At 40.7% G+C, this 60,948-nt stretch overlaps 3 protein-coding genes across 5 annotated transcripts; 2 read left to right on the forward strand and 1 right to left on the reverse strand.

Annotated features, from left to right (window-relative positions):
- The first annotated feature begins 23,343 nt into the window (after positions 1-23,343).
- On the forward strand, positions 23,344-31,223 carry LOC121868212 (splicing factor 3A subunit 2-like). Its single transcript, XM_042368524.1, has 2 exons — positions 23,344-23,361; positions 30,768-31,223. The coding sequence occupies exons 1-2, from the start codon at positions 23,344-23,346 to the stop codon at positions 31,221-31,223; spliced, it is 474 nt and encodes a 157-aa protein (XP_042224458.1).
- A 12,275-nt stretch (positions 31,224-43,498) lies between these two features.
- Positions 43,499-44,994, reverse strand: LOC121868327 (gem-associated protein 7-like). 2 transcript variants are annotated; one of them, XR_006089373.1, is made up of 2 exons: positions 44,594-44,994; positions 43,499-43,844 (listed from the first exon to the last, which is right to left on the reverse strand). XR_006089373.1 is itself a non-coding variant. In XM_042368814.1 (2 exons), exons 1-2 carry the CDS (start codon positions 44,747-44,749, stop codon positions 43,566-43,568), a joined length of 357 nt encoding a protein of 118 aa, XP_042224748.1. In that variant the 5' UTR covers positions 44,750-44,759; the 3' UTR covers positions 43,499-43,565. The 2 variants fall into 2 exon arrangements, 1 of the variants encoding a protein (XP_042224748.1); XM_042368814.1 differs by having other exon boundaries at positions 44,672-44,759.
- LOC121868326 (SCY1-like protein 2) lies at positions 44,903-59,687 on the forward strand. 2 transcript variants are annotated; one of them, XM_042368812.1, is made up of 15 exons: positions 44,903-44,945; positions 46,899-47,062; positions 47,404-47,573; positions 48,167-48,346; positions 48,599-48,748; positions 50,964-51,179; positions 51,682-51,798; positions 52,848-52,990; positions 53,810-53,969; positions 54,609-54,845; positions 55,007-55,139; positions 55,457-55,602; positions 56,076-56,149; positions 56,780-56,962; positions 58,317-59,687. In XM_042368812.1, the coding sequence occupies exons 2-15, from the start codon at positions 46,900-46,902 to the stop codon at positions 58,999-59,001; spliced, it is 2,757 nt and encodes a 918-aa protein (XP_042224746.1). In that variant the 5' UTR covers positions 44,903-44,945; position 46,899; the 3' UTR covers positions 59,002-59,687. The 2 variants fall into 2 exon arrangements, with proteins under 2 accessions (XP_042224746.1, XP_042224747.1); XM_042368813.1 differs by lacking the exon at positions 44,903-44,945 and adding an exon at positions 44,947-45,052.
- The last annotated feature ends 1,261 nt before the right edge of the window (positions 59,688-60,948 follow it).

The following is a 60,948-nucleotide window of genomic DNA, read 5'->3' on the forward strand; positions in this document are numbered from 1 at the left end:
GGTGTCAGGCGTGCGGGCAATAGATGGCGTTGTGTTTATTCTCTAATGTACTCTATATTCCTTCCGTCAGAGGTCCCCCCTCCCTCCCTCCCTCCCCCCGACGGAACCCCACACAAATACCTTAACTGAATTTGTGTGGAAGACAGATGTTAAGATGGAGGAGTGTGATTGTTTATCAGGAGTGTGTGTGTTTGTTTCTTGGATACAGGTGAGTGTGTTCCATCTCTCTCTCCTTTCCTCCTTCTCTCTCCTCTCCTTTCCTCCCTTTCTTTCTCTCCTCTCTTCCTCCCTCCTTCCATCCCTCATTGACTCATTCACTTACTCACTCCATCCCTCCCTTATCCATTCACTCACTCACTCGCCTGGTGTAAGAGGCCTAACAGGAGACTAAGGACTGCCAATCTCTCTCTCTTCCTACACGTTTGGCAACTCGATGCAACTTCCGTCTGCCAGTCCCAATGTAATAGTCTGCCACTTCTCTCCCCAGCGTCGTCCGTAGTAGCTTCTCTCTCTAGTTCTCTCCCCAGCGTCGTCCGTAGTAGCTTCTCTCTCTAGTTCTCTCCCCAGCGTCGTCCGTAGTAGCTTCTCTCTCTAGTTCTCTCCCCAGCGTCGTCCGTAGCCTAACCTAACCTAACTGGATTACCAAGGTTGTTACACAAGTCACCAGTCAAAATGTCGCTAAATATCGCACTAAGACCCTCAAGTGTTACATATTCTCATCTTCTTTCCCTATAACCCACACCTACACCCACACCCACACACAACCACCCACACACACACACACCCACACCCATCCACACACCCACACACAACCACCCACACACACACCCATCCAAACACCCACACCCATCCACACACCCACACACAACCACCCACACACACACACCCATCCAAACACCCACACACAACCACCCACACACACCCACACACCCACCCACACGTCTCCTCGTTCGTGATGTCCAGCAATAACCTTGATAGCGACGCTGTAGATGCACAAACACCAAGAACAGTGGTAGTTGCTATGGCGGGAAAGACACTATAGTTTGTTTACATTGGTGCTGGACTTGAACGGAGACGATGGTTCCAATGTGAACTCTGAAGCTTCGCGCTATAAGGTGGCGTTGGGGTCAGAGTGTAAACAATGGTTGTGGCTATAGTGAATTTAGTCGAAGGAAAACTCTTACTGTAAACACAACTTTATCAAAGAGACGTTGATTATATACGTATAAATATAGGTCACGTTATGTTTACTTTTTGTTTTCTGTCTTTTGTGATAATGACTGAATCGCATCTACACTTACGTCAATGATACAACGAAGAGGAAATTTATGAGTAAAATATCACCACTTGTGTCATAAAACATGAAAATAGTTATTACCGTCCGCCTGAAGGTAAGAGTTCTCCTACGTCTGGCAGCAGTGATAGTCAAGAGGCAAGCAACAGAGGACAGCAAGAATAGTCCAAGATTAAAGGTCAAGTTAATCTTATATCAGCGAGAGTCTCTATTTGCTTGGCCACTCACATGAGCTTCTCCCAACCTGACGCACCATTCCAGTTCACTCCAACACACGACACATCTGATTGGTACAACTCTATGCTCAATTTACAAAAGTATTGGTACAAGTATACACTCATTGTATAAAAGTATTGATACAGCTTTGCGCTCATTGTACGAAAAAATATTGGTAAAGTCAACCAAAGATTCATTGACCCCATCCTGGGTCTCGTGCTCGCAATTTTACCTGGCAATGCTTGGTAAAGGAAGACTGTATGTAAAGGTGATTGGTGGATCTATTTTCGGCTGTATTATTGTCGGGATAAATATTAAACAAACCAAAGGTAACAATTTTATAATAATAAACAATTCATCGTTATTTAAGATCATGAAAAAATTCCAAATGTTCGTATATTTGCTAAAACAATAAAGAAAATTTGATGTGGGAATCTTGTGGCAGCTGTTGTTGTAGTTAAGTTGCCATGGGTGATAGATCAAAGATAAACATACAACACAAACGCCAAAACAAACACAAAAAAACATCTCTTCGCTCCTCTAGATCGTCAACAACACGGGGACGAGTGACAAATCCGGAAACACTCAAAAACTAGAAAACCTTTGAAACCTTTTATCCTGCTGGGGTTTGTGTCGCCCCGGATGTCCCTATCGGGTTACGTCGCTCTGTATACCCGAACATAAGCTGACACACTCCGCCTATTTTCTCACAAGATCACGTGTTGTTTACTCGGTGTGGTGGCGTCTCTCTCTCTCTCTCTCTTTCTCTCTCTCTCTCTCTCTACACACCAGATTTTTATTATATTTGTGGCCATGTCAAGTGTTTGTTCAGGGCAGACACACACACACACACACACCATAGTTCTGAAGGGTAGGTGGGGGTGGGGGGGAAAGGGAGGAAGAAGGGTGGATGGGGATGGGGTAGAGAGGAGGGGAGGATTGTTCCATGTGGATTGTGGTGGTAGTGGTAGTAGTGCTGTTGTTGTTGTTGTTTGTGATAATGACGAATGTTTGTTTATTTGTTGTTACATGGGTAAGGTAAGGTAAGGTAAGGAGGAGGAGGAGGAGGAGGAGGAGGAGGAGGAGGAGGAGGAGAGGAGGGAGGAGGAGGGAGGAGGAGGAGGAGGAGGAGGAGGGAGGAGCAGAGGAGGACCATCAGGGTGTGAAGCCCGGGGGACGCATCCATCCCTCGACAGGCGAATGTGTTATACTATGAAGGAGGCTGTCACTCTAGGGGGAACTCTGCCACGCCATCTTGGGAACGAACCTGTCACAAGAGAGAGAGAGAGAGAGAGAGAGAGAGAGAGAGAGAGAGAGAGACTAATAAAAACGACAAATACTGAAATTGACGTTATATTCAGATTAAGCAAACTATCTCCACTAACACCTTCACTACAGTTACTTTTAATAGTGTATCTGAGTAACGCCAGATACACCAGGTTCACAGACTCGATTTTTACTGCAAATTCTATATTTTTACTTCTATGTATACAAAGCCATAGGTCACCATCATCATGTTTTAAGCTGATAAAAAAGAATAAACCAAATACTTATCAGAATATTAACCTCTGTAATGAATTAAACCACCTAGTGTTAGTCAGACACAGTATCAAAAGTAACTGTAGTGAAGGAGTTAGTTTACTTAATCTAAATACATCGTGAGGTTTAGAGGTTTAGGTTTATTGCCATATATTAAACAGTTAGACTGCCTCGCTGGTTGAGTGTGTCCCCTCCCCTACCACCGCTGCTTTAAGTCTATTGGAGCGCTCAGTAACGCGGTAGTGGTGGTTCAGGTAACTAAATAAACCTATGAACCTCACTGTACGGGGATCGCTGTGTTTATGTTCAAATTTTCAAGCAGAGGTAATCAATCATTTCTTATTTTCTATTGTTGCTCGAGTGATTAAACTCATTTACTTGTACTTTGTAACCTATTATAATATACTATTCTCATTATACATATTACGTGTATGTCAGTCAATACAGCTCCAGTTAATGTATGAATTTCTGGAAGATCATCGTAATGCGAGCAAATAGGACACGTTCTCATAACTCAGCCTAGACAAACTATTCACCTTAGGAGCTTCTGAGACTGAGGGTGTGAGAGCAAGACTAGAAGGGATGGGTCGGAGGGAAGGAGGGAGGGAGGGAAGGAAGGAATGGAGGGGGAGGGAGGGAGGGTAGTAGCAATAGAAGAGGGCGGGCGGTCGCAGGTGAGGGCCGCACAGCCTAATATTTTCTCATTACTGTCACACCTCGACCTTCCCCGAGTGCGCCAGGGTTTAACATTTGTCAATTATGGGTCAAGAGGGAAGAGAGAGAGAGAGAGAGAGAGAGAGAGAGAGAGAGAGAGGGGTAGATAAAGAGAGAGGAGACGGGGTACATAAAGAGAGAGAGAGAGAGAGAGAGAGAGAGAGAGAGAGTAGATAAAGAGAGAGGAGACGGGGTACATAAAGAGAGGGAGAGATACTGGGGAGGGAGGAGAGAGAGAGAGAGAGAGAGAGAGAGAGAGAGAGAGACAAAATATTACACCCAGAAGATCACCTTTAGTAAATTAAAAAAAAAAAAAAATACTTCCACAAGCCTAAAATTCCCTCAAATACTTGTTTACAATATTAAACAGAACCATTTTTTTCAAAGAGTATTATTGGGGTGATTTTTACCTGCGTTAACAACAGGTGATAAATACTCAAGAACAGATAATAATAAAGTGATACTAGACATCATATTTAACAATGTCCCGTCATGACGTTGAGAATATTTAACTTTTGACAATACAGTGAAATCTCCATATAACGGACTTCGATATAACGGACTTCGATATAACGGGCTTCGACATAACGGACTTCGCCATAACGGACTAACCTTATACATCAAGTCCGTTAAATAGAGGTTTCACTGCTGTAGATGTTATATAATTGTATACAGTATGAGGGAGTAGAGGGAGAGAGAGAGGGTATAAGAGTTTTATTGTGAATCTTGTAACTAAATGTACTGTAGGGTAGGGTAGATCAGGTTAGTTCAGGTTAGTTAAGGTTAGATTAGGTTAGGTAAGGTACGGTTAGGTACGGTTAGGTTAGGGTTGATGTCACTTTATCCCTCAACAGTGAGTGAGGTCCGTGTTCCTTCGTCTTGCAAGGTTCACCGCTACGCTCTGAAAAATTGATGACCTTGCCCGTGTGAGGCCTGCTGGGGCGGCCTCGATCTGGGTTAAGTTAGGGCAGGTTAGGGTAGGGCAGGTTAGGGTAGGGTAGTGTAATGAGTGATTGTCAGACCAAACCTTACAGCCCAGAATTATGCCGCATATAACAGCAAGAGCACTGCAGACCTCGTGGTACCACCACATTCCGGGTTGACACACCTCAGGTCGACCCAAGGGACTTGACCTCGCCCGCTAATGACGTGAGCCGGTGACCTACAACCGCACCTAGCCAAGACACGTGGCCAGGACCACACCTGCACACAACTAGCCAGATCAAACCAGTTTAGTGTTAATTGTTAGAGGTCAGAAGCCGGCTGGGCCAACCCCATATAAAGGCCCTACAGTCCCGTCCACGGGGATTCGATTACGATTATCATTCTGATCCTGGTCATACTGATTCTCATTCTGGTTGCTGTCATCTCTCTCCCGTTCGGGTCGTCACTCGGTTCACTAAGCAGAGTCACGCACGTCCCCTCCCCAGGTCGGGAGGGAGACCTCCCGACCAGACCACGGCATCGCCAGCTAAGCAGACTCTCCCATAGGAGGCAGCCCAGCCAGCACTCACTGGGCCTACGTCAGGGTACACGTGAGTCTTGTCAGAACGTCCTAGGGTGAGTTACCTACTGTGGGAAGTGTATTCATTCAGGTGTGTCCGAGAGTCAGTGTCAAGTAACGTAAAGCATAATGTGTTAGTACCCGATATAATAGTGATATTAATGTGTCCATGTCATTGAGTGAATTAATAAATAGTTGTATCGAAGAGGTGTTTAACAAGTTGTCCCTTTAAGAAGTAATATACGTGTATTGACATACGAGATAAGATAAGCGTAGTGACGCTGTGCAAATAACATCCAGGCCACGCTACCAAGTTTCCTATCTTTACATTCCTACTCTCTATACTTCCTACCTATATATATATTCTTCCTCTCATTGTGTTTTGTCCCATTACAGTAGGGTAGGGTAGGGTGGGGTACCACAATTCACCGTTCCACCGCTAGTGTTGACACTAAAGGCTGACACGAAAGGCTGACGGCGTTTACACAGGTGGGTTGTCAGCATCAACTCACTGCTCACTCGGACTAGTCAACCGTATCATAACACTTGACTACTGCCTCCTGGGCGAGGGAGGGGGCTTGTGTTAGTAGTGGATTAATAAGGCCGGAAAATAATGGATGGATGGATGGGGCACACACACACACACACACACACACACGCACGCACGCACGCACGCACACACACACACGCACACACACACACACACACACACACACGATCGCCAGCGTGTTTACCATAGGAGGTGGTGGTGGAGGAGGTAGGACCATCCGTCACCTTTACACGGGCTGCCACTCTGACACGGAATCAGCAATTCTATCCGTGAACAGCTGGTCGTGGTGGGCAGCTGGTCCCTGTCCAGCCCGTCTGAGGCGACCGTCTGGCCGACTCATCTGTCAAATTTGACTTTTATTAAAGGACAGGCGAGGTCATAGGGCGGTTTGGGTGCCGATATTGGCTGGCCTGGGCTGGGCTTTTTCCTCGTGTAGAGAGAGAGAGAGAGAGCGACTTGTGCTGAGTAAAGACATTCTCTCCCGACATCTGACTCGAAGGTCGACCCACTTAAGGCCAGGGGGACCAACCCGCCTCTTGTGAACTCTATTTAGTTTCGGGAAATAGGATGTTGGAGTCTTTCTGGCGAGTTGTTTGGTGGCGGTGAACTTGTGAGAGGACTGTGGGATTGAATAACTTAAAAAAATAAAGTTATGCTCTCACGTTTATATTTTACAAATATTTACTTTATATATAATATCTAAGGAACTCATATGATATACAGATTGACGCCTCCATCCAGTGTAATTAATCAAAGTAACCAAACCTAACCTAACCTAACCTAACCAAACCTAACCAAACCTAACCAAACATGTAGGTTAGTAACAGCACATATAGACACACTCAAGAATGACACATATGTTCTCCCAAGTCAAAACTATTATAGAGAATTATGAAAGAAAAATGAATTAAGTTTGTGTACACTTTGTAGTATATTATAGAAGAATTATATATGTATTATAGTTAAGTTGAGACCCATCATGAATAATATAGCGAAGGATAATGAAATGTGGGATATTACGAAGGAGAGAGAAGGAGAGGAGGAAGGAGGATGAGAGAAAGAATAAGGAGAAGGAGAGAAAGAAGAAGAAGGAGAAGGAGAGAAAGGAGTAGAAGGAGGAGAAGGAGAGAAAGGAGTAGGAGGAGGAGAGAAGGGAGAGGAAGGAAGAGAAGAGGAAGAAGGAGACGGAGAAGGAGAGGAGGAGTCGGAGGGGATGGAGAAGGAGAGGGAGAAGAAGGAAAAGGAGAGGTAAAAGGAGAAAAAGAGAGGAGAGGAAGAATGAGAGAAAGAATAAATAGAAAAAAATAACAAAATAAAGAGATTAGGAATAAATATAATCCATAAACAACATATACACAAAACAGCTGATTGATGCCTTAAGGATCATATCAAGATGAGAAAACACTGAAATTACGACCATAAATCCCAAGTCAATGTATTTTAAACACTTTCTTGCCCCTAACCCCCTAAATATAATCATGAAACACAAACTCACTTTTTCCATATATTGGAGAAAAAAAATCAGCTTGAAGTGTCTAAGCTTGGGTGTGGGAACGGCTAGGTAGAGAAAAGCTTTTAAGTATATTTGTTATTGCACAGCTTAAATATAATTAGCATTGCCTTAATTAAGTACGAGTATTTATTATATATGGTATGGGAATTAATTAGTAGTGATTATATAAAGAAAATATACTTAATTACAGTATGGGAGATATATAATTAGTATTGGTTATATTATGAAAAACATTTAATTACTGTATACGATTTAATTAGCATTGCCTATGACACACCTGCCTAAAACACCCTGATCAACATACCTGCCTGAGACTTACCTGACTTAACACACCTGATAAACACACCTGACTAACACACCTGCTCAACACACCTACCTACAACACACCTGATCAACACACCTACCTACAACACACCTAACACACCTGCTTGAGACACACACACACACACCTGAAGAACACACCTGCCTACGACACACGTTTATACAGCCACTGAATTTATGACCAGCGGTTTATCTTCGTCAGCTTTATATTCCCTTACATAGTGATGATGTCTCCAATTTGCATCATTTTAGATTTATAGTGACGTGGGCGTATGTATTTATGTATATATGTATTTATGTATGTATGTATGTATGTATATATGTATGTATGTGAACACTCATATACATACATGTTGATACAGGCGGAGAGAGAGAGAGAGAGAGAGAGAGAGAGAGAGAAGGTTTCCCTCACGTACACATCATCCACATTATACATATATAAATACATTCCTACACAAAATACAGTATACAAGAATGGTCTAGAGGTGTAGGTGACAAATGAGTGGTGGTGGCTGTGACAACTAGACAGACAAGGGGAGTATTTAGATTTCTGAGAGAGACAGATTAAGCCAAGATATCACGTCACTAGAGATATCCTGGTACATATATTTACAGACGTTACAGGAAAATACAGTCAGTGTAATAATGCTTAATTGCACAGGTACAAATTCTATGTAATGTTTACCTGTAATATGCAGACTTATGTTATACCTTCACATATGTTACACCCACACATATGTTACACCCATACATATGTTACACCCATACATATGTTACACCTACACATATGTTACACCCACACATATGTTACACCCACACATATGTTACACCCACACATATGTTACACCTACACATATGTTACACCTACACATATGTTACACCTACACATATGTTACACCCACACATATGTTACACCTACACATATGTTACATCCACTGACTCTGGCGGCGTAACAGTGGTGTATATATCTACATCTATGTGTCTGTATAATATAGGTGTCACTGATAGCCCCATGCATATAAATCGAAGGAATATATATAAATTGTGTATATATTCCTATATCACTCGGGTTGACCTGCCTCTGTTGGTGTATATTCATATTTATATACAGTATATATAGGTGTGTTTGGGTATGTGTGTGTGTGTGTGTGTGTGTGTGTGTGTGTGTGTGTGTGTGTGTGTGTGTGTGTGTGTGTGTGTTTTGTGTGTGTTTTTTTGTGTGTGTGTGTGGTGTATATGACTGAGTAAATAAGTGACTTTATGTATGTATGTATGAAGATCTCTACTTGTGTATACGGCGTTGCACCACACACGCACACACACACACACACACACACACACACAAACGGGTTAAATTCGGTACATACATTAGCACAGGTGTCAGGTCATAAGCGATAGAAATATTTACGTGCTAAAACAACCCCCCTCTATTAATACTATACGCAGATACCTCTATTTATGACGGGTGAGTGTGTGTTAGTCCACATGATCAGCCGTTGTTGGTGTATTTATAGAGAGAGAGAGAGAGAGAGAGAGAGAGAGAGAGAGAGAGAGAGAGAGAGAGAGAGAGAGAGGTAAATGAATAGGAATTGGCATCGTGAACTTGGAAACACACACACACACACACACACAGACACAGACACACACACACACACACACACACAATAATGAGACAAAAAAGGAAATCACCCCAGGCATATGACTGATGTAGAGGGATAAGGATGAATAACTACACATCTTTACCTCCCACTCACTCCCACTCAATCCCACTCACTCCTGCCTCCCCCACTCACTCCAACCCTTCCCCCACTCAATTAACCCCCCACTCACTCCCCAAACCCCCCCCCACCACCCCCACCCTCCCCACCCACCACACTCCAACCCTTCCCCACCTCAATCACCAACCTCCACTCACCCCACCCTCCCCCACTCACCTACCCTCCCCCACTCACACCTACCCTCCACTCACTCTACCTCCCCCCCACTCACCCCACCCTCTCCCCCACCACCTACCCTCCACCACTCTACCCTCCCCCCCACTCACTCCTGGCACCTCCCACCCACTCACTCCCACCCTCCCACCCACACTAACTCTCACCTCCCCACTCACTCTACCCTCCCCCGGTGACATAATGTAACATAGCGGAGTATCGACAATAGGTTACAAGTAGTGATATATTAGACGTTGAAATGCCATTGTCCCTGATCTACCCTGTGTCTTTTATAAAGTATCATCATAAATTACTAGAAAAAGATTTGCATAGAGAAGTGTCGTGGGTGGGTGGGTGGGTGGATGGGTGGTTGTAGAGGGTGGTGGTGGTGGTGGTGGTGTGGGTGATCATGTGACTCAAGAGGGATGGTTCGTCTTCTTCCTCCTCTTCTTCTTCTTCTTCCCCCTCTTCCTCTTCTTCCCCGTCTTCCTCCTCCGCATCTTCCTCTTCTTCTCCTCTACCATAATCCTGTGTCCCACCATACCCTATGTCTCACCATGTCCAGTGTCCCAAAATCCCATACGGAACTAAATCCCCTTCAAGTAGTACCAGAACCCCTTACTAGAGAAAAGGGGTTTATCTATCCTACAATACGTTCGAAACCCCTTCCATCATCTATCCCCCTTTAAAAAAACCCTTAACACAATAGGTTTACTTGCTATACAGAATCTAAACCCCCTTAATGTAGCATCAGATCCCTTTAGTAAAATAGGTTTCTTAGAGGTGTCGTAATGTACCTTAGAGAATCCCTTATTGAAACAGGTAGCTCTTGGGAGGATGATGCAGTGAGGGGGAGTGAAAATTGTAAGGTGGATCAGGGTCGGGGATCCTCACACACCCATCGCGACAAGCATCATTTTTCTCCAGGGATCAGTTGAAATAATTTTTCATGGGATCACCTTCAGTGGTAGCCAGGGTGACGTGGAGGAGGAGGAGGAGCAAAGGAGGAGAGAGGGAAGGGGAGAGGAGAGGAGGGGTGGGGTGAGAGGAAGGAGGGGAGAGAGGAGGGAGGGAGGGATGGATGAGGGAGAGAGAGAGATGAAGGGAAGGGAGAGGAGTAGGAAATGGAGAGATAATCAGGAGGAAAAGAGAGAGGAGAAGGAGGGAAGAGAAAGAGGAGGGAAATAAAAATAAAATGTGGAGGAGATAATAAGAGAAAGAAGAAGACGAAGACGATGATGATGATGATGGTGGTGGACGTCACCGTCTCTCTCTCGCTCTCTCTTTCACCTTCTCTCTATTCCCATCTTTCTCTCTCTCTCTCTCTTTCTCCCACATCATCACCCTCTCCCCTCCCATATTCAAGTCTATAATATCTTCCGCTTCATCCCCTGGTATGACGCACAATACTCTCTCTCTCTCTCTCTCTCTCTCTCTCTCTCTCTCTCTCTCTCTCTCTGGCTTGCGATTTAGGACCTTGAAAACATAAAGCTTACACAGGAGGAGGAAGGAAGAAGAGTAAGAGGAGGAGGAAGAGGAGGGGAGGTGGGGAAGAAGAGGAGCAGGGGAGAGGAGCAGGAGGAGGAGGAAGAGAAGTAGGAAGAGGAGGAGAAGAAGGAAGAGAGGGAAGAGGAGGAGGAGGAAGAGGAGAAGATCTTCCAGACATATTCACATCAGAGTTATACACACACATAAATCTTCCGGCCATTGAGAATAACAAACATCTTCCCTGTGTCAGAAGCAACAAGATGGCAGCTGTGTTGTCCTGCTGCCAAGACCTGCTGTGTTGTCCTGCTGCCAAGACCTGCTGTGTTACTACCTGCTGTGTTGTCCTGCTGCCAAGACCTGCTGTGTTACTACCTGCTGTGTTGTCCTGCTGCCAAGACCTGCTGTGTTACTACCTGCTGTGTTGTCCTGCTGCCAAGACCTGCTGTGTTACTACCTGCTGTGTTGTCCTGCTGCCAAGACCTGCTGTGTTACTACCTGCTGTGTTGTCCTGCTGCCAAGACCTTGAATACAGTGACTTATCGATTGTTATTATTCCTAATATATTATTTGTATTAGTAGTAGTAGTAGTAGTAGTAGACGTAGTAGTAGTAGTAGCAATAGTATCACAAAACAATTAAACGCATATAATCGTAAGGTAGAAAATCGTACTTTCAGAAACTCACACCTCGCTCTTAACCTCTTCCCCAGACAGCGTGTGGCGAAGATCAGGCGGACGAGGGAATAAAAACGTCACATACTGATATTTAATTGTCGAAGGTGGTGGGGGAGAGTGGGTGGGGGGCAAGGGGGTGGTGGAGAGTGGGTGGGGGGCAAGGTGGGTGGTGGAGAGTGGGTGGGTGGCAGGGGGGAAGGTGGCAACAGGTGGTGGGTGGGAGGCTAGTTGGTGACAGGATGGCAGAAGAGTGTGGTAGCTGGGTGGGTGGTGGTGGGTGGCAGATGGTGGTGGGTGGCAGATGGTTGTGGGTGGTTGTTGTTGTTGTAGTAGTAGTAGTAGTAGTAGTAGTAGTAGTAGTAGTAGTAGTAGTAGTAGTAGTAGTAGTAGTAGTAGTAGTAGTAGTAGTAGTAGTGATAGTAGTATCATCACCATCATTATTATCATTGGAATCCCATAATAACAAACCTGCATCACACACCTGTCCTTGTACATTTATACACCTGAAAAATCACACACCTGAGACACATACACTCATACAGGGTGAAGTATACACAGTCATACATTACTCATCCCTCTACCATACAAGACCCTACACAGTCATTCATTCCATCCCATTTATTCATCTCCATCAATTATCAATGTATATTAATAACCTAACCTAACCTAACCTAACCTAACCTAACCTAACCTAACCTAACCTAACCAAAATCCCTTCCAATACACATTTCTATCGGCCTGAAGATGCCTTAAGGGTCATTATTAAACGGTCCAAACTCTCACAAACTTTGGCTTAAACAACAGTAAAAAAAAAAATAATAAAAATCAATATAATGTGACATCAACTTTACCTAACTTACGAGGTTTACAGATTATGAAGTTTGAGTCTTGACTATATATAAAACAAGGATAGTTCAGTGTGATACTATATAGGGGTTATATAATAGCTACATAGGTTGTTAGGTATTGTAATTCTGTTTGTTATTGGACTATTTATTTAAGGTAGTTGGGTTTCAGTTTTGAAGATAGTTAGTTGACAGACAGACAGATAGACAGATAGACAGGCATAAAGACAGACAGGCATAAAGACAGACAGGCATAAAGACAGACAGGCATAAAGACAGACAGGCATAAAGACATACAGACAGACAGACGGAGAGAGACAGACAGAGAGAGACAGTTCAGGGTCCAGGATACACACGCTTTTAAACCTTAACGGATGGTGATGGTCGTAAACCCCAACACTGGAACATATTATGAGAGAGAGAGAGAGAGAGAGAGAGAGAGAGAGAGAGAGAGAGAGAGAGAGACTTCACGCTCTAAGAACACGGACAAAAGCATCCAAATGTGGAGATTTCTTAAGAGTTGCTTCAAAAACTGGACAGTCACATATGTCACACAAATGTCACCACACCACACCACACCACACCACACCACACCTCCTACTACTACTACTTTGCTGTCACTCGGAATCGAGTTTGACGATCATTCAGCTATGATACAATGGTATGAGTTATTTAGGATGTCACCTACGTTGGTGAGTTCTGAGGTGACTAAAGAGACCGATACGGGACCGGCAGAGTCGTTCACAGATGTTGCACATGTGGAAGGCAACGTCTAGTGCGGGAGGGGCGGCAGCAGCGTCTTTCCGGCGCTTGCGCTTGTCTGCCTCGTTATGCAGTCGGGCTAACTCGAAAGTGTTGACACCTTCCCGTGTGGTGTTCCTCCAAGCGTTACGATGTGGTGTGATCGTCTCCCAGGTGAGGGGGTCGGTTTGGCACTTTTCAGGTTTGTCTTAAGACTATCCTTGTACCTTTTCAGTTGCCCGCCGGCGTTACGATTACTATTCGTTAGGTGACTGTACAGTAGCTGCTTTGGCAGTCTACTGTCGTCCATGGAGGTAACATGGCCATTCCAGCGTAGTTGTTCAAGTATAATGGTAGCCTCGATGCTCCTACAGTTGATATCAGCGAGAATACTGGCATTTGTTCAACGTAGCCTACGTTGGTGAAAGTTTTCAAGTGCCTTGAGGTGCCTCCTGTATGTGTCCCATGTCTCGCTGCCATATAACAGGGTGGGGAGGATCACTGCTCGATATACGTGTAACTTTGTGAACACTATCATAATCACAGATCCAAACAAAAACATACTATACAACTTCTTAATGTTATTCACCAATTTATTCACGCTACTCATAATATTATTCACCAATTTATTTAACTCATAATATTATTCACCAATGTATTCATCTCACTCAATGTTATTGACCAATTTATTCACGTCAGTCATAATATTATTCATAGTCTCGTCAAGGTGTCAGGCATTAACTTCCACATATAGATTATCCAGTCACTCCCGGACTCTGAGGTGATACATTGGCTGGCGACACAAAAATCTATAAGCTGTCACCCACTTCATTATTCTTCTTCTCTCCTTCCTATTCCTCTTCCTTCGTCTCCTCTTCTTCCTCTTCTTTCGTCTCCTTTTCTTCCTCTTCCTTCGTCTCCTCCTCTTCCTCTTCCTTCTTCTCATTTTCCTCTTCCTTCTTCTCCTCTTCTTCTTCCTACTCCTCTTTTTTAATTTTTCCTACTGTCCTTCCTTCTCCTCCTCCACTTACTCTACTCTTCTTTCTTCCTCCTCTTCCTCCTTCACTTCCGCTACCTCCCCTTCCTTCCTTATCTTAACCTGCTATACTCCTCTCTTTCCCTCCCTCCTTGTTCTCTCCTCTTATCCTGCTATTCTTCACTCCCTCCTTCCTTCTCTCTATTCCTTCCTTCCTTTCCTCTCTTAGCTTCGTTTCATATCCCCTCCTTCATCTTCTTACCCTTAGCATATTCCCACCTCTTTATCTTACATAAAACGATTCTTAATATTCTTCTTAAGTTCTTCTCTTTATTCCTTCCTCCTTCTTCTATACTTTATCTTCCTCTTTGTTTTGTTTCTCCTTCTAAGTGTCTCTCAATCATTAACGTTTAGTGTGTGTTTTTATTTATAACTTTTGTTTAACTTTTCCCATTATCCAGGTCAGTGAAATCTCCCTCCCTCTCTCCCTCGGTCTACCTCCCTCCTTCTCTCCCTCAGTCTGCCTCCCTTCCTGTCTCCCTGCCTTTTTCCCTCCCTTTGTCCATCCTTCCCTCCCCCTCCCTGTCTGCCCCCCCCCTCTCTCTTCCTTCCTCCTCGTCCTCCTCTATCCTCTCTTGCTCTAGTATCCTCCCTTCCTCTGTCCATCCTCATCCTCCTCCTCCTCCTCTGCCCCTTCCTACCTCCACCCAACCCTACCTCCCTCCCTCACTGGTTTAATCATAATGCCTAACTTTTACATCGACTCGTAACGTTGTCTCACCACCAACATAAGCAGCAGTTTTTATTCACTTTAAGTCCACACACACACACACACACACACACAAGAGTCTTAATTCAGGTAAAGACTTTAAGACAGAAATCCCACGAGACAATATTACTTAACTTAGAAATTATAATATAATTTCTTCAATATTATCAATATAAAACTTTTTTATATATACTAGAAATAAAAGTGGAATTAATATTTATTGTATGTGATAATAATAGTTCTTTTATTACAGTACTTGAGATGAGTATTTTGTTTAATGCAGGTGTATGAAGGTGTACTAATTAAGGAACCAGTGAGGGAAATTAGTGTGTGTATGTGCGTGTGTGTGTGTGTGTGTGTTTACTACCACCTTTTTCCACACCACCACACCAACATCACCACCACCACCACCACCACCACACCAACATCACCACCACCACCACACCACCCCACCACCACCACACCAACATCACCAATAACCACCACCACCACCACACCAACATCACCACACCACCACCACCACCACAATCCAACATCACCACCACCACCACCACCACCACCCCACACCAACATCACCACACCACCACCACCAGCCCACACCAACATCACACCACCACCACCACACCAACATCACCAATAACACCACCACCACCACCACAACCAACAACATCACCACCACCACCACAATTCACCACCACCACCACCAATCACACCATTAATTCAACATCACCACACCACCACCACCACCACACCAACATCACCACCACCACCACACCACCACCACCACACCAACATCACCACCACCACCACCACCACCAATGCAACCAACATCACCACACCACCACCACCACCACACCAACATCACCACCACCACACCAATTGACTCAACATCACCAATTAACCACCACCACCACCATTAACTAACAGATCACCAATCACACCAATCACACCACCACCACCACCACCACCACACCAACATCCACCACAACTAACCCCACCAATTCACCATCACACCAACATCACCACCACCACCACCACCACCACCACACCAACATCACCACCACCAACCACCACCACCACCACACCACCACCACCACACCACCACACCACCACACCAACATCACCACACCACCACCACCACCAACCAACATCACCACCACCACCACCACCTCACACACCAACATCACCACACCACCACCACCACCACACCACCAATTCTTCACCACCACCACCACCACCACCACCACCACCAACAAAATGAAGTAAGTCAGTAAGTTGTGGGTAAATACGGAGCTCTACCACCGTGAACGTTTAGCCTAATACGGCAACACACGGCCTGGCCCTCCCACTCACCGCCGAGTATAATGTCTGTTTCAATGAGCTCATTCTAACGCTGGTATCCAAAATTTTCGCAAAATCCTCCCACCATTACTAGCGGCGCCATCACAGAAGCTAGATAACCCCTTTATAGAACTGATTAACTCCAGTTTAGCGAGATGCTACCGAGTGATAGGCATACATACACTATACCTATGGCGTGTAGGTGATAACAGACACCTTCCTATAGCCATATATGTTGGTTCTAGGTTATAATACGCTATATTATAACGGGGGAATGAGCAAGCTTTGTCACAGTGTCATTTTGTCTACCGTGTTGGTAGCAGTTTGGCTCAACCAACAGTAGGGGGAGGCAATGCAGGCTTATTTATGGACTAAAATGACCGATTGAACACACGAAAACAGGAGTTCATATTGACTAAATTCAGTCAGTCTAGAAAGAGCATTTTGGGAATAAGCATCACGTAGCCTCATCAATCTAGTAGCCTGACAGACAGACTACACCGTGTTGAGGGATGATATGTTTATCTTTAATAATAATAATAATAATAATAATAATAATAATAATAATAATAATAATACAGCAACAGCGCCTTTTGGAACTCAATAAACCACCGGGTCAAGACAGTGTTACACCATCCTATACTCTTCCCAGGATGAACAACAAACACTGAAAAAAAAACCATATCAATACTAAAAAAAAAAAACATAAAAACTAACCTACAAAATTAAAATCGTTTAAAATCCATTCCTAAGATATCCCGAAAAAATATATATACTATAAATTAAAAAAAAAAAAACAAGCAAAATAATAAATCGAAAAATAGTTTAATCTTCCCTTTTCGGGTATATTTTGGTCACTCGTGGATCCTCATGCCCCCCTCCCTCCCTCCAAAAAATTGCATCAAACAGTTTTCCAAATATGGCTCTCAAAAAATTGTCGACTCAAAAAAGAGAAAGGGGAGGAAAAGAAGAAGAAGAAGAGAGAGAATGTGAAGAAGAAGAAGAAGACAAATAAAAGATATTGCAAAAAGAATAAGAAATAAAGAAAATACAAAAAAGATACAAGAAGAATACAACAACAAAGACCTCTCCCCTCTAACAGGATAAAGACCTGATAGTCATAATAAATGTCTCCAGTCGGACTCCTCAGCACACGTCTATACAGCCACCGTACAAGTGAGGAGATGATGACCCAGTGTTTATGGTGGGCGGCTGGGGGAGGGCGGGCAGGCGTGGGGTGGGTGGGTGGTGGGTGGGTGGGTGGGTGGGTGGGTGGGTGTGGGGGTGGGAGTTCTGTTTAAGGAGTCCCACTGAGCCCGTCTCGTTATGACACGACAATAAAAATACTCTTAAAATAGCGGCCGAGAGAACGACACATTAAGGTCACACTCGAGGCGTAGCGTGGAGGAGGAGGTGGTGGAGGTGGGGATAAAGAGGGGAGGGGTAGTGAGGAAGGTAAGGGAGGTATGGTAGTGGTGAGGGGGTGTAGTGGTGATGGTAAGAGGTAGTGGTGAAGTGCCATGTGTGTAAAGGAGTCCACCCCCTCTCCTCTCCCCTTCCCTCTCCCTCCCTTCCCTCCCCTTCCTCCTCCCTCTCTCCGTCCTCTGCTCTTTCCCTCTACTCCCCCCTCCCTCCCCTCACCCACTCTCGGCTATCACCACCAGATCTCATCCATACCAAAAACGAACTAGAGGCAGCGACCGTAACTACTAAGATCTGATCAAACAATTTCGCTCAATGGCCCTGAGATGACCCCAACTCCTGGCCCCAGTTTCTTTTGTCCTCCTCCTCTACGAAGGCTGATTTTGCTGGTGGTTGGTGATGGTGGTGAGTGGTGAGGGTGGTGAGTGGTGAAGGTGATGGTAGTGAGTGGTGAGTGGTGATGGTGAGTGGTGAGGGTGGTGAGGGTGGTGGTAGTGAGTGGTGAGGGTGGTGAGGGTGGTGAGTGGTGAGGTGATGGTTGATGATGGTGATTAGTGATGAGGGTGATGGGCGGTGAACATAGTGGTTAGTGGCGATTAGTGATGGTTGTTGTAGTTTGGTGACAACATTGGTGACAGGTAACATTATGGTGACACTGATCATAACCTCACTAATCTTAATTTACTTGGTGATATTTTAACAACATTGGTGACTTTATCTAACACCTATGCTACCGTTTACCTGGTGCTGATGTTATATCCTGGTGAACTGGGTGACTCTGGGGGGCAGTTACTTCACAACAACTCACCAAACGCACCAGGCAACATTATAGAGACTTCAGGAGACGATAAGAGATCCACCTAAGTGTGTCTGTAAGTCTGTCTAAACATGTGTAAGATTTCTCATATTTCGTATATAAATTAAAGTTAAATGGGGTTAGTTTTTACTTTACACACACACGCACACACACGCACACACACACACACGCACGCACACACACACACACACACACACACACACACACACACACACACACATAAGAGTAGGGTCGCGTACAGGCAGGAGTAATATTACCAACACCGCGAGGTAATACAAACTTTCCTGCATTATCGATGTTCCCGCCTCAATTTCATGATCGGTTCTGGTAACAGTGTTGAACCGGCAATGTTGGACAGAAACATCGATACTGCCTCGTCTGTATCCCTGACTGCTGGCACTGTCCAATGAGTTTGGTACTGTACATAGAGTCTGGCACTGTCCTCCGAGTTTGGCACTGTCCATTAAGTTTGGCACTGTCCATAGAGTTTGGCATTGTCCATTGAGTTTGGCACTGTGCCCTCCGAGTTTGGCACTGTCCATTAAGTTTGCCACTGTCCATAGAGTTTGGTACTGTACATAGAGTCTGGCACTGTCCTCCGAGTTTGGCACTGTCCCTTGAGTGTGGCACTGTCCTATATTACTCTGACTCCGAATGGTTAAGGCATCGTACTGAGAGAGAGAGAGAGAGAGAGAGAGAGAGAGAGAGAGAGAGAGAGACCACAACATAATCTTGTCGTAAGAATTGAAGGCCAGCTGCACTCTATCATCAGAGAGCCGTAATTTAAGACGATACTGAACTAAACCTTACGTCAAGTATTACCAATCTTCGAGTTGTTCCTTAGACAACGAGGAACTGTAATACAATCATGGTGTGGTAGATAAAATTACAGAAAGATAGGACGCAAATTCCCTACTTCTACTACTACTACTACTACTACTCAAACTACTACTACTACTACTACTAATAATAATAATAATAATAATAATAAAACACAAACACAACTAATTAAACAACACACACACATACACATTACACTACCATTAAATCCATGTTAATCTCAGGATGATCTAAAATCACTTATAACTAGCTTTGGGTTCGTCCTGGGAATGAATGACACATATTGGTGAGCTTGGCCTGACCCCCCGACACACGCCTCCACCAGACGGTCAGAGAAGAAAGTTTCAACATTCTTCTTTATCAGAGACTTACCTGCCTTGTCACGTTCTACCCAGGTAATGGAGAATTGGGAAGTTCACGGAGAAAGACATTCACTCTTGGAAAGACACGGCCGGAGAAAGACATTCGCTCTTGGCCGGGGAAAGACATTCGCTCTTGGCCGGGGAAAGACATTCGCTCTTGGCCGGGGAAAGACATTCGCTCTTGGCGGGGGAAAGATACTCACTCTTAACCTGACAAAAATGCGAATTGTAACATAATTTCCCAGGTTTTCACAGTGACGTGATGACGAAGATGAAGAGCAATGGTGAATTCAACACCTTTTCTCAGAATTTAAATATAATGTATCTAACTACTTAACTACATCCAGAATAACACATAAACACCAAAAAGTGACCTTGAAAAACCATAGGCGGTGAGTAATTAGCGTTAGAAAAGTAATTAGACTTATTGAGATGTCATTTGATCAAGTAATTATACAGATGTCAAATAGGGGACAACAGATCCTTAATGATTCATGGCAGGTGATTAGAGTTATCACAATATTGATCTATGGACACACACACACACACACATACACACACACACACACACACGCACACAGTATTGCATCACCCCTGAACCTTGTCATGAGGAAGAATCCCCGGGGTGAGGGTGAGGGGGGGTTGTGAGGGGTGAGGGAGAGGGGGTTGAGGGAGGGGGGTGGATGAGACACTCGCCACAGTAATTACCTCGTAAACTTATCCAAGCACCACTCAGGGAAAACAACGACCACTAACTACCACTGACACCCACGTACACATATGATCTGTCTCCCCACTGGCACCCACGTACACTGACACCCATGCACGCTAACATCCACGTACACCGAAATCTCCCTCTTCACTGACACCCATGTATACCGACACCCACGTACACTGACACCCACGTACACTGACACGCACGTACGCTAACACCCACGTACACTGACACCCACGTACACTGACACCCACGTACACTGACACCCCCACAGAGCTTACGAGAACCTCAGCTATAAAGCCTACGACACACAGAGAGCCTTTGAGTATTTCGTCATGGTTAGAAGCTCAGAATTTTACAGCCTCTTTAGCAAACGTCCGTCACTGTTGTCTTTCGTAGTGAGAGTCTTAGATCTCTTATGCGAGTCTTAATGGAATCGTAACGTATAGAGAGTCTCAGAAACACACACACACAACCTAACTGATTTTCATGAGAGTTTATGAATGTTTGTATGTTATAAGAGGAATGCTGTATTTTCATGTATTGGGAGGCCTCGTATGTCATGGGAGGATTATAATTGTATACGTGAATCTCTGTGACATGCCCTCAACTCATATTTCATTTCATTTCATTTCATTTTTTTTTCTGGACACTTCTCAAAATTTTTCGACAGAATTTGAACAACTTTGCAGGTCTTCTACATCAGTAAGTCTTATTCGCCTAATATAGATCTCTCAGACTAACCATCTTTCATTATGTCTAAGATTTTGTATGATGTTTCAACCTACCATCACACAAATCACCACTACTATGAAATTACTACACAATCACACCACCATCACCACCACTACTAGTAACAAGACACATCAACACCACTATAAAATACTACCAGCAACACCACCATGCAATCCCACCACTACTACTACTACACAACCCCACCATAACCACCATCACACAACCACACCATCACACAACACCCCACGACCACAACCATCACACAAAACCCCAACCACCACCACCATCACAACCTCCACCATCACCACAACCCCCACCATCACCACAACCCCCACCATCACCACAACCAGCACCCTCACCAGCTCTAGCTCCGCCCCACAAGGCAGAACCATCTACGCTGATATGATCGAATCTTCTCAACTGGGTCTTGTTGTTTTCTCTCAAAGTTTCTTATCTGAATGAGCCAGCTTCTAGCCGGCGTCTTCCTTGCCTCACCCCCACCTACACTACCCCCACCTCCAGCACCATCCCCACCTAGACAACCTCCCCACTTTCAGCACCACCCCCACCTAAACAATCTCCCCACCTCCAGCACCATCCCCACCTACACTACCCCCACCTCCTGCCCCTCCCCACTCCACCTATTGGGTACATCTATGTTCATCGACTGCTGGATATGAGAGAGTGGCTTTATTTATCACGATGACTGTGTTTCTGGAATGAGGGAGAGAGGGAGGGAGGGAGAGAGGGAGGAGGGAGAGAGGGAGAGAGGGAGAGAGGGAGGAGGAGAGGGAGGGAGAGGGAGAGAGGGAGGGAGGGACATAATGGGGCTGGCGGCTACTTGGTCACCCCAGACGAGATCTCCGCTAAAATAGTTATGTCAGGAGACGCCTTACTGGAGGAGTGGCCGGTGATTGGTCACGAGGAGGGGGGAGACTTTAGAGAAGGAGGTCATTTAGAAGAGAAGGAAGAGGAGGAGGAGAAGACCAGTGATTCAGGGGAGGCAAGGAAGAGGAAAAGGAAAAAGAGGTCGGTTGGAGAAGAAGGTCATTTAGAAGAAACGGGAGAGGAGGAGGAGGAGGCCAGGTCTAATAAAGTGATCAATTAATCTAAAAATTCGGATAAACTTAAAAACAACAACAACTTTTGCTTGGAAATGTTGACAGGAAGAAGACCCCCTCTCAAGTGACCATCTTACTCTAGCGACCACGTAAAGACACACGAACAGACGCAGTTATAAAGGACCTATATACTGACGCGTTCGTGAGGGTGTACGGACGGATAAAAGGACGAAAGAAATACACGAACAAACACGTATGATCTTACCGTCCCAGGGAGATACGGACGGACAGACATGTATAGCACTGTAATCCTCCACACAGGTGACGAGTCATAACACAGTCACCTAGACATACCTGTAGTGAGGTGTGTTATTGTCCCTCGAGGAGCTGTCATCAAACACTTACCTGGAAACAAGAACAAATTAGTTTAGTTTACCAGTCGCTCATCACACACACCTGTATATTTTGACTATCAGTGTCTTGTGTATGATCCCAACCCCCGAGTATAGTGGATGGATCACCTGAAGATTATCCCCCCCCCTATCCTCCCGTAACCTAACCTAACCTAACATAGTCTCCAACCCCTTTCACAAACAGTCTCTCCAACAACAGCCTCCAATCTCATCAACATAGCCTCAATCCCCCCTCTCCAACACAGCCTCCATCCCCTCTCCAACAGTCACCAACACAGCCTCCAACACAGCCACCAGCACAAAAACTGGGGTGGGGGGCCAAGTTTGAGGGAGCAGCGAGGCGTAAGGCACATCAAAGAGGTGACACGGTTCATTGGCCCTCCCTCAACTCTACAACAACTACTACCCAAGTTCATCGTTTGTACCCCCACTCCTGTTCCTGCCAGGTGAACCAACCACGCAGGTGAGCAATTAGGTGAGGCAGGCAGTACATAGGTGAATTAGTCAGTCAGGTGTACCAGAACGCAGGTAAACAATTAAGTGAATCAGTCAGGTGAGTTAGCATGCAGGTGAACGATAAGGTGAGTATAAAGATGAGCTAAAATACAGGCGAGCATTCAGGTGAAATATCAAGTGAGTGAATCCGCCAGGTAATCCCAAGGAATTAGTTGACAAAACCCGTCAACACAGCATACAGGTTGAACAACAGGCTAATGTCACCAACAGAAGGTTCAACCGTTGCAACAGACACCCTTCTCCCGCTATCTGATCAACTCCAACAGGGCTGAGAGCTTGACAATCAGACGTAACATTGGAAATAATACTCGTCCTACGAGTTAAAAGTTTACAAAAAACATTTCTCAAGATTACGTCCAATCCACAAGTATGGAGTGAATATACTGTCAACAAATCCTCGTAAATAACTAAAATACTATCAAGAACTACAACAGCCAGTATATCCCCCCCCCCTCCGCTACAAGATACCACTACAAATCCTACAGACGTTAAGTTACTACAAGTGTATCATGATGTGTGTAAAGCCTTGAGGGAGGAGCAGTGATCTGGTCTATTGTGTGACTCAGACTAGACTGACGATTTGGATTTCCGTCGTTGTGTATTTAGAGACGAAGCTCGATGTTCATTTGTTTGTCGGTGGTCACGTGACTGGGGAGTGATTCGACGCAGCAAGGAGACAGTTGGTCTCTATTTCGCTATACAAGTGTTAGTTTACTGTAGTTTAAGTTAGATCATCACATGATAAAGGTCAAACAAAGTGCAATGACTATCTGCTAGATGAACACACGGGGTGGTGAGGCAGTGTAGGGAGTACTGGTAGTTTAACACGGGGTGGTGTGACAGTGTAGGGTGTACTGGTAGGTTAACACGGGGTGGTGTGACAGTGTAGGGTGTACTGGTAGGTTAACACAGGGTGGTGAGACAGTGTAGGGTGTACTGGTAGGTTAACACAGGGTGGTGTGACAGTGTAGGGAGTACTGGTAGGTTAACACAGGGTGGTGTGACAGTGTAGGGTGTACTGGTAGGTTAACACGGGGTGGTGTGACAGTGTAGGGTGTACTGGTAGGTTAACACAGGGTGGTGTGACAGTGTAGGGAGTACTGGTAGGTTAACACAGGGTGGTGTGACAGTGTAGGGAGTACTGGTAGTTTAACACGGGGTGGTGAGGTAGCCTGCACCACCACCTTGCTATATCTTCCGCTCACAGTGAACACAAGTGGCTCCTACTAATGTGTAAAACTCCCAATGGTCTGTGTGAATTACCTTAATGGTCTCTGAGGCCATTTATTTCAAAGAGGTGACTTAAACTATGTTATTCCAATGGTCCTGAAGAGCAGCGTGTGTTTGATATTAGGAGGATAACATTTCAAAATTTGGTTATTATTGCTTTTAGAATCAATCCTATTGTTTTTTTTTAGAGTTAATGTTAGTTTTATATATTACATACCTTCTATATTAAGACTGTTTCAAGGGCCAAGTGTCTGCTTAAAACACAGGTGGTGATAGAGGTGGTATGGGGGGAGGGTGAGGGTGATGCCGTAGTGTGTTGTGCTGTTGTCTGTCGCTATCATGGTCTGTTGAACCTTCTTCCGTCTGGCTGTGACCTGCTGTTGTCTTGTGTGTGTGTGTGTGTGTGTGTGTGTCCTTTGGGAATGGGATGCAGAATATACCAAACTTGTGTGTTTAAGACGCTAAGAGAGGACAAACTTCCTCCTCAAGAATCGTAGCCACAACAATAAAGTCAGGTTGATCATCAGAGCCTGGGAGTAGTAAGCCCTCCCCACCAGGTTTCACACAAACACCAACCCTCTTGACTGAGGCTTCCATTAAGAATTCAATCACTGTACAGCCCTTCTACCACGGGCTTTCACCACAGTCCACCTCCTCCAACACCAATTTTTCAATAAAGTTTGTTTTGATTGCAATCTACTCCCCCTTCAAGCGCCGTCACAACGCTCTATCTCTCCCACTTTAGTGTGGCTGGCCAGTGAGGGACCTCCACCCCCCCCCCTCTTACACCGGCCAGTGAGGAGTCCCCCCATCACCTTCCCTCCACTCTCCCCCACCACCTTCCCTATCCTTCCCCACCGCCTCCCCTCCTCTCTCCTCCCCCTCCACGGTTTCCACAAGAGTGACCCCCAACCGACCAACTCTCTGCCTGTCCCAATTGAATCGTGGGACAATCGCGTTTAAGCTCTGATGACCGTGTGTAGATCAGGGGTCCATCTCATTCGCCAGCTGACTCTAAACGATCCGCGGAATCGCTCGCGTGAAATGTTGGGAAATTCTCCACGACTTCTATTGTTTGTTTACCTTTTGGGTTTGGGGAATTTTGTTTGTTTTGATTTGTTTAATGACATATTGGCCATAAGGCTAAAGGTTGAAAGGTGACGTAGTGATTCAACACACGGCTCTGGTCTTTGTCAGTCGTAGTAACTAACACTGTTCCAAGTTAACATAGCAAGTACTGTACGCAGTTAATATAAGGAGTACAGTACATGGCTAATAAAGCAAGCACTGAAAATGATCAATATAGCAAGCACTGTACGTAGTTAAGACCGCAAGCACTGTACGTAGTTAAGACCGCAAGCACTGTACGTAGTTAAAATAGGCAGCACTGTACGTAGCTAAGACCGCAAGCACAAGGCCATGTGTTGATTATAGAAGGAAGAGACTCGGTGATTACAACCTCGTGATCAGGAAGAGACTGACTCGCGAGACATTACCACCAAGTCTCCTGTACTTGGTTGAGACAGTAGACGATGGAGAAAACCCAGCCCAAAATACACTAAAGTCTCATAGAAAATGGTTTAACTGAGGCAGAAAACAAAAGGAAATGGTTTAACTGAGGCAGAAAACAAAAGGAAATGGTTTAACTGAGGTTGAAAACAAAAGGAAAAGGTTTAACTGAGGTAGAAAGCAAGAGAAAATGGTTTAACTGAGGTTGAAAACAAAAGGAAAAGGTTTAACTGAGGTTGAAAACAAAAGGAAATGGTTTAACTGAGGTTGAAAACAAAAGGAAAAGGTTTAACTGAGGCAGAAAACAAAAGGAAATGGTTTAACTGAGATTGAAAACAAAAGAAGAGGTTTAACTGAGGTAGAAAACAAAAGGAAACGGGAAAAACAAAACAAACCCTCCCAAAAAACAAATGACAATCGTATTATAAACTCAACACCTTTCTCTTCTTCCATCTTCGTGACGCAGAGTTCAGCTTGTAACTCCTTTCTCTCCTTTTCCTCCCCCACACCACTTTGTCTCCCCTTTCTCCTTCTCTTCCCTTCCTTCCCATATCGCACATCAACTTATCTCCTTTCTCTCCTTTCCTCCCCTTCTCTCCCTTCCCCACACCACCCCTTTCTCACCTCCTCCCCTCTCCCTTTATCTGCCCTATCCCACACAACCTTCTCTACTCTCCCTTCTTTTCCTCACCCACACCTCTCTCTCCCTTCTCCCCCCACTCCCACATCCCTCCCCTCTTCCACACTACTTTCTCCCCTCTCCCCATCTCCCCTTCACCCCCATACCACCTTCTCTTGGCAGTGATGGATTGTGAAATAATTACCCCTGAGCTTCAGATCGGCCCCAGGAGAGTTTGTTTACCGCTGAGATTGGTCGAGTGGCGATGTTATTGTAGGAGGCTTCCGTGACCCACTACACCTGTCTTCACTTAGGGCAGGTGAGCCTCGATACGGTAAGATCTTAATTAAAGGTGTTTTAGCAAATATATATATATATATATATATGAGTTTCCGATCAATTTGTTTCTATAATTTATGTATGGAAGGAAGTGTTTATGGTATATATATAATGTGTATTGGTTCCTCTGATTGGCTGTGTATGGTTCCTGACTGGTGGTGGTAGTTGTGGTGGCAGTCAACGCCCCTCGTAAACTATATCGTGGTAGTGGTGATAGCGGTATTAGTGGTAGTAGTGGTAATAGTGGTGGCAGCTGTAATAGTGATGGTAGTGGTAATAGTGGTGGTAGCTGTAATAGTGGTGGTAGTGATGGTGGTAGTCAACGCCCCTAGTAAACTATATCGTGGTGGTGGTGGCAGCGGTAATAGTGATGGCAGTCGTGGTAAGGGTAAAAGTCATGGTAATGGTGACAACGGTAATAGTGGTGGTAGTGGTAATAGTGGTGGCAGTCGTGGTAAGGGTAAAGGTGATGTTAATGGTGGCAGCGGCAATAGTGGTGGTAGTGGTAATAGTGGTGATAGTGGTAATAGTGGTGGTAGTGGTAATAGTGGTGGCAGTCGTGGTAAGGGTAAAGGTGATGTTAATGGTGGCAGCGGCAATAGTGGTGGTAGTGGTAATAGTGGTGATAGTGGTAATAGTGGTGGTAGTGGTAATAGTGGTGGTAATAGTGGGTGGTAATGGTGGCAGCGGTAATAGTGGTAGTAATGGTGGCAGCGGTAATAGTGGTGGTAATGGTGGCAGCGGTAATAGTGGTGGTAATGGTGGCAGCGGTAATAGTGGTGGCAATGATAATAGTGGTGGTAGTGGTTGTAAGGGTAAAAGTGGTGGTAATTGTGGCAGCGGTAATAGTGGTAGTAGTAGTGGTGGTAGTGGTGGTGGTGGTGGTAGTCAGCGCGCCTCCAACACTGATCATAAAGTAAGGTTATCGCTGGCTCTCCTACGCTCTTAGTTACACACTTTTATTGGCATATCTGTATCATCTGGCCCGCCCGGCCCCGGAAAACTGTCTGGCCAATGTTCCAGCACCAGCAGCTTCTCTGGCCACACTCAACTGTACTATCTGGCCACACTCAACTGCATCATGCGGCCACACTCAACTGCATCATGTGGTCACACTCAACTGTTCTATCTGGCCACACTCTATATTATTCCACAGTATATGGCCATAAACTAAAATTAGGGCCACACACTATAATTAGGGCCACACACTATATAATTAGGGTCAAACACTCTACAATTAGGGCAACACTCTATAATCAGGGCCACACAGTCTATAATCTGGGCCACACACTCTATAATCAGGGTCACACACTCTACACAGTACGAAATACCCAAAACAAAAATTCCTTGAGATTCATTAACACTGTATTGTCATATGCAAATTAGGCTCTGCATCAGGATCAAAACAAGTGAACAAAAGTTATACATTATACACAAGTTTAAGCTGAATGACTACTACTACTACACATTAGTTATCTATGATACGATACGGATCTTATACAATAGTGAAAGATTGTTATTCATACTTTATAATAATACAGGAGTTGTTCTCGGAAGGTTTGCTTAGCTTTGGTTTGGCTTGGTTTGGTTAGGTTAGGTTAGGTTAGGCTAGGTTAGGTTAGGAGGGACGCGCATTTAATTTGACTGATCAACGTGAAATTAAAACCGCAGGAGAGGGTGTAGAGAAGGGGTGGGAGTCTCCATCAACCATAGAACCGCAGCCATACACCGCAGCCATACACCACAGCCATACACCACAGCCATACACCACAGCCATACACCACAGCCATACACCACAACCCAGCATCGGCGAGGACTGGGTTTCGTTCCGCTCCATAATTCACTGAGGCTCCGCCATTTCACGGGCGGCGGGGCGGACCTCTGCTATCAGGCGGGATACGTAGAGGCCTCCTTCAGGTTGGCTCCTCCTCTTCTATCCCCTCCTTCAGGTCGCCTCCTCCTCCCCCATCCCCTCCTTCGGGACGCCTCCTCTTCCTTCCCCTCCTTCAGGACGCCTCCTCTTCCCTCCCCTTCCTTCCCCTTTTTCAGATAAGTTTGTACTCTCGTGTATACCTTGGATAAATCTGGACTCCTGGGTATAATTGGACTCGTTGGTATATTTGGACTCGTGGGTACATCTGGACTCAAGCCTGACTTTACCCATTTTAGATCAACAAACAGAATTTCGGAAATGTTTAAAAATTATCAATAATAAATCAGCCTTTGTCAATGCCACCTAGACAACGAATGAAAATAAAACACTATATACATCAAGTGACTCTACACCCCAGAGACACCTTGACTGGTATCTAAAATGAGAGCGACGGGGAAGCGAGTCATTAGAAAACATTCACCACTCTCTCAGGGGTAATTAAGAATGATTTGTTTTCCTTGTTTGTCGAGGTAAACAACCCCGTCCCGTTTGTTATCTTTCCCAAGGTTTATTAGGTTGAGTCTCTTGGCTAGTTTGAAAATCTAAAAAATCGAAAATCCGGATATTGTGATATTAAAAAAATCCGAACATTTAAAAATTCGGACCCCTGTGTAATGTCATAATCCGAAAATCTGAGTTCAGGGTGATTTGAAAGTCCCACATTTTCCCCAAATCCGGATTTTGCATAATTTTGAAATCTGAAAATCAATAATCTGGAAACTGAATGACTTTAAAATCGGAAATTACTATAATCTGGTTTATGGTTAATTCCAAAAATTCATCTATTCCAAAATCCGTGTATTGGGTTGCATTAAAATTGAAAAAAAAAATACGACAAACCAGTTCCTGGGCAAATCTTTTGAACTGTAACTTGACGTCAATAAAACGAAAAAATTAACACCAACATCTAACAAACTTAATTTCCTGTTTTAGAAAATCTCAACATATGCATTACCCAAATAAAAACTCATAATAACAATGACATTATATTATTATTAGTGTATAAGGAGCCCCGTTTACCTGTACAAGATCAGCTGTTGTTTTTGTTAAAGGAGAATAACAAGATTAGCATAGTGAGCCGACCAGGAAATGTTTACACTAGAGTGAAGAAGTTCCTATAGACGATGAATTCACAGACAGATGATGCAGGTGAGAGAGAGAGAGAGAGAGAGAGAGAGAGAGAGAGAGAGAGAGAGAGAGAGAGAGAGAGAGAGAGAGAGAGAGTTGAGACAGCACCTGATCATGGGCTGACGTGTACCACCATCACCACGAGTGAAGAATGTTGTTACTGTCACCACACACCACGAGATAAATGGTACCTTCCTCCTTACCTCCCTCACCCTCTCTCCCTCACCTTACTCTCCCTATCTCTCTTTCCTTACCCTCCCTTTCTTCCTCCCTAACTTTATCTTCCCTTCTCTCCCTCCCTCACTTTACTTACCTCTCTCTTCTTACTCTCCCTCTCCCTCCCTACCCTCCCTCCGCCCCTCTCTACCTCATCTTACCCTCCCCACTCCCTCCCTTACGCCCTCCCTCCTTCCTTCCCTCCCTCACCTCATTCTCCTTCACTCAAATCATCATCCACCGTTTCTCACTGCCATTTACTGTCTCTCTCATCATCATTTATTGTCCCATCATCTCTCTCACTATCTCCCATCTCCCATCTCTCACTATCTCCCATCTCACTATCTCCCATCTCTCTCATCACCATCTACCGACAGTCTCCTCCCGTCCTCCTGTCTCCTCCCGTCCTCCTACACCCCCCCCACGTCCTCCCGTACTCTATCATTCTCTCTCGATACATAAACAAGGTTCACCCATTATCTCCGCGAGGGTTCTAGGTAACCCCGAGCTCCAGCACATCCCGAGAGCCCCAGCACATCCCTAAGACATCCAGCACATCCCCAAGACATCTAGCACATCCCCGGGGCTCCAGCACATCCCCAAAGACATCTAGCACATCCCCGGGGTTCCAGCACATCCCCGGGGTTCCAGCACATCCCGAGGGCTCCAGTTCATTCCCAAGACATCCAGCACATCCTCAAGACATCCAGCCCTTTCCCGGGGTTCCAGCACATCCCAAGACTTCTAACACCCCCCGGGGGCAGCACATCCCAGAGGCCGCAACACATCCCCGGGACCCCAGCACATCCCCAAGACATCTAGTTCATCCCCGGGACCCCAGCACATCCCCGTGTCTAGCACATCCCGGGACCCCAGCCATCAGCACCAGGAAGACATTAGGCCAAGCAACTGGAAGCATCGGGCCAGACTTAGACAGTGGGTCATTTGCATAAAGTCAGTGAGATAGAGAGAGTCAAGATACAGCCAATGGCGTCGTGGAGAGAGAGAGAGAGAGAGTGTGTGTTGTGGGTGGGGATCTTGTTATGGTAGAGAGAAGGCAGATAGTGAACTTTTAAGAATGTATTGGACTAGGAAAGAACTGTGTAAAGGGTATTAAGAGGAGTATCAAGCTCTAGGAAAGGGATTAAGAGAAATATGAAGCTCTAGAAAAGGGATTAAGAGGAGTATCAAGAGCAACAAGAGGGTCGAGGAGGGGCGAGGAAGGGGACAAGATCTTGGCTAGGCTATATAACTGGCGCCACCACCATCACTATAGAGTTAATGAAGTTAGAGTTAATTCCTTCGGTGTGAATAGAGCCAATCCATTTTTTGCCCCGGGTGAATGACCTTGCCGGTAGTTAACCCCGAGTGAGGCTCCAACAGGCGGTGATTAGGACGGTTGTTAAGAGAGTGTCTGTTGATCTGGCCAAGAGTCTGATAGGGTTCCGACACTGTATACGGATAAAAGACTTTACAAGGTGGTGACACTGTGTAATGATCTGATATTGTAGGTGTTGACTCTCTAAAGTGCTCTGACACACACACACACACACACACACACACACACACAAACACGGGTGAGGGAGAAGGTGAACCATGGGTGAGGGAGGAAGTGTGAGTCAGGGAGGAATTCATGGGTGAGGGAGAAGAGGTAAGAGTCAGGGAGGAATTCATGGGTGAAGGAGAAGAGGTGAGAGTCAGGGAGGGATTCATGGGTGAGGGAGAAGAGGTGAGAGTCAGGGAGGGATTCATGGGTGAGGGAGAAGAGGTGAGAGCCAGGGAGGAATTCATGGGTGAGGGAGAAGAGGTGAGAGTCAGGGAGGGTTTCATGGGTGAGGGAGAAAGCCACACACAGGGAGATGGACAAGGAAGAGATTATCCCAAACACCATTAGGGAGGTTGGGTCCATCAGTGAAGGAAGGGAGGAAGAGGAGGAGGGAGGAAGAGAAGGAAGGGAGAAATAGGAGAAGGTAGGAGAGTAGGAGGAGGAGGAGGATGGGAGGAAGATAAGGGAGGAAAAAGAGGAAGGGATAAAAATAGAAGGAAAGAGAAAGAAGAGGGAGGAGGAGGAGGAGGAGGGTAAGAGGAAGAAGAAGAGAATGAAAAAGAAGGGAAGTGAAAGGAGAAGAAAAGGAAGGGGTAAGGGAGACGAGAACAAGAAAGGGAAAAGAGAGGAGAAGGAAGGAGAGAAAGAAGGAGGGGGGAAACGGAAGAGGGTAGAAGGGGTAGGAAAGAAAGGAGGGGTGAGAAACAAGGGGTTAAGGGGAAAGGGATGACCTCTATAATGACCCTTGACGTGAGGAAATGGTCAGCACACACACACACACACACACACACACACACACACACACACACACACACACACACACACACACACACACTGTAAGTAAGTAAGTAAGTAAGTGAGTAAGTGAGTGAGTTAGTGAGTGAGTGGCAAGGCAGGACTCAGAGGCTGGCAAGAATCCAACACGATGAGACTTGTTACATCATGACCAGTCAGACCCTCGTGTTGACTTATTATTGTGTGATGAAGTTGTGTCATAAGTTTCTGGGTGTATTCATTCGTGTATGATGATGATGATGATGATAATGATATGATTATGATTATGATATGATGATAACAATAATAATAACAATAATAACAATAACAACAGCAAAGGTAGATGGTGAAGAGAGGCTGTGAGGATAGGCCGTGAGGATAGGTTGTGAGGATAGGCCGTGAGGATAGGCTGTGAGGATAGGCTATGAGGATAGGCTGTGAGGATAGGCCGTGAGGATAGGCTATGAGGATAGGCCATGAGGATAGGCTGTGAGGATAGGCTGTGAGGATAGGCCGTGAGGATAGGCCGTGAGGATAGGCTGTGAGGATAGGCTATGAGGATAGGCCGTGAGGATAGAAGTTAACTCACTGTAACTCTCTCCATTACAGTGAAACCTCCATATAACGGATTTCTCTCCATTTAATCCGTTAAATGGAGGTTTCACATCTAAAAGACCCTGATATAACGGACTTTCTTCTCTATCCTTTAAATAGAGATATCACTATATACGGGATAAGCAAAAGGAAACACCCTAGAATAGACCATAACATATCAACCCACATATACATTAAGGTTGAGAATCCCAGTTAATAAGCGAAGGATATAAGATCATATAAACACAGGAGATATATTAGTCTGGTGAAGAGGGACGATGGTGACTATGGCTGACGTAAATAAGATTGTAACTAATATTTACAACATAAATCACTTCAGCGACCGACGTATCTAGCGACTCTCAAACAATCGTAAGTCGATTCATCTGTCAAACGTCGAGTCTCTGTGTAATTTCGACGCCATTTTGGAGTAATATCTTTCGTGTTTTGGGGGTTAGGTTGTTAGATGCCCCTGACCATTCCTTAGCTGTGAGGATGAAGGAGATGGATAAGGGAGATGGGTGAGGGAGATGGGTGAGGGAGATGGGTGAGGGAGATGGGTGAGGGAGATGGGTGAGGTGGATGAGAGGATGGAAATAGGGGAGGGTGACGTAGGAATAGAGAGAGAGAGATGGATGAGGTGAAGGATGGAAAAAGGAGGGAACATGGGAAAGAGGCCTGGTAACCAATGTCTGCATGGCGGCGAACATTTAGTAATATTCACATAATATAATGCACACCATCACATAACAACCTCCCTCACGGGCAGCTGGAACCAAGAAGGAAGGGAAGGAAGGAAGGAAGGCTAATTTATACAAGAATGTGATTAAACAATAGGCAGAAGAGGTTAAAACAAAAAATGGCAACAATTGCCTTATATGTATAATTAATAGCCTTGGAAAGGGCGACAATAAAAAATAGCAACAATTGCCTTTATCATCCTGATTAATGGCGGCAGAGGGGCGACAATAAAAATATACAACAATTGCCTTATATGTGATTAACAATAAGCAGAGAGGCGACCATAAAAAATAGCAACAATTGCCTTATATGTGATTAATGGCTGCAGAGGGGCGACAATAAAAAATGGCAACAATTGCCTTATATGTGATTAATGGCAGCAGAGAGGCGACCATAAAAAATAGCAACAATTGCCTTATATGTGATTAATGGCAGCAGTGGGGCGAAAACAAAAAATGGCAACAATTGCCTTATATGTGATTAATGGCAGCAGAGGGGCGAAAACAAAAAATGGCAAAAATTGCTTTATATGTAATTAATGGCAGCAGAGAGGCGACCATAAAAAATAGCAACAATTGCCTTATATGTGATTAATGGCAGCAGTGGGGCGAAAACAAAAAATGGCAACAATTGCCTTATATGTGATTAATGGCAGCAGAGGGGCGAAAACAAAAAATGGCAACAATTGTCTTATATGTGATTAATGGCAGAAGAGGGACGTAAACAAAAAATGGCAACAATTGCCTTATATGTGATTAATGGCAGCATTGGGGCGAAAACAAAAAATGGCAACAATTGCCTTATATGCGATTAACGGCAGCAGGAGGAACGAAAAAAAAATGGCAACAATTGCCTTATATGTGATTAATGGCAGCAGAGGGGCAAAACAAAAATAGCAGCAATTGCCTTATATGTGATAATGGCAGCATTGGGGCGAAAACAAAAAATGGCAACAATTGCCTTATATGTGATTAATGGCAGCAGTGGGGCGAAAACAAAAAATGGCAACAATTGCCTTATATGTGATTAATGGCAGCATTGGGGCGAAAACAATAAATGGCAACAATTGCCTTATATGTGATTAATGGCAGCAGAGGGGCGAAAACAATAAATGGCAACAATTGCCTTATATGTGATTAATGGCAGCAGAGGGGCGACAATAAAAAATGGCAACAATTGTCTTATATGTGATTAATGGCAGCAGTGGGGCGAAAACAAAAAATGGCAACAATTGCCTTATATGTGATTAATGGCAGCAGTGGAGCGAAAACAAAAATGGCGTTAAATGGCGTTAAACGAACGTTAAATGGCGTTAAACTAACGTTAAATGGCGTTTAAACTAACGTTAAATGACGTTAAACTAACGTTAAATGGCGTTAATATATTTTATGGGAAAAAAGGTGACGGGTGGTTAACGAAAACTAATCGAACAAACTTACCTCAATAAATAGGGTGCTGTACTATCCACGTTGACGACCACTGATGCACCAAACTGGCCTTTAACACAACAGTAACCGGAACCATCATCTGTAAAGAAAAAATAAACTAAATATTCTTCCATTGGCTCTCCTCAGGTTTTGGTACGAGAATTGTTTTTTGACGATTTTCGTTTTTTACTCAAATCTGACCTTTAATTCATTTGCAAGTTAAAGGTTTATAAAAAAATATTCATTTTTAACAACTTGCTAATTTGCAAAAAAATGGATATTAAATTTGAGTAAAACACAAAAAATACACAACAAAAAACATTGATTTAGCCAAAGGAACCAACCTACCTAACCTATAAGGAGGAGACTACTAAGTGGGGATAGCCTCGGGTAAACATGGCGGGAACCTATGGACCAATATTAACAATAATATTACGAGAAACAAATACTTGCTGTAACATACAAGACCAAAACATACACCAAGTATGAGGAACGTTACTGAAGCATAAGTAACCTGAGGAACGTTACTTAAGTACGAAAAACGTAAGTATTCACAAAAGAAACCATATGTCATTAATTTAAATTAAAGCATAAGCCAAAATAGTAATGTATTGTCTAAAGTAATTAGTTGATATGATTAAGAGCGTTAACGACCATTAACCTACGCTTCTTCATAATAGATTAACTCGTGTATCTTAATGTTTTGTAAGGTATTTCCGTTTAAAATAAATCTGTACAAATAAATAACCTTAATATAACGACCTTTACACAATATAAATTTAACCACTTAAATACACAAAAAATTACACTTACTGTAGTACACTTTATAAACAGCGTCTGTCAAGGGAGAGACGACTGACAACACCTCCACCGTCCGTGTCTGTATTGGCACTAAAGCTCCACGTGTCAGTCAATCGCATCTGTTTAGTCTTTTTCCCAGCAAAAAAATTTTCCGAATAAGGAAACAATTAAAGAAAATCCAACCTTAATCGAACATACAAGATTTAATACAAATTTTAGGGTAAATAAAATTTATATCGTAAGGAAGAAAAGAACATATAAATAAAACTTAAAGAAAACACTCGTTTGTAAACAAGACGGGAAGGGTCCCATCTATTTTGATAAAAAAATGTGATGTCTTAGTTCTGCCCAGCAGCGCCATCTGTTGACCTGACCCGTTACTCTACGAGAAACGTTTTAAACATGGTATTACTCATTGTCACGTTTGTTTGAATTTGAGTTTCGCCCTTACGATGATGTAAACAAACCATAGTATATTTAAACAAGCCATAGTATATATAAACAAACCATAGTATATTTAAACAAAGCAGACGACGCACAGTACCTGCCATCTATTGAGCCGACACAACAGTTTTAAGAGATAATGATCACAGCGATTCGTTTAGTTTTCCTGATTTACCTAATTATATCATACAAAATACTTTAATATTACTAACACATTTACTTTTATCTAATAATAATACAGTATAATAATTTTAACTAAACCTTTTACCATTACCAATATGTTAATAAAAAATAGCCCAAGTTTGAATGTAAATGGAAGTGTTTATTGTATTCCATGTAGCAAATGTAATGGTAATTATGTAGGACAGACAGGAAAAACATTGCTGCTCAGAATCAAACAACATAAGTACAATATCAGAACAGCATCTGAAAGCAGTGCCCTGTTCGTTCATGTTACGAATAATAATCATCTCATTGCTTGGGAAAAAAGCTTAGAAGTATTCAAATCATCTTGTGTCACAGAAAGACTTCTGGTTGAAGCTAGTTTGATTAAGAACATAAGAACATAAGAAAATAAGGAGTCTGCAATAGGCCGGTTGGCCTGTGCATGGCAGCTCCTATCGAGAGTTACTACCACTCTCTATCATCCATGAATCTATCTAGCCTCCTTTTGAAACTTTCCAGAGTTCCAGCACTTACTACAAAGTTGCTAAGCTTGTTCCACTTGTCCACCACCCTATTTGTGAACCAGTTTCTTCCTATCTCCCTCCTAAACCTAAACTTATCCAACTTAAATCCGTTGCTCCGAGTCCTATCCTGCTCGGATATTATAAGAACTTTATCTATATCCCCTTTATTGATTCATTTCACCCACTTAAATATTTCTATCATATCTCCCCGCACTCTTCGTCTTTCTAGGGAATGCAAGTTAAGTTTCTTTAACCTATCCTGATAAGGAAGGTTTCTAAGTCCCCGAATCATTTTTGTTATTCTTCGCTGCACCGACTCTAGTGAATTTATATCCATTCTATAATAGGGGCACCAGAACTGAACCGCATAATCGAGGTGCGGCCTGACTAGCGCAAGATATAGTTGCAATAAGACCTCTGCACTCTTGTTACTTACACTTCTAGATAAAAAACCCAATACTCTGTTTGCCTTATTTCGAACATTAACGCACTATTTTCTAGGCCGTAGGTCCGGGCTTACAAGTACCCCTAGGTCTCTTTCACAAGTCGACTTCTCGAGGTTGATGTTGTTAAGGCTGTATACATTATCAGTATTTGTTCTTCCAATATTAAGTACGCTGCACTTGCTGGTGTTGAATTTCATTTGCCATTTTTCAGACCACCCCTGCAGTTTATTTAGATCCTCCTGTAATGCATTTGCATCCTGCCCTTGATTAATCTGCCGCCCTATTTTGGTGTCATCCGCAAAGTTGCTTATGTCACTGCTGATCCCAGTATCTAGATCGTTTATGTAGATTATGAACAAGTGTGGGCCTAGCACTGACCCCTGGGGAACCCCACTGGTTACACGGCCTTTCTCAGATTTAACACCAACTACGCTGATGGTATGTTACATAAAATTATTTGTCAGTGGCCCAAGGTTAAAAATGCTTTGAAAACCTTGGATCTAGATGTAGGATAGATATTTAGTGAGTCCCTTACTTTTGACCTGATCTGACCTGACAAATCACGTCAGCCCCTTTCTCTTAAGCTCCTCTACGTGTGTGTTGGTGTTGGGATTAGTGGATGACATCATTATGACCTGACCTCATGTTTAATAAGGTCACCCTATATATTTAAGCCTCTTTCTGTCCATGTAATCCAGTTGCCTCTAAAGATGTCTTGAATAAAGAAGGTGCTCCTTTGTTTCCCTTTCCCCGTGTGATTTTATCAAGATTTATCTTATCCACGTTTTCATATATATACATACATACATACATACATACATACATACATACATACATACATACATACATACATATATATATATATATATATATATATATATATATATATATATATATATATATATATATATATATATATATATATATATATATATATATATATATATATATATATATATATATATATATATATATATATACGATTATGATGGCAGAGGGACGAAAACAAAAATGGCAACAATTGCCTTATATGTGATTAATGGCAGCAGTGGGGAAAACAAAAATGGCAACAATTGCCTTATATGTGATTAATGGCAGCAGAGGCAAAAACAAAAATGGCAACAATTGCCTTAAATGTGATTAATGGCAGCAGAGGGCGAAAACAAAAATGGCAACAATTGCCTTATATGTGATTAATGGCAGCAGGGGCAAAAACAAAAAATGGCAACAATTGCCTTAAATGTGATTAATGGCAGCAGAGGGGCGAAAAAAAATACAATTGCCTTATATGTGATTAATGGCAGCAGAGGGGCGAAACAAAAAATGGCAACAATTGCCTTATATGTGATTAATGGCAGCAGAGGGGAAAACAAAAATGGCAACAATTGCCTTATATGTGATTAATGGCAGCAGAGGGGCGACAATAAAAATGGCAACAATTGCCTTATATGTGATTAATGGCAGCAGAGGCGAAAACAAAAATGGCAACAATTGCCTTATATGTGATTAATGGCAGCAGAGGCGACAATAAAAAATGGCAACAATTGCCTTATATGTGATTAATGGCAGCAGTGGGGCGAAACAAAAATGGCAACAATTGCCTTATATGTGATTAATGGCAGCAGTGGGGCGAAAACAAAAATGCAACAATTGCCTTATATGTGATTAACGGCAGCAGAGGGACGAAAACAAAAATGGCAACAATTGCCTTATATGTGATTAATGGCAGCAGTGGGGCGAAAACAAAAAATGGCAACAATTGCCTTATATGTGATTAATGGCAGCGAGAGGCGAAAACAAAAATGGCAACAATTGCCTTATATGTGATTAATGGATGGCAGAAGGGACGAAAACAAAAAAGCAATTGCCTTAAATGTGGTTAATGACAGCAGTGGGGGCGAAAACAAAAATGGCAACAATTGCCTTATATCACGATTAACGGTGGCAGAGGGGACGAAACAAAAATGGCAACAATTGCCTTATATGTGATTAATGGCAGCAGTGGGACGAAAACAAAAATGGCAACAATTGCCTTCTATGAAAATAATGGCAGCAGAGGGCGAAAACAAAAAATGGCAACAATTGCCTTATATGTGATTAATGGCAGCAGTGGGGCGAAAACAAAAATGGCAACAATTGCCTTATATGCGATTAACGTTGGCAGAGGTCGAAAACAAAAATGGCAACAATTGCTTTATATGTGATTAATGGCAGCAGTGGGGCGACAATAAAAAATGGCAACAATTGCCTTATATGTGATTAATGGCAGCAGTGGGGCGAAACCAAAAAATGGCAACAATTGCCTTATATGTGATTAATGGCAGCAGTGGGGCAAAAAAAAATGGCAACAATTGCCTAATATGTGATTAATGGCAGCAGAGGGACGACAATAAAAAATGACAGCAATTGCCTTATATGTGATTAATGGCAGCAGAGGGGCAAAAACAAAAAATGGCAACAATTGCCTTATATGTGATTAACAACACAACATACATATATTGTTTTCTCACTTTTGATATATTTTTTTTTCATTTTTGTATATCTTTATGGTTCTTTATTATTATTATTGTTGTTACAGTGTTATTATTATTATTTTTTTTTTTACTTTATTTTTAGTTTTGTATTTGTTTATAAATTTTATTTACTAGGAATTATTTTTATTATTTATTATTATTATTATTATTATTATTACTATTATTATTACAATTTCTCTCCCCCCCACCCTCCCCCCCGATGTGGGTGTGTGACCTGTGCCCGGGTGGGCTAATTCCCGTAAAAAAAATAATAATAAAAAATAATAACAAAAAATAATAATGAAACAAAATTATCCAGTCAACTAGTGAATAATTTTACCTCTCCATTATTATCAAGAATATAGAGAATAAACAGCTTTGGAACATAAGTAAAATATTAAAGAAAAACGAAAAAAGAACATCCATAATGCATAGCTTTTTTACAAAAACATAGAAGTAAAAAGTAGTTACAGTATTGTACTACTGATCAATTTTTACTTGATTAAAGGTCAAAGGTAGTCGTCCAGAAAAGTAATTAGTTACAAGTACATTACTATATACTGTACTGTATATGTTAAATCGGATCATATGAAGATCTTCCCCCCCAAAGTATCCAACTGAAGATCCTCCCCCAGTCGCGCTCATATGAAGATCCCCCCCAACATATAATATAAATAAACAACATAAGGATTAAATAATAAAACATTATTCAGATTACTTTCTTGTTACACTAAATATTGGTGTAGGTTAGGTTAGGTTAGGTTAGGTTAGGTGGTCATAGTGACGTCAGGTCAGGTAAGGTCAGGTTTGGTCATTGGTCAGGTCAGATCCTCCCATCCAGGCTTGATCATATGAAGATCCTCCCCCCCCCCCAAGTAGGTTTGGGGGGGAGGATCTTCATATGATCCGTTAAATCTTACAGTTTCCTCCAGTAAACCTCTTACCTAACTGTACGACCCATCCTCACTTTTGTATTATTTAATGAAGTTTTAACCTAACTAATCCTTACATAACCCAACCTAGTTTATTTAGAAAGGTATAATCTCCTGTAATTATTCAACTAACTCTTTTTACCTTACATCATCCCTCACAAAAGCCCATACAGCAGTAGTCAGGAGTAAATGTTAATGAGATATTAACATACAAACCTTACACAACTAAATTTCTGTCAGGATATGGATTTCAAGTTCTGTAATAAACTCTACCTTACTACTAAATTATTTTTTTATACTGTATACATATATTGATTTTAAGTAATAAATTTCAGCTAATTCTTGATTTATTTATTATGCGTAGATTCTAATTCCTAAATCCTATCAAATTGTTGAATAAATATTTATACAGTGTAGTATAAATTCTAAATAATAAATACTACAGTACCTAACTATTGATTTAGTTGGGAATTTTTTTTTATTCTAGCTGGTAAATCCTACCTAAAGTATTAATTAATCTTAATAAAGTTATTCTAACTAATAAATCCTACTTAATTCTTGATTTAGCCATTGTACATAGCTTTAACTAATATAGCCTACCTGTCTCTAGAATTAATTGTATACTGTATGTATTTTTGCTAAATGAAAAATACTCCTGATATGACTTTTAATTTTGGAAATCCTTTCTTAATATGGATTTTAACTCCTATTTAACAGTTATATATAAATCATAATGTATGGATTGTGAGTAATAAAACTTTACCTAACACCTGTCTTAAGTCATGACCAGTACTGTAGCAGGCAAGCAATGAAGTAGTACAGTATTTGTAATTGATTACAATAACTAAGAACAGGGGTAGTTTTTCCAGTGCGTACATTTATTATTTAACAAGCCTCCTTTTAATAAGAGAATTAACTTTTAATGAATATCAAATGGGAAAAAAATATATATACAGTACAGTACGTACCTGTATCATACTCAAGAAGTCAAGCACTTTTCTAGCATAGCCCCATACAGTGATGTCTGATATTATTGACATCTTTTATACCCCCAATCTAAAAAATAGTAATCACAAGGGTTGCACTCACTCTTTCAAAATTTGAATAACAAATACAAATGAAATAGAAAATTTCAAAAATTTTGTCTTTTCTATTTCATTTGTATTTGTAATGAATAGAACAGTTCCAATTAATTCATGCGATAGGGAGATCATAGATCAGAGAATGCCTGTAACTGACTGACAAAACTGGGATTTCAGATTTGGAAGAGGCAAAGATGTTCAAGTCACATGCAGTGGAATTGACTCTGGAGGATTAGGGAGAGCTGACACAGCTAGAGGAGGAAGAGACGGCAGAGCAGCAAGAAGTTACAGTACAGTAGAACCAGTTGATGATGAGAGGCCGACTCATTAACCATCCAATCAAAGAGGAGTTTAAAACAAATTCCAATCTGGAGTGAAACTGACATGCTTGGTTCATCAAGCAACAGCCGTGGTAATTTTTTTGATTACCTTATGGAGCAGCAACTCTGCCTTGTCAGCCAAGAGGGTGCTTGGATGTTCTACACATAATGCCCAGTTCCCACTCTGTGAAAGTGGGTTGGCAATAGGAAAGGCATCCAGTCATAAAACTTGCTTCAATTTAACCAGGACACCCTGCCACCAAGCAGTCACAGATGACCCACACACACACACACACACAAAGAATATGGCCATGAACGATGGTGAAGAGCAAATAACACCATGCACAATAAAGTGAGTTTTGCCACAATAAAATCACCAGCTGATGTTTTACACAGTTAAGTTCAATATCCTTCACACATTTTAGTGACTACGTTTATCATTATTTCTTAAAGGCATTTTAGTTATTCACTAAACAAACAGTAGAGCCTACTGTGGTGAGCGGAAGACTGTGTGTACGGAATTTCCATTACCTACATTACTGTACTTACAAGATGTGTTTAACACACTACCATGTTAACGCACATTAACGTGTATTAATGGATGTAATTCAGGTTGAGTAATTAATTATTAGAACCTCATTAATGTGAAACTCCATTTGTCATTTAGTCCAGTCTCGGCCATAAAATAGGATTCCAGGGTTTTGTCCTAATGACTAACATACTCCCGTATGTTATTCTACATGCTCAATCTTTACCACGTAAAAGTGGGTTGAGTACAGACAGGTGAGAACTTAATTACTAACCATCTTTAATTGTGGTGTTTTCTTCTCACATCAAACTTCTTTATAACATAACCATATGATGTTTAAGAAATACATGCAACTGCTGTATTCCATGAAACTGTATAATAAAAGAACAATGCTAATAATTTTTTTAATTAAATCTGATCATTTTATAATACTGATGATAAAGGCTTTATACAACCATTATAATTTGAACCTAAAGCTGAAACAATCAGGTACCCTAATCATAGCCCAAGGGTAAACTATAGCAGGTGTCACAAGATTCTGAATTTGACAGCTTAAAACATCCTTGTCTATGCCACGAAACACACCACTTACATCTATGTTTTCATGCATAGTTATAGTAGTATCTCTCCCAATTAGGGATGATACTGCCCACAAGAACCTTTCACGCAGGTCAGCTCTACAGTCTTGAGGGTTACTTCCTCCTTTGGAGGCCCCTTCTGTGGTTGTCTCGTCCATCTGGGGAAAAGTGGAGCATAATTAGCTGAAATAAATAGACTGGTAACATTAGCAAAAAACCTCTTGTTTGTTTTAGAAAAAAGCAATACAGTACTGTACATGTAATAAAGAATTAACTTAGCTTGTGAAGTTCATATTTAAGACTAAGAAGACTTAAACCATGACTTGTGAGACTGTCATTGCTCACAAGGGCAACTGTATAGCCATAAAACGTATTGTACAAGATACATTACTGTGCAGATTATCAAATTGTATCAATTTTTCTTTAAGAAAAATTACATCTTTTACCTATTTTTCATCACTTGCCTAGAAGGTTGAACATGAAATGTATCAGGTGATGTAAATGGGAACAGAAAACCATGTTTATACTGCTCATGAAATGAATACTGTACAGTAATTGTGAAAGGTTTGGATGCCACGCGCTCCTTTTGCAGAGGTGTAGCATTCCACTAGGAGGAGGAAAGGGCCTCCTTCTCCTCTGTGAATTTGCTGCATTTAAGGCCAAGATAGCTGTGGAGACTGTATTTAGCTATGGATGCTAAAATGAATCTTGAGACTTTGATGGAGCAAACAAATGGACCTGACTAGAAAAACATAAACAAATACAGCACATTATTCTATGTTCCATCCCAAGGGCCTGTAGTTGAACTCTAGCAATTAGAACACTACCGGTGGAAAGACTTAAAAATAGGGGCTTTGTCCTACACTCGGCCATGATGAAAGGGTCATAACTCAATATCTATTCATACCTCCAAACTTTCAATATCATCCTGTATTCAGTCTAACTTGTCAGCCGGTGTCTGGTGGGTAATTACTCCAAAACTAACCTTGTGTAACTCGGAAGTTCTAGACCTCTGACACAATCTCAGTACAAGTATTACCACAACACAACCGTCCATAAACATCCCAAACAAAATTTGCCACTAAACTAATTGTTTTCCTTCTTTTACTAATATTTAATTAAATCGTAATTTATTCCGAAAAATCAATGATGTTTTAAATTTGTTCTTAACACCTATTAGTATAATTATGGTAAGAGTGAGAGAGAGGTGTGGTAACAGTGGCAGGGAGGCCTGAAGTAAACAACTGCTGCTCCAACAGGTGACACTTATACACGTCTTAGATTTTCCTCCATAAGATTTTAAGAGAATTCATATTTGTTGGAGAAGGAAACGATACACGTTATTTATTTTAGTTGAGTGCATTAGGTAATTACATTGACAATATTATTAGAAAATTCAATGTGAATTTCCCAGCTGAGTAAAGGTGACAGCTACGTATTAATGATTGATAGGGCGTGAAGTACTCGTCCACGACAACATTTCTGTACATTAATCAGTTAAAGTGCAATATAACATAACAGAACAGTAGTCTTCTAATGTGTAACACAATAATATTAAAAATGAAACTTACTTAATCTGTTAAAAGGACCATTAGGTTTGATTGATTCATGTTATCTGGCCAGAATGGGCAGGTTTTGATAAATATGACACAGTACACGTATATGTCAGTTAAATTTTGGGCAGAGGGTTCATATGTATGTGAACGATGAGTTTTAGAAAGTTTTAACCTTTCCTATTGAAGAAATGTTGTTTTTGGTAAATTTGTATAAGTGCACCCAAATATATTTTTCTAGTGTATTTATGTGTTTAGATCGGTTAGATTGGTGGAGCGTTTTCCGAAAAAAAATAATGGCTAAGCGAATACAAAATACACAAAAAAACACCAGAAAAACATAAACCTGACCTGACCTAACCTAACCTAACTGACTCTCACCAGATGATGGAATCACTTATTTCTTACCTTATTGGCCTGGTTCTCGTTCGTCGTTGGAGTTACCACAATGCCTCATATGTTGGTCTTGACAATATTTACATTCATGCACTTAGGACACTTTACTGAGGACCCCAAAACTCGCAATCAGCTCCATATAATTGAAGTGACACCCATCGCAGACTTCCATGGTCAGAAATGAATTTGAATTTTGAAATATGAGACCCAAAATAAAAATAGAATTTGATTGGGCTGAAAATACCGCAAATTAAACCACAAATCATTTTCATTGGTTGCCAAAAAAAAAATAAACGCTTTTGATTGGCCACGTGACATGTACGGGAAAGCATGCACGTGATTTATGAAGGAGACACGCAGGTGAGGTAGGCGACAATGGCGGAAGATTAATGGAAAAAATTTGAGAAAATTTTGGATACGCTATTTCCGTTATTATACATTTGCAACGGTAATGTAATAGAAGAAAATTATCTTATAATTAGACGTCTTATTCGAATATGATAATAGATTAGGGGTAGGAATGTTGGGTGCGGAAATACAATAATACCCTGATTTTTTACCTAGGGGGCTAAGAAAATGTCTCATGGTTTATAAATTCCATATTTTGTTCTCCCTGTGTTTTTGCTGCAGAAATTCTTAGGCCAGCGATGCCCCCGTGTCTACCACTTCACCTGTTTTGGTTCTGGTAATGTTGCTGTTGGCTAATTTGATGAAGCACATTTCTGTACAGCACTACAGGTACTGGGAACCTTCACCCTGGTCACACAATTAAAGTAGGCATAAATAATATAGGTATTTATGAACAAGTCTGGGTTAACCAGCCATTGAATACAAAATTTGGTAATACTCTGGAACAGCGACTCATGTTAACTAGAAACTGGTGAGCTCTTATTTTTGGGTAATTATTTACGACCACAGCCGCTGATTTTCATAGAAATGAATTTTAAAATCCCGTAATTTCACTGTGTTTCATAGTGGACACTGTCGTAGTTATGGCAAATGTGTTAAAAAGTGTTTATTTAAAAGTTCAAGTTATATAAGTTAACCTTACGTCAACTTAAACTAACCTAACCTAGCATAATTTAACACCTGCTGTGAACGAATTTATTGAGATGGGGGTGGGGGGGAAGCGGCTGTGAAGTCCTCCATATTAGCCTATTTTTTTTATTAAAAATTTAAGCCACAAATTGTTAGGTTAGCTGTAGTAAAGAATTGGGACCTATCACTGATGCATAACAATTTATATAAAATTTGTTGTTTCAGGATGGAGTTGATGCTTAGTAAATTGAGGTCGAGTGTAAGTAGTGCAGCCACAAGTGCGGTGTCCAATGCTGTTCAGATAGCTTCACAGGTGTCAAATTACCTTCCTGGTAACCCAGTGACAAGGGAGTTTGAGGCTACTGCACACATAGCATCAGCAGGACCAGGTGGGTTGAGATTACATGTTTAATGTGCTGTTACTGCTCCTCACCCAGTCAACCTGTGTTAAGTCCTTCCTATTTGCGGGTTTTTACAGTTCAGTTTTGACTATTTGCGCTTCATTCCTTCCACCATAAAAATAAATAAATAAATAAATGGTCACTACGTAATACTATTGGGGGATTTTGACAATTTGAAGGTATCTGTTGTCCATGGAACCTAACCCCATGCGAATAGCAAGGGTCAGCTGTACAGTAAACTAGATACCCGGTAATTACAACAGGGTTACCCCTCATCATAATTGCTGTTTATATGAATAACTTTATTTAATTAGTTAAATTTGTTGCAGGTTTACTTTGGAAAGTATACAAAGGATATAAGAAATCTACCAAACAGGATGCAGCCATTTTTGTGTTTGAGAAACGTCTGATAGAGAAATGGGACAAGCAGGAGAGAGAGATTATGTTGGACAAGTTAAGAAAAGGTGTATCACAACTGACAAGATTAAGACATCCACAGGTAATGATACACTTTAAACTTCATTTATAGGCATGATCTAATGTCAGTAAACAATTTAAATAACTTCCATACTCTAACCTACCCACCCACACGCGTGGCACGTGTCGATGCATACTGGTACTGTAATGCTAAATCTCAGAAATTCGTTTGAATGTCTGGAACAGAGAGATTTTTCTCAGAATGCTAAAAAAAAATATGATTATTCATGTTTATATCTTCATTTTATCTATGAAAAGTCTTAATAATGTGTGTGGACATTTTACCGTTGCCGAAGAAAACTGTCTGTAGCAATTATAGAAGAATTGATACTGTGAGGCACACATTTGTGGGAAATTACCTCTTTTAATGGATCAATAACTAAACAGATACTTCAGGAAAGTTGTAAAAGGTCTGCCTGTATGTGAAAGATAGAAATACAGTAAAGAAAGAAGCTGAACCAAGTATAAATATGATGAATATACAGGGATTGCATAAGAAATGTATGATGATAATAGAGAGTACAGTACTAAAATACCTTTCAAAAATGGTACTTGACAACATTATGTAATTACTTAGTTGACATGTTTGCTATTTCATATTTAACATACTTTCAGGTTCTCACAGTCCAACATCCTCTTGAAGAATCAAGAGAAACCATAGCATTTGCCACTGAACCAGTGTTTGCATCACTAGCCAATGTTCTAGGACACACAGAAAACATGCCTGTACCATCACCACCCACGCTGAAAGATTACAAGCTTTACGATGTTGAGATTAAATATGGTCTACTACAGGTATGATTTCCAACTTTGATTTATTCATGTGTTTACGATATACTGTACAATAATGGTGAGTGTGCCTTAAGCTAGGGTCAGGTGTATTTATTTTTAATTTCAATATTTCAATACAAACTATAAATGTAAGAAATGAGGTGAATTAACCTTCACAGGTGCATCAATAGTTTTTCCTCAGATACCTACAATAATGTTTTTATATCTAGTAAATGGTGACACTGGACAGATAGATCAGACATGTTTCTTTTGCAGGTTAATGAAGGCCTGGCATTCTTGCATAATTCTGTGAAGATTGTTCACTGTAACATATGTCCAGAGAACATTGTACTGAACCACCAGGGAGCATGGAAGCTCTTTGGATTTGACTTTTGTGTGGCGAATCAAACTCCAGCTGACCAACCTGTAAGTTGTTCTTTAATGTGGTTTATTAAATTTCTGTGTACAGTAACTCCTGCCCAGCCTACAATTTGCCTCTTCATGGATCGTTGGATTGCGCTAAATGCATACTGTAAATCCTCCACATTATGGAAGGGATGCGTTCTTTAAGAATTGTCCAAAGTGTACAATTACATAATGCAAAACCAATTTTCCCATTGCAATCTGTTGTGTAATTGGAAAAGCATTCTTATTGACAACTTTATGATCAATACACAGAAATTAGCCCACTCGGTCTCAGGTCACTGACTCACATCAGGGCCTGGGGGGCGAAAGTGTAATAATAATATAGGGTAATAATAATAATAATAATAATTCATAGTACAGTACTGTAAATAAAATTTATATTAAAAAATACATATTTTAAAATAAAATATTAATGATATTAATAATAATAAAGAACCATAAAGGAATAAAAAAAATTAAAAAAGATCAAAAGTGAGAAACTATATACAGTGGGGTATGCTATAACGAACGTAATTGGTTCCAGAACCTCGTTCGTTATAGCATTCGTTCTTTATAGGATTAATCCGTTCCAGGCCCCCAAATACAACCACTTAACACTGAAAAAATTCTGTGGAAAATGTAAAAAATACGGTACTTTATCTTACCTTAGTGTTATTCAGCATGCAGGTACCCCTAAACACTGGCACAGCACTATCACTTCCACTGGGAGTCTTGGCTTTAAGGTCCTCAAACAATTGTTTAGCCTTCTCACAAATTATAGCTTCACTAATGTTACCACCTGCCATTTCTTTCTCCTTTATCCACACTACACCTTGCTTTGCTAAGTCTAAAGATTCCCTTAGCCACTTGCACTGTTTTTAACTCCCCTTTATTCTTCAAAATCGTACATATAGTCGATTTAGCCATCCCATATTCATCACTAAGTTTTGCAATGCTTCTTCCATTCTCACGTTTCTTTATAATTTCTTTCTTAGTTTCAAGGGTTATTAGCTTTCTCACTCGCTTTGGACGATTCATTGTTACAATTGTATACTTGTACAACAAAATAGTTATACAAATAACGCGAATTTCCACATTAAAAGATGAAATTTCAACAATAACAGTGGTGCACTGGCTACACAATGAGACAAAGATGGCGCCTGACGCTCTTATTGTGGGTCGCGGTACAACAATATTCATGCGCCAGGCGAAATAGTCCCGTATTCATCCGCGTTCGTTGTAGGAGTTGCGTTCGTTATAGCATTCTCAATTTTATAGGTAAAACCGTTCGTTATAGGAATATTCGTAGTAGGATCCGTTTGTTATAGCATACCCCACTGTATGTGTGTTGTTAAATCATGTCGTAAGAGAAACAATTGAGACACTGCAATTGTGTGTAAATGAGGCAGAATGTCAGATCAGCAACCTGGGACTCGGTCACAATTTTTGTGATGCCATATGGCAGCAGGGTCTACCATTAGACAATATGCTTCCAATATCTTCCCAGGTGGTAGTACCTCCCTGTTTGGTAGCTGCCTACTACCTACCGCTATTCACAGAAACTGCTTTTCCATCCTCCTAGCAGTTCAGCTACCCGCATGCTGTCTGACAGCCACCCTGCATATTCTTTTCTGCGCTTTTTCCAACATTATCGAGCCTGCCCTCACTCATGTAACCAGTGTTATTGTTATTTATCTTTACATAACCTTGTGATTGCTGTGATATTTGCCATTATTGGTGAGAGGAAAACACTATCTTCAAATTTTTGCTTTGTTTTGGTAACTATGAAGTGATTAATAACTCCAAGTGGCTAACAAGCATTCTGTAGAGTCTCCTGCCTCTGGGAAAGGCAAGATTTTGAGGAAGACCATGTCTCTGGAGATATAGATAGACATTTTTAAGCAGCAGGCTTATTATTATTCATGTGGTGAGTGTTGTTTAATTTTTTGTTTAATTGGTGTAGAATAGCTTTTTCTGTGATACATGACTGTGTCAGTCAGGTCAGGAACATATCCCATTGAAACCCATTTTAAAAGGCTCCTGAGTTACATTTGGGTTTCCAGGAATGCAACCCCATCTTAAATTGGAAAAATACCTGTACAGTATAGGTATTTGCATTTATATTCAATTATTTAACTGATTTTATAATCTTTTTTTGTGAATTATAATGAAAAGGTTCTTGCATATTACTGAAAAAGAAGTTGTTTCTCCTGTAGTAATTGTTGATTTTTTTCAGCCATTTTGGCCTTTTGAAGAATATGATCCAAAAAGACATCCAAATTGCCAACCACATCTTGACTACCTGGCACCTGAGTATGCTCTGACTCATACACTGGATACTGCAGCTGATCTCTTCCCTCTAGGAGTCATCATTCATGCAATTTTTAATGAAGGCAGACCACTCTTCCATAATAATAAAGATTTTGGAACATTTAAGAGAAACTGTTGTGAGGTTAGTCAGCCTTAGAGTTTGAATGGGGGAATGGTGGAAAGCTAGTTCAAAATGCCATTTGGGGTTTTTTGAAACACCCTACTGTACATTGCTAATAAGTAGAATTTTCGTACAATAACCTTTTGTGAGTTGGTTATTACTTAGAAACAATAACTGAATTTCCCAGAAATTATAGAAAATGTAAAATTAAAATACTGTACTGTAGATAAGGTGATAAAAGACTAATCTTTTCACATGCTTATTTTCACATACAGTAACTCTTAGTTTTTCATTGTTGTGATAAGTGATTTGTTGTTTCTAAGTAAAAACGATAACTATGATTTTTAAGGAAATTCTGAGTAGCAGTTGTGCAGCACTAAACACCTAAAAATCTACTAACACAAGATGCTAGTCATAAAAAGTAAATATTGTTTATCAACTGTTTATTTATAGAATATGTTTAAATATTATGTTAATGTCCTTATTCCTTAAGGGTAAAGCACATTTGTTCTTTACCCAACAGTTGAAGAATACAAACACACTGAATCTCTTATCGATCCCAGACGGTTTAAGAGATCAGGTTCGTCTGCTACTGCATGCAACTCCCCAACTTCGGCCAGATGCTCTACAGTTCTCCAAGGTAATGGAAACTCTTTTTATATATAGTATTGCTATGAAATTTAGCCTACTCTTTTTTTCTTGCCCATTGATTTTTATGTGGAAACAATATGGTACAGTATTATTGGTAATGAAACATTTCAGTGTCATGTTGATACAGCGATAATGGGTTCATCTCACACCTCTGTGTGTTGGATACATTCCCGGCCTGGGTCAGATGTGATCCTGTCAAAATTGCAAGTTTTCTACAGGTACACCCATTTTCACTTATATGAACACAAGACAATAAAGGTCATAACAAAGAACAGACATCTTGGTTGTGACATGGGATGTGTTTGTTGTCAGAAAGAAAAAGTGTTTAATGGATTCATTTGAGGGGAGGAAATCTTTGGGGTAGAGACTTCAAATTCTCCTTCACCACATGACATCATGCAGCACGGTGGCCAAAAAGAGCAGAAATGTCGCCGAATTATTTTTAATCTTTCCCTTGTTCTCTTTACGTTATAAGTGTTACCAGATTGTTTCACAAGTTAATTATTGCTTCCTTAAGTGTGGAAATTGTCAGAGATCAGCACTGAATACTTATTACAGTATTCCATAAAATTGCAGACTACAGGTAAATAATTAAATACTAAATCTTGGATGAGTGACCCTTTGCATGTCTTCTTATCAGCCAATCAGCTGTGTTGTTACAAACAGCTCCAGGCCTTATTTTACAAAGTTTGAGTGAACAGACTGAGTACTGTATGGCTTGGGATGCATAAATTCTACATATGTTTTCATTTATTGTTTTATAATTTCATTTATACATTTAGAAATTAAACAATAATGTCACATAACTTGTTTATTAATTCAGTTTATTCACCATGATGTACAAATTTGTATACAAAGAAATTCACAAACTTATGGAGCATTAGGCTAAGTTTAGCATAGCTTAATGTACCGTGGAATATTGACTTTATATTTATTGGAAATTTCTATCATCCGGCACAGCCCTGGTCCCATGGTTGTTGGGTAAGAGAGGATCAACAAGTATTATAATATCTTCTGAAAATAGCCTTGATTTTTCAGATAGCCTATTTTGAAGATGTGGGAGTTAAAACACTTAGCTACCTCGACCAAATGTTTCAGTGGGATAACATGCAGAAGTCACAGTTCTATAAGAGCTTACCACAAATTATTCCCCAGATACCCCATCGGGTGTGTCTGTTGAGGTGAGTGAATTGTTAAGCTCAGAGCTCTTGTGCCTTTGTTGTTAGAGTAAACATGTATTGTACTCTAATGTTGTGATCACTGTAGGTTCCATTTTTCCTTCTTCCTCTTCTTCCACTTTACCTTTATTCTTGGTTAAATATTTCAAATTAGAGTTTCTGGGACATGCTGCTCTTGAGTAAACTGAATCAAACACAATCTCTTCAGGTCTATTTTGGTCTCTACCAGGTTGTGCAGATTATGTGCAACATTTATTTGTCCCAGGCAAGTGACTTTTGAAATACTGTATATACTGTACTTGCCTGGACACTTTTTTCTACTTGCCTTGACAGCATCTACTGGTGATTACAGTATAGTGCAAACAGTAGTATATTTTGTTTATTTGCAATATATTGTATGTGTACAGTGGTGATTGCATAAATAAATACAGTACAGCTCTGAGTCTGTTCCTGTGCAATGTGTAGTTTAGAATCTCAGAAAATTTTCCCCAGTACAGGGTGGAAAATTCCAGAGGGTGGGGGATTTTCAAGTCATATACTGTATTGTATAAGAAGTAATATAAGTAATGCATGTAAATAATATACAGAAAAAAATTAAGTACCTTGTTCACTCTAACACTACCTGGGGGCTTAGGTTTGCATTAGGGTGATTAGTTGTTTTGACAAGGCTTTGCCTCCATATTTAATAGTGATCACGTCGGCTGTATCAATTGGGACTAGCAAATACTCCATATTGTTAATCCTTGGCCTGACCATAATTATGAAATAGGATTTTGGGAATCAGTTCCCTTTGTTTATACTGTACTAATTTATATGTTTCAGAATTGTGCCTTGCCTGATGAAAGAGTGTATCAACACAACTATGGTACCTTTTGTTCTTCCTGTAATCTTGTTTGTGGCTGAACGAGCCAGTAAGGAAGAGTTTGTGGAACACATCCTCCCTCACCTGAAACCCATAATGAAGCTTTCAGAACCAGTTCAGGTACAGTTTGGTGTTAATACAGCAAATCAATTGCATAACTTCAAAACTGTTTATAACAACTCATTCATTATTATTATTAAGGGGTACAGTACTGTACAGTATTCATTATTTACTGTTCTGCCTTTTGAACCTGTTGTTCGCCCTCCGTGCTTTGCTGTTGTCCCTCTTTATAGCAATAATTTTGCTTAAGGTTAGGTTTTCAGGAATGCAAACTCATCATTAAATGAGGGATACCTGTACCATCACTATCCAGTTGCCTGCGCTTTTAGCTCTGAACAAGGCCTCCTATCATTCAGTGTCACATTACATCTCACCATTCTCATATCACCTTGCTCAAGCCAGCTTATGCCATCCTTTTCAAATACCCAAGTTACTGGTGACATACAACTTCCTTTACATATGAAGAGGTCATCTTCTCAGCTTAATGAAACCAACAGTTCCCTAAACTTCTTTCAGCCACCTTTGACTAATTATTTTTTTTTATAATTTTACTACACACACTACAGTAGTGTTATTCCTTTAAAATCATTCCATTACTCTTCTAATTCTTGCTCTTTCATTCCTTGCTCCACCAATATAATTTTTTTTAATCTGGTTCTGCTTCTGTTTACAGAATATTTTTGTTTTATGCATTGACAGATAATGTTGCAGTTGATGCAAAAAATGGAGCTGCTCCTCGGGAAAACACCTGCTGAGGATGTTCGAAGTGATGTATTGCCATTACTGTACCGTGCGTTGGAGTGCGACACACAGCAGATCCAAGAGCTGTGTTTGAGTGTTATACCATCGTGTGCTCAGCTGGTAGAGAACCATGCCATGAAGAATGCACTCCTTCCCAAGATAAAGAAACTTTGCCTTGGAACTGGTTATCTCTCGGTGAGTAATACAGAATCCTGTTTTATTATTTTTAAACCCTCCACATCCAAGTCACCAGTTCACATTCATTTAATAACATTATTTATTACAATCTATTGACAGCAGAATATGCCATAAGGAACATTATATTATCAGGATACATTACTCCTAAACTTTTTCAGGTTCGAGTCAACTGCTTGGTGTGTGTGGGCAAAATACTTGAACACCTTGATAGATGGTTGGTTATGGATGATGTTTTTCCATTCCTGGAACAAATACCATCAAGAGAATCTCCTGTAGTTATGGCCATTGTTGGTGAGTTCATGATAGAACAAATATTTTAAAGGTTATGGAAAGGGATTTCTTAATTCTGGAAAAAAAAAGCAAATGTGTATTTTCGTTGGTTTAATCACACACTGATCTTACATTCTATATGTTTAGTCTATTGTCGTAATTCCAGTGACATTTTTCAGAATATACAGTACAGTAATTACTGAAGAATATCCAGTCCATTCTTACTCAATTCCTTACATGTAACTGCCCAGTCTGGAACTGTGCAACTTTTATAAATTTCCATAAACAGTTGTCTTCTTGTTCATGTTATCATAAGTGACCTGAATTATCATCTACAGGTGTCTTCAAGGTAGCACTGAACCACAAGAAGTTGGGCATCACAAAAGAAATATTAGCAACTCGGGTTTTACCATTTCTCTTTCCTCTCAGCATCGAGAATTCTCTGACACCAACACAGCATTTAGCAATCATGACTCTTATTAAGGTATGGATGATACATTATATTGTATAACTAAAAAATGAAAGAAAGGTCTCTCTTTCTTTCTCCTTCTATAATACTGTATAATATATTATACTACAGTACAGTACAGGTAGTCCTCACTTAGCATGAGAGACAGGTTCCACAAAAAGTGTCGTGATGTGAAAACTCTTACTAAATGAATCCCAAAAAGCCAGTGAAAACCACGTAGAAGGTGATAGATGCATGTTGTAAGGAGAGAAAGTGTGCAAGAACAGGGTATGCGAGTTATTGCACATAACTTTTTCTTGGCAGTGACAGTGCAGGAAAAGCATTTGGGTAGTGACCATCATAAAACTAATCTTAGCCATCTCACAGTGGTAAATGGTGTGAATTTTTTAATACATATTGTAAAACTGAGCAATCATTTTACTGTACAGAGACTGTATATGTCCTCAGTGTTTCTTTTATTAAATAATCTTTATTTTCATTCATTTCAGGATATGGCAGAGAAAGTGGAGACAGAGCATAGAACAAAGCTAGAGCAGTTGAATTCAATAAAGGATGAACAGAAGTAAGTATAATGAACATAAGCATGCATTCATGCTCATGTGATCATACATATTAGCTATAACCAATTTCAGAATACTCAAATAACTCAAGTGGACTGTAATTAATATACCAGTCATTATATAAGAATAATTATGGAGTCACCGGTTACCATAAAAATATGTACAGCTTCCACACTATGTTGAATTGAGTGAACAAAATTCAACAAATTAACCAAGGTAGATCTATGTAGGGTACAACAGAAGTATACTCATCAAATTAACTTGAGGTTGTTCCTCCGATGTTCAGCAATAATGAAGATTTGAGATGGTTCTAGTCAGAGAGGGTTGATGTTGGCAGTGACAGCTGTGTAGAGAGCCAACATGCCTTTGAGATAGATGTCAAACTCCTATTAACAGTTAAGACACATTTTGATAAGAGGGCTGTAAATTAATTATGTGCAGTTTGGACCGTCACTTTTCTTGACTAACTGGGGAGATTTGGCATATTTCAGGTAGTGATGTCAATATAGTGTTTCTTGTGTCATTTTTTAAATAAATGTATTTTGAAAAGGACAATAATAATAAAAATTAATTTTTTTAATTTCAGATTTGCTACAAATCTTTTTAATTTGTATCATGTTTGATCACTACAGAGCCCTACAGATGTCAATGCCCACAACTATAGCAGGAAGCACCAACACCAGCAATGGGTCTGTGGTCTCAGCAGTTGACGCGACTACAGATATGTTTTTTGGTTTGGGACTTAACCGGAACACAGGAAAAGAGTCAACAGTCAACCAAAAGTCACAGTCACTTACACTGGAGGATAAACAGAGGCAAGTGTGAAGAGTTGTTAGTCATAAGGTCCTCAGTCTACTTGGATAATTGAGATGACATAGTTACGGAATCATCTTAGTTGCTCTGTGTTGCACCTACACAATAAAATACTTATTTTTTAAATTAAAAAGTAGTAATAGAAGCATAGGAAAGACAGATAAGTACTCAATAAGTACTCAAATACAATTAAATAACCATAAAATTAGTGTACATATGTAATTTCATTTACTTAAATCCAGGTCCTGATTTGCTCATCCACACTGTAAGTAAGTTCTCCATCTCACAAATAATGTGGTCATCTTTCACAGGAAATGAGACTCTCGAGTGTCAACCACAACAGTATACAGTAGAACCTCGATAAATTGGACTAGTTGTGGCAGGCACCAGTCCGAAAAATGCGAGTCTGAGAAAAGCAAATATATGGGGATAATACTGATTATCTGAACTGTTTAAAGAAAATCAGTTGTTGTTATTTTATTACTGCACTTCAACAACTAAGGTCTTTAAGTGTATAACAAGGCTATTAAAAGAATATTACATCAACAATAAAAAGAAATTATGACACAACTCTCTGGGTTGAAAATCAGACATGTAAGTCTGGTTGCCACCGAGATGAATGTTATTTACTGAAGTGTTATATGTAAGTAACCACAGAATTTGCCTTATGAACAAAGAGAAAACTGAATACTGTACAGTACAGCCACTCGACTTACGACGGGGTTAGGGACCCAAATCCAGGTCGTAAGTCGAAAATGCGAAGATAATACATAGAAAATCTAAAATGGGTGTCTCGTTTTCTTCTCAGCACCACAAAACTCTCACTTTTACACTTACCAGCCATTTTAAATGGAATTACAAACAAAAATTTTGTCCGTACACAGCACAATCACTAACGTTGGGACTCGAAAATACGTAATTTGAAAAAATTTTGGTACGACTGGGGCGGTCGTATGTCCGGGTGGTCGTAAGTCGAGGAGTGGCTGTACTACAAAGATAAAAATAAAAACAAGTAAGTGTAGGAGTATATTGTAAGTTTATCTGGGAGCCATTCGTATTAGAATATAATACTGAATCAATAAATAAGTAAACCTGACGAATGTGGCAACACCTGATCAGCCCCAGTCTGCTTAGTTCTCAGTAGGCCTATAGCAAGTCAGATTAGACCACTGTACAGATTTTTTTTTTTCTGGTGACTAGAGCATCTTGGAGTCCGAAAGAAGTGAATTCTGATATATTGAAGTCCGATTTATCAAGGTTTTACTGTATATTATCTGCAAGAATTTATTCTTTTAATTTTCATGACAATCTCATACGTGTTTCTTTTCTTTATGCTAATAATTGTTTGTTCATCAGGATGGTTAAGCAACAAGGATTGCAAGATGCAGTTCAAAAGCCGCCACCTCTCCTTCCATCGCCTCCAGCTCCTTCCAGCAGCATAAAGAAACCATTAGAAAATCAAGTTCCTCGCAGCCATATCTCAGCGCTGTCACCAACTTCCCAGGCATCCCCCAACCTTGCACCATCTTTGATAAACTCCAACCTGAATACGATGAATAGTCAGACTACTCAGACACTAATGACATCAAGAAATAGCCAACAAGGAGTATCATCAGCAGTTGGAAATTCATCTTCAGGTCTAGGTATTATGAATGACATAAATAAGAGTAGTATGAACTATATAGGCCGACCAAGTAATGTATCAATGTTACCTACTAGTGGGGGGGTGTCACAGTCTGTAAGTGGAATGATGTCTTGGCCAAGTCAAGCACCAGCTCAGAATGCAAGAATGCAAACACCCAATTATTCTGCATTCAATAATTTGCTTCCCACTCAGTCAAAACCATTGAGTTTGAGCCAAATGACATACAATACCACCATGAACACAACAGTCAACTCCAGTATAGTACCAAACTCTACAAATTCTTTTGGCTCCATGATGTCTCCCATGCAGCCCTTGACGAATACATTGTTCTCAGCTGCTACAAATACTGGAGTTAAACCACTAAGTACTTCTGACATTAATGATTTGCTTAGCTGAAAACACTGTAGTGACCATTTTCACTTCAGTACTGTATTTATTAATATTTAGAGCGTCAGTATATAGTTATTTTTTATTTCTACTGTATGCTCTACATATCCTTCATACGATGTTCCATATCTGGTCATTATTATCATAACCATCTAAGGTAACAAGTTTTAGGTACAAGATATATGTTATCTCATGAGAGGAATAACAGAACTGTCTGTCATAGAGGAAATGACTAGTCTATTGCTCAAGGCATCAGAGTAAAGAGCTTTATATACATCATCATAAAAAATGCGCGCTCTCTCTCTCTCTCTTTATATATACTGTGTATATATATATATATATATATATATATATATATATATATATATATATATATATATATATATATATATATATATATATATATATATATATATATATATATATATATATATATATACTGTACTGTCATTTAGGTTATGTACAGATCTGAGAGCCATTCCTATATCTAGGGAAATTATATTTAAAGAGGGAAATTTGTAATCCTTTTGTTCATATGTAAAATGTATGTATGCTGTTTGTGTTTGAGACAAATTGAAGAAAGATAATATATATATGTATGTATATATATATATATATATATATATATATATATATATATATATATATATATATATATATATATATATATATATATATATATATATATATATATATATATATATATATATATATATATATATATACATATATATACCCTGCACACACACACACACACACACATATATATATATATATATATATTTATATATATATATATATATATATATATATATATATATATATATATATATATATATATATATATATATATATATATATATATATATATATATATATATATATATATATATATATATATATATATATATATATATATATATATATATATACAGGGAGTTTTTAATAATTGAAGCTGTTTTTATTTTTAAAATTATTTTAGCTGTTAAAAGGTTATACAGGTATATTTTTTTTATTTATCATACAGTACTTTAATAGAAATTAGAAGACACAAAGAAATTCAAATTTGTATGCCTCCACTGTGTATACAAATCATACACTGTCCATGTGTTTGTCCATCTCTCTGTATGTCCCACCCAAGCTTATGAGTGGGATCATGTAAAAGGTATCCAACATTGAGCTCTGAATTTTTTTAGGCATATTATATTCACCTTTCAGTTATCCAGTTCAGCTATGTGACTGACTTTTTGCACCAGTAGGAGCATGTGTTAATAATAATAATAATACTGTAATAATAGCTGGTATTTTGTTTCTCAAAGGCCCCAGTTCTTCTAAAGAATTCACTTCTGCTCAAAACACTACAATACTGGACTAAGATAAAAGATCACAAAAAGTGACAAATACTGTACTGTACAGTATATCTGTTGTATAGTAATAACATAATTTACATTATATCTTCCCAGTTCAGATTGTGGCTGCAACATGATTGAAGATGTTGACTTTTGTTTCTGACCAATTCCAAGTTAATGTACTAGTCCTCAGATATGATGCACTAACCTGTGCATGTCTGAATTCATCAGTGTGCCTATATTAAACTTCAGCACTCTTCTTGTCCCTTTCATCATGCTCATTTTAGAAAATTATGTTAATGATAAATATTTAATGTTACACTTGTGATTTTTCACTTTACTGTGAGAATGACTTGTCATTATACAGTAACATACCTTTCAAATTGGAACTATGTTTTGTAATGCATTGCAAGATCCCTATGAAATGCTGTCATAATAGCATGGTTGCTCATCACTGCACAGATAATGAGTCTTCCAACAGCCACCTTAGGCATGGCTCTCATCCTGACTGCACCAGAGGTGAGAATGTGGCTGAGAGACAGGAACATTAACAGTTGCCCAGTGTTTTTCTATGCTAGGACTGTGATGGTGCATGCTGTGCATCACA

Source organism: Homarus americanus, unplaced genomic scaffold (assembly GCF_018991925.1).
Source record: "Homarus americanus isolate GMGI-L3 unplaced genomic scaffold, GMGI_Hamer_2.0 scaffold19318, whole genome shotgun sequence".
Lineage (NCBI taxonomy): Eukaryota > Metazoa > Arthropoda > Malacostraca > Decapoda > Nephropidae > Homarus > Homarus americanus.

Coding starts and splice junctions, on each gene's coding strand:
- LOC121868327 (XM_042368814.1), bottom strand. CDS start 44,749: ATGTTTATGGACGGTTGTGTTGTGGTAATACTTGTACTGAGATTGTGT. Junction 43,845..44,671: donor GAACTTCCGAGTTACACAAG/GTTAGTTTTGGA, acceptor ACTTTTCCCCAG/ATGGACGAGACAACCACAGA.
- LOC121868326 (XM_042368812.1), top strand. CDS start 46,900: ATGGAGTTGATGCTTAGTAAATTGAGGTCGAGTGTAAGTAGTGCAGCC. Junction 54,846..55,006: donor TTGGAACTGGTTATCTCTCG/GTGAGTAATACA, acceptor AAACTTTTTCAG/GTTCGAGTCAACTGCTTGGT. Junction 56,150..56,779: donor TCAATAAAGGATGAACAGAA/GTAAGTATAATG, acceptor TGATCACTACAG/AGCCCTACAGATGTCAATGC.